At 41.5% G+C, this 72,089-nt stretch overlaps 1 protein-coding gene across 1 annotated transcript; it reads right to left on the bottom strand.

The window, feature by feature from the left end:
• Nucleotides 1–3,115: 3,115 nt before the first annotated feature.
• On the bottom strand, nt 3,116–57,986 carry elac2 (elaC ribonuclease Z 2). Its single transcript, XM_060844256.1, has 24 exons — nt 57,619–57,986; nt 47,867–47,917; nt 47,704–47,774; nt 46,980–47,044; nt 44,253–44,310; nt 44,093–44,161; nt 42,246–42,395; nt 41,444–41,499; nt 40,258–40,316; nt 39,389–39,461; nt 37,922–38,034; nt 37,358–37,456; nt 35,153–35,291; nt 32,911–32,996; nt 26,848–26,969; nt 25,505–25,601; nt 24,737–24,875; nt 23,124–23,162; nt 18,894–19,003; nt 14,072–14,171; nt 11,845–11,965; nt 8,660–8,738; nt 5,564–5,708; nt 3,116–4,624 (listed from the first exon to the last, which is right to left on the bottom strand). The coding sequence occupies exons 1-24, from the start codon at nt 57,909–57,911 to the stop codon at nt 4,370–4,372; spliced, it is 2,589 nt and encodes an 862-aa protein (XP_060700239.1). The 5' UTR covers nt 57,912–57,986; the 3' UTR covers nt 3,116–4,369.
• Between the last annotated feature and the right edge of the window lie 14,103 nt (nt 57,987–72,089).

Below are 72,089 nucleotides of genomic sequence, written 5' to 3' on the forward strand. Positions count from 1 at the left end.
TAGCTTGAGTCTAGCTAAGATATCCATCAAAAAGCTGCATTATTGTACCCATTTCCAACTGCTAGATTCCAATTAATTGCTGAAAAAGAAAAGTTACCAATCTACACATTTTACCTGTTATTTTATTCCTTGACATTTACCTTCAACTTCCCAAACAAAAGTAATAACTTTAATCTAAAATTAACAATACTTTAAATGTAAACAAACAATGTTTACTCATACACACTCTAGTAATCGCCTTTAAAATACTTGGGTCTGGAGATCAGGTTCCGAAAATACACAAAGTCAGGATGATTGACAGGCCGCCTTCCCAGTCAGACAGGAAAGAATCTGGAAAAGGTAGGTTTGAGCCAAAACAATAGTTTCGTCAACACCTTCTTCCAAATTCTGACCTAGAACAAAGGTTAGGTATATATGTGAACACCAGTACCTGGGAGTTACCATCTTGAACCTCACACACCATCACGACTCGGAAATATAATTGCCAATTCTTCACTGTCACTGCATCAAAATCCTGAACTGCCTTCTGAACAAAAGTGCACCTAAACCCCACAAACTGCAGAATTTCACAGTGGGCACTCAACCACCTTAAAGAGCAACTAGGGATGGGCAACAAATGTTGGTATAGCCAGCAACACACATCCCAGGAAAGAATAAAAATAGCCTTGCTCAATCTCTTGATGCTGTGGTGAGGGGGTTGGAAGGACTCATCCTCCACCTGACCCACAGGCTGTGCTGTAAGGTCACTCCTGCTCTCAGAAGCTGCTGGGTTGTTCTCAGGGCCTGAGAAACCCTGCCTGCCAATGTCAGTGCTGTAGAGCAAACAAACTGCCAGCCTCATTCACACACTCAAAATTGCCAACTCATTCCCTGGTGTGAGTTAATCTGCCCACCTCTGTTCTGCTGCTTTTAAACCCATTTACAGGTTAGGAGCAGGGTTTACGGTTTTGTCTTCAAAAAAAAAATCAGTGGCTGGCATTCAAAACTACTGGTTTTGGCTGATGAAGTTGTACAAACATTACTCTCAACTTTTGGACCAGTTTTAACTATTTGTACTTTAGTTTTAATATAGCATTGTAGAACATGACCGAAACCAACTGTTAATGTATAAATTCCCACAACTGAAGTACTGCATTTATCAGGTGAACGTGAAGACTGCAGATACTAGAGATCAGAGTCAAAATCAGATTGGTGCTGGAAAATCACAGCAGGTCAGGCAGCATCCCAGGAGCAGGGAAATAGATGTTTCGGGCAGGAACCCTTCATTGGGAAGTCCTTCCTGATGAAGGGCTTCTGCCCTAAACATCGACTTTCCTGCTCCTCGGATGCAGCCTGACCTGCTGTGCTTTTCCAGCACCACTCTAATCTTGACTACTGCATTTATCAGGCAACTTAGTTAACCGATCAGGACTAATATCAAGCACCAGACTTTTGCTTGGAGTAAATGCATCGTCAGGGCTATTGATCCAAAATACCTACAGTCAGACCAAGCATTTTAATTATTCTGTTTGATATCTATTAACCAGAATTAAGGTTTATGGACTTGCTTAACTGTTCTAATATAATGAGATAACATATCGTTGCTAATGTCAGCTTTGAATATAAATGAAAAAGGTAAATTTAATTTTAGATAAGCAGAGTGCGGCATTTCTAGTTCATCCTCATGCAAATTATTGAAGATCAAGGAGATTCAAAGTTACATCTTGCACATGCACAAATGATATAGGCCTCTCACTGTGTATTGTACTCAGTTTATTGTTAAAATAAACATATTTCCTCCCCATTTTAAACTCTCTTCATGGAGACTACATAACGGCAAAGAACAATCATTGCATTCTCTTGACTTTTTCCATAGGTTACAGACACCACTGGCCAGCATTAGCTGCATATTGATAACTGCCCTTGAACAGAATAGCTTACTGGGACATGACAGAGTCCAGTGAAGAGGCAACTACGTTGTTGTGGGCCTGCAGTCACATGCAGGCCAGACCAGGCAAAGGCGATAGATTTCCTTTCCTAAAAAGTACATTAATGAACCAGATTGGTTTTCAACAACAGTCTCGTGGCGCTATTACTGAGACTAGCTTTTAAAATAGATTCATTAAATCTGGATAGCTGCCACGGCAAGGTTTCAACCAGTTTCCCCAGAGGGTTAGATTAGTCTCCAGGGTAACTAGCCCAATGACAGTACCATTACTTCTCTCTTACCGAGAGGAACAGAATACATTCTTGCAGTTGTCCATTCAGCCCTTGGATACTGCTGCACTATTCAATTACTCATCCTTCATTTCACTTTTCTCTGTAAGCCTGGTTTCCCTCACTGATTAAAAGTCTCAGTCTTGAGTACTACATACTTAATGATTCTATGGTAAAGAAACAGTTTCATTCCCCTCAAAGAAATTCCACCTCATTTCTGTCTTAAATGTGTGACTTCTTTATTCTGAGATGATTCTCTCTGGTCCTAGATTCTAAGGGGGAACAAACCTTTATGCATTGACCTTGTCATCAACCCCAAGAACCTGATATGTTTCAGTAAGGTAGCTGCTCATTCTCCTAAACTTGAGTGCAGCCCAATTTACTCAACCTCACCTCATTCCACAATTCCACCATACCCAGGATTAAACATCCTCTGGACTGTCTCCAATGCCATTATTTACTTTTTCCAGATAAACAGGATCAAAACTGCTCCCAGTATTCCAGCTGTGGGATGGATATTGATAGGTGATTCCATAGGTTGGCGAAGTGCCGCAATGAATAATTAAAAAGATAGCATTCAGTTCCCTCACATTGCCCAGTTTCATTATGATTTTCATTACTGACTTCAATTGGATTAAGAATTCATTATTTTACTTAAAAAAAATACCTTCAAATTTCCACTTTGGAAAATAAATCCCTTATAATTTGTTTTATTTTCAAATTAAAGTCTGAAACAGTAAGTTAAAAAAAAGATAAAGAATAATATAAATCTTAAGCCTGTTAAGGAATTTGAGAATTTTAAGCTTCTGTGCACATTCCACCAACAGTGCTGCAGTAACAAGGACGTGGAAATAATTTATCTAAAATAATTGGTATCACTGAAGTATAACATCAGAGTACAGCATCACAAATTGGCAAGAATTTATTAATCATTCTCAAGATTCAACACCAGTTTCAAAATGAATGATGCATGTGGTACAGGTCATTACATGGAAAGCATAAGCAGATGAACATAAATTTGCTAAATCAAATGTTACTTGTGATTCATTCTGCAGATGTTCAAAATAACTTTTGATCACCTTTACAATAAATACATTCTCAGAGATGGATGCACACTTTTCCAGACACTGGGCTTTCTCAGTCCTCTCCTCTGAAACAGTGAGGAGTTCAGAACCGCAGTAAATTACTTCTGACAGTGCACTCAACATGGAGATTTTTCAAGGGAAGGATGAGTCAGATGGCAAATGAATTCAGCACTGGGTTGCTGAATGTAGACAGTACTGCAAAGCAGCAATGACAGGAGGGGAGATGATAGAAAAACTTAAATACAAACCAACAGACTCAAGAACAGCTTCTTCCTTGCTATTAGACTTCTGAATGGCCCTCTCAAATTTAATGCTGACCTCACTCTTCACGCATCTTCTCAGCAGCTGTAACATTGTATTCCTCGCTCTGTTCTATTACCCTAATGCACTTTGTATGGTATGATCTGCCTGTACTGCACACAAACCTGTTCACTGTACCCCAGTACATGTGACAACAATAAATCAAATCAAAAAGCAGGTGAAGGTGCCTCTGTATCTGAGATACAACACCAGTGCCTGTGTATCTGAGAGAGAACAGCAGTGCCTGTGTACCTGAGAGAGAGGAATTAGATGAGGACAGCAGCATTTTGGAATAAACCACTTACGAAATAATAGATGGAATGAGAGAATGACAGACTTTCTAAAAAGAACACTTCAAAACCTGACTTCAGGCATCTGGTTCTCAAACCAAAATTCAACATAATTATTTGGATTATTTGTCGTCCTTTTTTCGGATTGAGAAAAATACAGGATGTTTGCCTCATCCATGTTAGCAGTCGCTTGAGAGACCACTTTCCAAACCAACAAAAAAGATTATAAAAAAAGAGGGGGTCAAGTTGGGAGACAAAGGCATCTGGATGATTGGGTTTGCAACTTAAATTGCTGTGTCAATTAAAAATCAAAATATAACCCAATTACTGCAAACCACAGTCATCGTTACCTACAAGTAAAACCAATACACAAAACTCAGTTATGCAGCAAAATAAAATCAGTTCAAGGTCATTGCACACAGTTTGCTTTCCTGTATGCTATTCCTCTGGGGTAATGAGCCGAGTCTTTCAATTCATTAATTAGTTCTAAGTAGCATCTCAAGTCAATTTTATTTTTTTGTGATGCAAGTTGTGATCAGGTTCTTCAACCACTCGTTTCTTCCCAGCGACTGCCTCACTGGACGATGGTCCCTGGGCCACAGGCCCATTTGTACTCAGAATATTCTGGGCTTCCTTCATTTGTCGAAGCTCTCTCTTCTCACGGCGTTCCTCCATCTCTTCAATCTCCTCTGCAAATAGGGCTTGGAGGGGCGGGGTAAGCTTAGGAATGGTTCTAAAATCACCAAACCGAACCTGCGCAGAAATGATTTTTGGATTATAGTCAAGTAGTCAATCAAGGCCTCAATGCAACAAAAAGAGGAAAGCTGTTGCTCTTTAGAAGAGTCAAACGAGAATCTGGGCCTGTATGTAATGTGGACTCAACTCAAAATTATCCAGAGGCTTTTTTTTTAAAAAGAATAAATATAAAAGTCATGAATGTCTAATTGCAGCATTGAAATAAACATTAAAATGGCTCACATTGCAGTATCTTTTATAACAATAGCAAGTAACAATGATATCTCTTGGACTGGTCTGAAGGACCACAATAATGACATCATAGGGGCGATACAGTGGATCAGTGGCTAGCACTGCTGCCTCAGCGCCAGGGACCCAGGTTCAATTCTAGCTTCAGCCGACTGTGTGTGTGAAATTTGCATATTCTCCCAGTGTCTGCATGGGCTCCCCCCCACCCCTCACAATCCAAAGATGTGCAAGTTAGGTGAATTGGCAATCCTAAATTGCCCATAGTGTTCAGGGATGTGTAGGTCAGGGATACAAAATGTAGGATAATAGAGTAAGGGAATCAGTCTGGATGGGTTACTCTTCAGAAGGTTGACGTGGACATGTTGAGCCAAATGGCCCGTTTCCACACTGTGGGGCTTCTATGGGGCTTCTAGATGCTTCAGCCCATCTAGTCAATGCCAGCACACTGCAGAGCAATTCAGTCTGTCCTGTAGGTAGGAAATATCCAGATTTTCTCTTTACTGGCCTTGGAACCCTCCCTCCCTAAATTTTGCCTTTTCCAGAAGATTACACAGCTGAAAGAGTCTCTGGCTTGTCTGCACACCAAATGAAGGAGCAGGCTTAATGGGATGGTTGTTTCTTGCCTACTTTCACAGGCTTCTGACAAGCGTTTTGCAAAACATAACCAAACTGAATTCACTCCGGGGATACAAATGTAAACATACTTACCCTCATATGATCAAAGGCTATTCCAACTTTCTCATTGAAGTCAGCACTGAATAGAGGAATCTTGGCATATCTCTGGCTGAAATGATTTAACATGATGAATTTGGCCTTCATCTGCATACCGACATTAATGGCTTGTGAGGTGGTGCTGGAACAAATAACAACAGAGAAAGGGTTAAAACCAGAGACTGGCAGAATAACAGCTACAAGGATTAAGAGGAAATGCGATTTGGAACTCATTCTGACAAAAGTCAAATGAAAAGATTTTTAAAAAGCCTGCTTCTGACATGAGTTGGCGAGGCATCATTTGTTTAAAAATCATCGATATTCAAGCACGTGGGATACTGTGCTGGAGAGAATGGGGCTGAGGGGTTAAGCTAAGACTGAAAAGCTGCAAATTAAAATATTCTACATTGAGACAGTTTATAGAATTACTCAATCACAGCATTATTGAAAGAGTCTGTGCAGGGACAGTATAATTGCAAGCAAACTTAATTAAAAGCAGCATGCTCACTCGCTTTGAATCACTTGAGGCAACAGGGAAATCAAAATAAATCAAAGTATCTAGAAGCTTCAGCACCACAGATCAAGAGACAAGGAGGAGAAATCCAGGAGAAAGCTGAAGGAAGTACAAGTGCATGAAGTGATCTTTCTTCTCATGTCAATTACTCTGACAGGGTCTTTTCAGCATGATTTGGGCAGGTGGGTGCTAAGAGGGGGGGTGCGCACATGGTGGGGGGGGGGGGGGGGGGGGGGGGGGAGGTGGTGTGCGTGGGGGGGGGGGGGGGCAGTTGTGCGTGGATGTAGGCAGTAGCCAGAGTTAAGGTCAGTCTTTTACTGGGCCTTCAGAGATGGCATAACTAAGTCTACCTTGCCACAGGCTGTTCTGAGGCGTCTGCTCGCTGAACACTTCTACGGACACCTTTCTCACTTAATACTTAAACAGATTGAAGTGGCCTCCTCAGAAAAACCAAGATGCCCTCTCTCCTGTCTGAACTATCATAGGGCGGCATGGTGGCTCAGTGATTAGCACTGCTGCCTCACAGTGCCAGGGACCCGGGTTCAATTCCTGCCTCGGGCGATTGTCTGTGTGGAGTTTGCACGTTCTCCCAGTGTCTGCGTGGGTTTCCTCCAGGTGCTCTGGTTTCTTCCCACAATCCAAAAATGTGCAGGTCAGGCAAATTGGCTATGCTAAATTCCCCATAGTTTAGGTCCATAGTCAGGATTAATGTAGGGGAATGCGTCTGAGTGGGTTACTCTTCGGAGGGTCGGTGTGGACTTGCTGGTCGAAGGGCCTGTTCCCACACTGTAGGTAATCTAATCTAACATCAGCTTTTGTTTCCCTTCAAGGTGCAGAACCTCCTGTTGACCCTCCAATTATCTTTAATTGGATGTCAAGAATCAACTCCAGTGAAAGGCGTTGCCAGGTGACTGTTGCCCTGACAGTATGGTGCTATAAATTCCACTTGTCCCAAGATAGAAACCCTGACCTAAAAGAGCAAAATTGCCTGCCTCAACTGCCACCAACATCCCCCACATTTAGAAAATCATGTCCAATAAACCACGGTTATAGCTATATTTGTTCCCTGTTGGATACTATCATCCATTATCTATTTTCTCTATAGTCCTCAGGAGTTGTTTTTTAAAAAAATGCATAGTGCCAACCCAGTGTAATTACATCAAGACAGTGATAGTTTCTTGGCAAATGGCAGTTAGATGTTCAGAATCTACTTATTTTTAGCTAAATATATATATCAGATCTAACATTCCTCTGAGAGAGACTCTGAATGGTCTCTTTCCCCATTCACAACATCAGGTCTCTATAAGAACTGACTTTAGTGCGAAGTCCAAAACAGTTCTCTTTTAACCTTGAAGTGAAGCCATATTGTCCTTTCTAGAATTAAGCAAATGAACAATGTTACAACACAGGGTAAACCCCTCTGCTAATTTAAACCAGCAACACAGATAAGATTCAGCCTGTGCTGTAATCTGATAAAATTCAACAGGCAAAGAATCATCCCACAAGTCAATATTTAAAGCAAAAAATTAACAACTTTATTCTTTAAGTCTAACAGAGAATATTAACGAACTATTTACAACTCCTTTGCCTTAAACTATCTTTTGCCTCCCTGTCTGCTATACAGTCCGATAAAAATCCCGATTATGATTTACCAAAAAATATAACCACATTTCAAAACCAGTCAGCTTTGACAAGTTTCCTCTGTAGGTTTTTCTGCGTCTCAGGGATTCTGCCTCACAAGTCTTTGATAGATAAAAGGTACCTTTTAGAGAGCCATTTTGCTGGCAGTCCGTACTGGTTGGTGGCTTGCTGCTCTTTGCCACTCTGTTCAAAATGGCTGACATTTATACACTGAAACATCGGATTGTTTCATTGCATTTAGTATGTTGACAATATTAAAATCAAACTTGGTTTGAGTTTGGTATCTTGGGGAATCATTTAAACTGATTGGCTGAATTAGAATTTGTTTTTGTCTCATAGCAACCCAGCTACTGCTAGCTGTTCGACCAAATGGTACACGTTAAATTTACCAGTACTCCGTGTGCTTGCCAAGTCCTTGCCAGCCTTTCAACTCTCTTAAAAGGTACAGTACACCTCCAACTTCATAACAGCAACATTTCTTACCTCTTTCTTCCTTCTGCCCTAAGACAAGCGAATATGGTTAGTGAGGACTTTTCCCCACAGACATCCCTTCCATTAATGAACCCAATGTGACAGTATCAGGGACTACAAACATGCAGCAGAGATCAACCAGAAAGCTAGTGGTGTAATGGTAATGTCACTAGATTACTAATCCAGAAACTCAAGCTAATGTTCTATGGACATGCTTCAGATCCCACCATGGCAGACCCTGAAATGTGAATTCAATAAAGTCTCGAATCAAGAGCTAAATTAATGGTGATTTCAGTTTTCCCAGCCACTATTCCTTATAATTGTCGCTCAATTACCAGAAAATAGGAAAGATAGCCATCGTAGAAAATCCTTGTGGAATGGTATGTGCATGTTTGGCAATTTTCTGGAACATTTCCAGGCGATTTGCAAAGTAAACCAATGCTCCAACCTTTAGGTTCCGTCCTTACCTGTGAGTTTTCTCAACAGCTTCTTCCTCCAGGCCATCTTCCAGTGTAGCCTCATGAATCAGGAGATTCGCATTCAGCCCTGTTCAAATAGAAAGTATTGGGTTTCAAATCTGCAATCTTCTTCTGACTTCAAAGTGGCACTTAGAAGGACACTTTGAGCAGCTTGGGTCTATACACATTAGATGGAAGAATGAGAGGTGACTTTATTGGAACCTATGATCTTGAGAGGATTTGACAGTGTACATTGTTGAAAGGATAGTCCCCATGTCAAGGGGGAGAAAATGTTCAGAACCAACAGGAATAACGTAAAAGAGGGCTCCTATTTGAGATGGAGATGAAGAGTTATTTCATCTTTGAGGGTTGTTGGTCTTTGGAATCCTCTTCTGCCGAGAATAACGCAGGCTGGGACATTAAATACGAACTTGGCCTGGAGTATATTCAACAGAGAGAAGATTCAAGGAGTTATGGAGGACAGGCAAGAAAATAAAAGCAGACTCAATGGGCCTAATGGCCTACACCTATTTCTAAAATTCTACAGGTCCAAAAAGAAGTAAATTGAATATTCAAATTTTGCTTTGATTCCTAGCATCAGAAATGCTTCAAATTAATTTACGAACTCTCAAGTACCTTCTAAAACAACTGTCATTCCATCAAATGATCCATATTCCAGGAACCTCAAGAGGTTGGGATGCTGGATGAAGTACAAAAAGTATCAACTGTACTTTGTGAGAGCACATGAAACCAATTAGGGTTTTAATGAAGGAGCTTGAGAGCTCTTCAAATAGCTTTAAATATTGAAAAAGAATTGCCTTAATCAGATGTAGGGAGGTTCAGGTGGGGCTGGTTAGCAGTGCTGCCAGCATGACTCATACTGGCACAATATCAGGTGACCAAACCATCACTCGATTCAGCTAAAGAGAGTGCAGTGCGTGCACATACAAACTGAATTTTGGGAAATAAAACAGAACAAGAAAGCATTAAGTAGCGGAAGGCACAAGGAGAAAATAAAAGGCCTTGATTTCAGAAATGAGTGCTGAAAAATCTAGCTTTGACAGTGCGAAAGAAATGTTGCAAACAAAAGGTTAAAAGTTGCCATAAAATGGTGCCAGAGACCGACAGAAAAAGCCTGGTCACCTGCCACCTTTAGTTGTTTCAGTATTACCCAGGAAGGCAGACTAACAAACTCAAAAGGCAGCAAAATAAAAAGAAAGAGTGTATTGTGCCCAAGAGTTTTTAAATCATTACACATGATTGGTGAGCCATGAAGGGGAACAGTCAATGAAGAAACGGTGTTCAGATGTATATTAATTTGTAATGTGGTGTTAGACTGGGGTGGACAAGGTCAAAAGTCACAGTTCACCAGGTTTTAGACCAACAGGATTATGTGAAATCACGAGGTTTTGGAGCATTGACCTTAGTCAAGTGAAGTCACCTGATGAAGGAGTAACACTCCTGTAGCTTTCACTCTCTGTTAAAGGTAAGAGCTGGCAAACACCTGTCATGTGACTGACTAGCAGTCATAAAGTGTGCTGGAGAATTGAAAGATGTAACATATTTGGCTGTAACCTCGATACCTCAGTTGTTTTCACAGCAGTCCAAACTTAACCAGTTTAAGTTATGCCTCAAGATACTAAAACCCAATCAAATTTGAATTGTACTGTTTTGACACCATCGAACCAATAAGACAATCCGATACCTAGGACATGTTGGACAGTTGGCCAGAAAGAGCACTAACTGCCACTGAAAGACTGCTATTCGACACACTCTCTGTCAATAGGCACCTTTTAGTTTTGAAACGTTTTTGTAGCAAAAGACCGAAGGCGACCCAAGGAGATCTACAAAAGAGAGAAAGACCAATGCTGGAGCTGCTGTCTGGTTTTGAAAATTAAGCTGCTGTAAATTTAATAGGGGCTTTTATTGGATCAGTATATTATTATAGAGTGGGAGGTAAAAGAAAGGAGACTTAGAGTTGTAAATAGTTGTTTAAGGTTCACTTTTAGACTTAAAGGATAAGTCGATAGTTTGTGTTAAGTAGCAGAATTGGGTAGTTCTCCGTCAGTCATACTTTAACAGATTACGAGATGAGGTGAGCTTGTGTGTGTGTGTGTGTTTGGTTTAATTAGCAGAAGGGTTTACCCAGAGTTGTATCATCGCTTAGTTAGGTGAAGTTACCTGAAGCAGCAACGTTCCAAAAGTTTATGACTTCAAACAAACCTGTTGGACTATTGCCTGAAATGTGACTTTTGACATTTTAAATTATAGATTTAGAAGATGCTGTGGTTGGTAATCAATTTGCTGATCATTGCTCTACTCTTTTTAGACAGAAAGATAAACCCTTTTAATGCACCTACTGCAGGAGAGGTTCCTCAGCAGTCAGGCGATTTGTCAGTACAGGAGGCTTTGTCCTACAGTGGATGAACATAGTCCAGAGGAGAAGGGAGAGGAGGAAAGGCCTAAAACTTTCACTGGCCACAAGTAGAGAGCTCACAAAGGCATACTTGAACCTCAAAAACAATTAAGTACTTCCTTCCTTTATTAACTAAATGCTAACCATTAGATTTCATAATACCTTAAACACTTGGCATTCTGTAGGGGCCAGTTGTAATCCACTACAAAAGGAACATAGGTTTCAAAAAAAAAGGTCCAACATCCAACAAACAATAAATATATAACAAGACTTCTTTTACCAGAAGGTTATCACAGCTTCAAGTGTTAGAGCATGAGATTATACAAATCTGGTTCACATTTCCTGGTATACAAAAAGTACAAGGGTAATTTAATCAAGTTAGGACTTGAAAAGGATTGACTCGGGAGGCAGCTGGGGGTGAACCATTGCTGCTGGCTAGGGAAGCCAGGAAACGGGAAAAGGACATTAAAATCTGACCAGGTCTCTCAGGAGAGATATCAGGAAACTACTCAAAGGGTGGTTGAAATGCAGAACTGTCCTACAAAAAGAAGGGGAAGTTAGCTTAATCAAATAATTTAAAATCTGATCTGGGGAGATGGTTAGGTGGATATGAAATGATATGGAACTAAGGTACAGAGCAATGTCATTGAAAGATGAAAAGTTGAGTGAATGAATAGCTCAGATCTCCTCTCGGACTCCTGCATCAGTAAAATATTGGAGGAATTAGAACAGTGATGTAACTCACTTGATCATCTGCCAGAGTCCATTTTAAACTGACCTGTCTGAACGAGAGCTGAACATGGCATGGTATCCCCTGAGTAAGCGATTTTCCAGCCTGACTTATGTTGAAGAGCACAGCCAAAGGCATTCCTGCAATGTCGCACGACACAGGCCTGGAACTGTCACCAACACGTGTCACATGAGGCAAGAGAAGAGAATGAGATAGAGTCAAAGAGACAGAGATGTACAGCATGGAAACAGACCCTTCGGTCCAACTTGTCCATGCCGACCAGATATTCTAACCTAATCTAGTCCCATTTGCCAGCATATGGCCCATATCCCTCTATGGGATACCTTTCCTATTCATATACCCAACCAGATGCCTTTTAAATGCTGTATTTGTATCAGCCTCCACCACTTCCTTTGGCAGCTTATTCCATACACGTACCATCCTCTGCATGAAAAATAATGCCCCTTAGGTCCCTTTTATATCTTTCCCCTCTCACATGAAACCTATGCCCTCTAGATCTGGACTCCCCCACCGCAGGGAAGAAGACCGTGTCTATTTACCCGACCCATGCTCATGATTTTATAAATCTCTATAAAAAGGTCACCCTCAGTCCCTGACGCTCCAGGGAAAGACAGCCCTAGCCGATTCAACTTCTCCCTATAGCTCAAACCCTCCAACTCTGGCAACATCCTTGTAAAACTTTTCTGAACCCTTTCAGGTTTCACAAAATCATTCCTGAGCAGCTCCTCCCCAAATCCCTCCATTCAGCTGTAACCAGGGATTTTTAAAAAAATTGCAGATACTTACTGGCCTAGAATTTTTTTTTGGATTAGATTCCCAACAGTATGGAAAATAGACCCTTCAGCCCAACAAGTCCACACCAACCCCCTGAACAGTAACCCACCCAGACCCATTCCCCTACCCTATATTCACCCTTGACACTAGGGACAATTTACCATGGCCAATTCACCAGACCTGCACATCTTTGGACTGTGGGAGGAAACTGGAGCACCCGGAGAAAACCCAGGCAGACACTGGGAGAATGAGTAAACTCCACACAGACAGCCACCCGAGGCTGGAATTGAACCCAATCTCTGGTGTTGTGAGGCAGCAGTGCTAACCACTGAGCCACTGTGCCACCCTTTTAGCATCTGTTGCTTAAATTTTACCAGAAGTTAACACCTAACATCTTTTTTTCCCCTCACCTTGGACCTGGAAAATATTTAATCAACCCATGAATGAGAAAGTGTTCTTACTCCAGACTTCAACTCAGCACATTCAGAGTCTTGTATTAGGTGGTGCTTGGCAGCAGCCATTCTCACTTTGTCTGTGTTAAAATCTGCCAACTAAGCTTCCTATTCTGTTTAAGGTTACAATCATGGGATGTGGGTGATGTCTATCCCCTAATTGCCTTTGGAGAAGGTGGTGAAGAGCTGCCTTCTTGAATCACTGCATTCATGTGCTTTAGGTAGACCCACAGGGCAATTTGGGAGGGTGTTCCCAGATTTTGACTTTACAATGGAGGAATGGCAACAGTCAGGATGAAGACCGACTGGAAGGGGGAACTTGAGGGTTGTGGGGTTTCTGTGTATCTGCTCTCCTTATTCTTCTAGGTGGTAGTGGTCATTAAGTTGATGGAGGAGAGACTCAATGTTCGTGAATGTGGTGCTAGCAAAATGGCTACTTTGTCCTAGACAGTGTCAAACCACAAGTGCTGTTGGGACAGCATTTATCCAGGCTCCGTCAGTCATCCCCAACGTACTTATCATCACTAAACTACACTGACCAGGGCCGGGGGTGGGGGTATGGGGGAAAGGGGAGCAGGTTTCTTCAGTTACAGTGTAGAATTAGTGTTCAGGAGCTGAACAGTGGCAGTCTACACAATTCACTTTCCACTTGAAATATGCAAAGGCAAATGAGAGAGGTAGAAACCGGACTGGCATTGTGAGATTGTTCATTTTAGTCTCCTGAAGAGCAATATCACCTCCAGCGGTGGCACGTCCTTCAGCCCACACTACAGTGGACAGAGTTGGGAAGAACCTGCACACCCCTTTCTGCCACAGGGAATTTCCTTTACTCCAGATCAAATCCAACTGCATCCCCCCCCCCCTCCACCACCACCACCAAATTTCATTTGCACACACTCAAGGCCAAGCACAAACTTCACTCTATTCAAATGTATTGTGCCCCTCAGTAAAAAGAAACTACATAATTTGCCTTCACCAAATAGAAGAATTCAATCCAATAGACAAACCAGATTAATAAGCACCATTACCTTTTCCAGTTCAAGTTTCTTCAACAAAGTCTGGATGCGTTCTTGAGTGATCGACTTGTTAACATCAGCATCTTCCATGAAATGTCGAACAGAAATAACACTGAAACAGGAGGAGAGGAAACACTGGAGTGCCTGCAGATCCAGGTAATACAAAAATCCACTATCAAGACTGCCCCCTCAGAGGAGGGCCATTCTGATCTTCGATCCTGTCCAGCAATTCCATTAGATCATGGTTGCTTTGTATCTCCTCTCCAATTTCAATTCATTTCCATCTCGCTGGATAGCTTTTTTTCACAAATATCCACGTACCTAGCCTCCAACTTTCACATGATTCAGTACACTCTGCATCTGGTAGGGCAAATTCCAGACTTGCAACTCTCCTTCACATAGTGCTACCACAGGAGTTCGCTGGAACTCGGTCAGATATATATTGAGCCCAAGAGGAGAAATTTTGCTACTGGTGAGCGCTGCAAAAATTGTTTAAATATTCCCAGGCTTTGTCTCTTGGTTCAGCTACACCTCACTTGGAGCATGCGGGTGAGCTTTCATAGCACTTTTTTGTCACTGAAGTTGGTATTGCAGTCCTACTACAGGAAATTCAGCCTACCAGCTGGGTGACGGTCCTGTCTCAAAGCCATCGAAAAGGCAACCAAAATGACCACAACCCCATCTTCTAAACCCAGTTTTCATTTGATCAACAGCTCATCTATATTCTGTAATAAGTCGCAATTCAGAGCAAGCAATGCATAAGACAGCTCTATTAAAAACTTAAAGGGACTATCTGGTTAAACAAAAATCACTTCAGCTTTACAAAAAAAAAGGTGTTGCTAACTGAACATTCAGCTGAGAAACAACTGGCGCTAACTGAACGTGTCAAGAAATGTGAACCTGGAAAAGCACACCAAATTAGACAGCATCTGAGGAGCAGGAAGAACAACATGTCGGGCCAAAACCTTTCGTCCTATTGACCCAAAACCTTATTTCTGACGTGGCTCCACAGATGCTGCCAGGCCTGCTGAGCTTAATGAGCAATTTCTATTTTTGATACTAATCACTGGTCTGTGTGTTAATTGAGGACCACAGCACTGTGGCTGATACTTAACTGCTCTCAAAGGGCAAGGAAGAATAAGCAACAAATGCAGATGTTACTCGCAACGCTCATATCCCAGGGAAGAATAAACAAACGTTTATTATAACAGTTACATAACACCTACATCCAGCCAGAATTTCAGCAAAGCACAATTAGCTCTCATCAGTTCAGTGAAGATAGCATTCCCATTTACTTATCACTACAATGGTTATTAAAAACTAGGCAGTTGATAAAGACTGAGGGCAAAGGATAGAAACACTTAACATAGAAAACACCCTTTATCTTCCCACAAGGGCTAGCTGATTGAGAATGGACCATCGCAAGTATTAGAACACAGAATTCAATGAACATATTATTCGAGAACATTAAGACCAGCAGCACTGGCCGTGCAGAGTGTGATAATAATTTAAGAAGATTTTTTTTAAGATTAGATTCCCTACAGTGTGGAAACAGGCCCTTCGGCCCAACAAGTCCACCGACCCTCTGAAGAGTAACCCACCCAGACCCACCTCCCTCTGAGAACACTACGGGCAATTTAGCATGGCCAATTCACCTGACCAGCACATCTTTGGACTGTGGTGGTTATCAAAAACGTCATGACAAGAATAAAAACACATCTCTTCTTTATTTGGGACCACAAAGACTAAGTGGGGACTAACTTGGACCTTAATTACCAAAGTAAAGTCTTTTGCATCCTATAATTATGTAATATCAACCTGAATAATGTGGATGATGCTTATATGCATATCTTTATTTGGACCATACTGTACACAAACAGTATTTTAACAGACTGCTCTTATACATAGGTTTGGTGGGGGGGGGGGGGGGGGGGGCGGGGGGGGAATATTACCAGAAGCTGACGTGACTTTATAGAACTGAAATTCAAATATCCAGTGACTATTGTATGACTGGTATACAGTATAGTTCCAGCACAGAGGAATGCCACTCATTGCTTGGTGCTCATGCAGTCATTCTGAAGCAGCAGAGAGTCCCACTATCTCTTGCTTATTCTTCATAGCTCGGCAAAGCTTGCGGCTTCAGATAATTATTTCGCCGTCTTCTGAATTCTGTTTTACTTGGCTACCCCACACTCCCAAGCACTGCATTTCAGATCGGAGCCAGTCATTGCATGAAAAAGCATTGCCGTCACTTTGGATTCTTTAGCTCTGATGGCTCGGGTTCTAAACGTTTGGCCCAAGAGAAATGTTATCACCTCATCAACTCTGTTTATGCCCCAAATGGTTTTGAGCACTTTCATCAAAATTCCTCTCAAATGTTTTATTTGCCAAGGAGAACAATTCAAGCCTCTCCAAACTACCCTTGTATCCCTAGAGCCATTCTCTGAATTCTTATTTACACCATTTATAAATCAGTAATGCAGTAAGTCTGTCAGAACAGTCAGAGAGAGAACACGATACAACAGGTGAAACAGTGTATTCTGTTCCCAACAGAGGGAAAATGTATTTCATAGTTAATTAAGCCTTCCTTCTGTACGACCTGTTTAATACACTTCTAGAATTCCTATTAAACATAAACATGTTGTGAATAAAATGAAACAGCCGCTAAGTTTCACTATAAACGAAATACAATTCACCGCTAAATTAATACCTTCTATGTTATTTATGAAGGCATGGAATGCAATTTCACTTAACTGCCCAGCCAAACTCCTGTGGTGTTAATAATATTTTCACTCCTGAGTTGACACACCCAAGGCTTTTAGTTTAGCTCTGGAACTCAGTTCAGCAGAATCGGGAGTTCATTTCAGAAGAGACAGCAGTTTTCTTTGAGCAGGGGAACCAAATTCTCAGTTTGGGGAACCAGTCACCCCAGCAGATTTAATTTAACTTGTGAAGCTTCCAAACCACAAGAGTTTGTGCACGGCTGGAGATGTTCAAATTGAAAGTTTTAAATTTGAAACAGCCTAAAAAAGTCCAAAAGGAATTGCATAACTGTCTCAGAAGGAAAGAAACTGGAAAGAATCAGTTAAGTTTTAAAAAATTAAAAGAATTGAGATAGGAGTGATAGCACTCTGGGATTGAGCATCTGCAAGATAGTAGTCGGTGGTCAAAAAAGAATTAGAAAAAAAACTTGGCTTTGCTGTTTAATTTTCAGATTATTCTAAATTGTACACAATTACATTGCGTTAAAAAAATTACATTCTCTAATAGACAATACTGCAACCTTGAGAGAGAATGTTCACATGATAAACAACTGCAAAAATCAAATGTAATCTATCAACCCAAGTTTCATTGTGCAATCTGACTTGTCTAACAATACGATCACCTGGGATCCTAACGGCTGCAATGAAATAAAAATCAAAATTTCTTATTTCTCAATCCTTGTAAATTTTACCCAAAGAACATTTATTTCGTAATAAGGAGGCCATGACAAAGGAGAAAGTGAGGACTGCAGATGCTGGAGATCAGAGTCAAAAAGTGCAGTATTGGAAAAGCGGAGCTGGTCAGGCAGCATCTGAGGAGCAGGGGATTCGATGTTTTGAGCATGAGCTTCTCACCAGGAATGTGGAATCAGGAACATTCCTGATGAAGGGCTTATGCCCGCAAGGTTGATTCTCCTGCTCCTTGGATGCTGCCTGACTGACTGTGCTTTTCCAGGGCCACACTGAGTCCATGGTAAACACTGCCCAACATAAGCGAGCTTAAAGAGAACATACTGAAAATGTAATTGATTAAAAAAAAAATCAGTGTTTAGAAAATGCTCCTTGGGGCAAGGTAGGACTTGAATGGAGACATCCTGACTCAGAGTGGAGGGGGGGGGGGAACATGACTGCTGCATTTCAAAAGCTCAATAAATTTTTTGACGTTTTTTTAAACACTTAACCTGTGGGGACATGTTATGACTCACTAACCAAATCTGGTTAGAAAGATCAGTTTGTGTTGAGAAATTAGTTAATTAAATAGAACCCGCATAAACAGGAGTTAAATTATGAAAATCTCCATAGAAGCTAGCAAGAAAAGGATGTACCTTCAAGGCCATATACTATTTAACAATTTGAACAGCATAGACCAGGAGAAACAACATCACACTTCATCATGGGAGCAAAATGTTAATTACAGGAGAATTACTAGAACAGTCCAAATGATAGGAATGGCAAAGATACTAAGCACATGACTACCATTAGAAACTGGGATACAATAAACCTCAAAGACAGACCTATTAAGCATCTTTACTGATAAACCTTTAACACAGAAGACTTTTAGGATTGAAAGAGTAAGGGATAGATAAGAGAGTATAAATGTCACAAATAAATTAACTGAAAGCTCAACTTTATAAATGATTCAGTGAAGGTTCTTTTAAAAGAATAACCACCTAAAAGTAGGATGAACCAATACAGAGGGTTGACACCCACATTTACAGGGTAAAAACAAGGACTGCAGATACGGGAAACCAGAGTCTAAATATGAGTGGTGCTGGAGAAGTGCAGCAGGTCAGGCACTGGATGCTGCCTGACCTGCTGTGATTTTCCAGCACCACTCTAATCTAGACCCACATTTACAATGCAGGAAAGGTTCATATACATTGTCAAAATAACCTTTCACTATAATTTCAGGAGTATTAGAAACTCTCAATATTACACAAAAGGTATTTGCTCCCACTTGGGGAAATGAACTTTAGCCCTCACCCAACACCACTACACCCCGCCCCCCCAAACCCCCCCACCCCCCACCCCCAAACATTCAACTTGGAAATGGATTTGGTAGACCAACTCACTTCAAATGGTGTAGAATCTTCTGGCAATGGTTATGGTACTGGTTCAACCAATTCATAATCTGTAATGGTCCCACAAGTGAAATTGGGCTGAAGTCCTTTCCCTGGGATAGCTGACAAAATAAATGATAAATGTTGCTCCTTGTTAAACAGTTTAAGACGATTTGAGATTAAAGTAAAATGAAGATTCAAGTCCGAAGGTGGCTAGCGGCAAATAACTTTCAGACTGGGAGGGGTATTCAAAGAAATTCTTCACAGCTTACTTTTAGGAGCAGTGCAATTACTCTTTTTAGGTTACGCAGCTGAACTTGGATCTACTAGAAGCTTGCACATAGAGGTAGCTCAGAAATGTAGTAAACAATCATAAGAATAGTAACAAACTCCAGAAGGACAGAAGTGGGCAGAAATATTTAATGGGAAAAAAATGGGAAGTGATAGCCTTCGGTTGAACAAGTCTCTTCGTCCTTCCTAAGTGAAGTATTACAATTGCAGTAACTGCACTGGGAACAGTGGCCTCTGTATGTGTACACAAGTTTGAAGGTGATAGGACACAAAGGCTGTTTAATGCTGTCTCCAGTCTCTATCCTGACGTTCCTCTGGTACAGCATCTACCTAGTGTTCTGGACTCTCTATGTCTGGCAACACAGAGACATGTCAGGACTGACTAGTATGGCTGACATAGAGATCAGCCTCAATGGGGTTCTCTAATATATCCTGGTGAGGGTGGCTAATTGCAGCTAAGAGCATAAGGTCACTGAGGGACTCTAGGAGCACAGCGTTTCACAATAATATTTGTGAAACTGTCTCCTGAAATGGAAAGCTCATTGGGAGGTAGAAACATTGATTACAACTGCAGCGGGGGGAACAAAAATAAGTATTTGGTGCGTCCATGAGGCTTAGGAAATCAGATTACTCCATCTCTATGGAAAACAGAAATCTGTGCACAAAAGGACAATAAAATTTTGTGATCAGATGACACCAAGTAAAATCACCAAGAGGAATCCAATCCATCGACAGAATTGTTATTTAGCTACTTTCAATATTTTATTGAAACAATTTCAATGTTTCCAGATGCAACCAGCTGATGAAGGAGCAGCCCTCTGAAAGCTAGTGCTTCCAAATAAACCTGTTGGGCTATAACCTGGTGTTGTGTGATTTCTAACTTTCCAGGTGCAAGCAGTTTATTTGCAATAGTCTGTTGAGTTACAGTAGTGCTAAGGGAATCTCAAGTTAAACAATATCTATATGGAATGTAATATTGAGATAGTTTGCCCAATATTTGATTTTTGCCTCAAATAAAAGCAGGTTTAAAAAAGGCTGCATTTATTGTGAACATCACCACCAAGTAGAACAATGAGCATGCATGCTCAATGAGCTTACATCATCGCCCCTTCTGCATGGCTGCCAGTGGTCACTGTATTGGGCAATTTAGTCTGCATATGAGGTGAAGATCTGGGAGAGGGAGAGCAGTGGGGGAGGAACAGGTAGCATGGGAGAGCTCAGGAGAAGAAGACAGATTTGTAAGAAACCCTGAAATGGCAAAACAGTCGGAGGGACCCACACAGCGAGATGACAGCTCTGACGAGAGCTGACTAACACACTCTAATATCTCAATTTGTAATGTGGAGAGACTCAAGAATCTGGGGTCACTCGAAGGAGAGAGAGGAGCAAGGGGAGATTTTATAACAAGGTTAGAATTCAGGAGCATTTCTGATATATCTCTGAAGGAGATATATTCTTTGAGAAGGTGACTAAGGAAGTGGATGAGGGTAAAGCAGTAGATGTTGTGTATATGGATTTTAGTAAGGCGTTCGATAAGGTTCCCCATGGTAGGCTAATGCTAAAACTTCGGAGGTATGGCATTGAGGATACATTAGAGGTTTGGATTAGGAATTGGCTGGCTGGAAGGAGACAGAGGGTAGTAGTTGATGGATTATGTTCATCTTGGAGCGCAGTTACTAGCGGTGTACCACAAGGATCTGTTTTGGGACCATTGCTTTTTGTTATCTTTATAAATGATCTAGAGGAAGGACTTGAAAGCTGGGTAAGCAAGTTTGCGGATGACACAAAAGTCGGTGGAGTTGTGGATAGTGAGGAAGGAAGTGGTAGGTTACAGCGGGATATAGATAAGTTGCAGAGCTGGGCGGAAATGTGGCAAATGGAATTCAATGTAGCTAAGTGCGAAGTCGTTCACTTTGGTAGGAATAACAAGATGATGGATTACTGGGCTAATGGTAGGCTACTTGGTAGTGTGGATGAGCAGAGGGATCTTGGTGTCCATGTACACAGATCTCTGAAAGTTGCCACCCAGGTAAATAGTGCTGTGAGGAAGGCATATGGTGTACTGGGCTTTATTGGCAGAGGAATTGAGTTCCGGAGTCCTGAGGTCATGTTGCAGTTGTATAAGACTCTGGTGAGGCCTCATCTGGAGTATTGTGTGCAGTTTTGGTCGCCATACTATAGGAAGGATGTGGAAGCTTTAGAACGAGTGCAGAGGAGGTTTACCAGGATGTTGCCTGGAATGGTAGGAAAATCTTATGAGGAAAGGCTGAGGCACTTGGGGCTGTTCTCATTGGAGAAGAGAAGGTTTAGGGGAGATCTGATAGAAGTGTATAAGATGATTAGGGGTTTAGATAGGGTAGATACTAAGAACCTTTTACCGCTAATGGAGTCAGGTGTTACTAGGGGACATAGCTTTAAATTGAGGGGTGGTAGGTATAGGACAGATGTTAGGGGTAGATTCTTCACACAGCGGGTTGTGAGTTCATGGAATGCCCTGCCCGTATCAGTGGTGAACTCTCCTTCTTTATGGTCATTTAAGCGGGCATTGGATAGGCATTTGGAAGTTATTGGGCTAGTATAGGTTAGGTAGGATTCGGTCGGCGCAACATCGAGGGCCGAAGGGCCTGTACTGCGCTGTATCCTTCTATGTTCTATGTGCGTCTGCCACCATAAACAAAAAAAAAGAGCATTAAAACACATTTGCCAATATAACCAAAAGTGACAAGAAATACAGTAAACAGTTTTGGAGAACGCTTTGCTGAAGAGTATGAGAGGCAGATTTAATAGTTACAATCAAAAAGCAATGGTTAAATATTTGAAAGAAAGACATTTACAATGGGAAAAGAGCAGGCCCAGACTTGATCAGCTGGACCATTCTATATCTTTCCAATACAGATTAATCTGTCTTGACCTCCATGAATAAGTTAATGTATTAACTCTTAATTCAGTAAGGTTACTCCATGTTTAAGCCTCTAGGTGTTCTTTCAGACACCTAGTTTAACATCAACTTAGAGAGAAAAAAAAATGTCAAGCCAAAGCAAGGTTTGAAAATCAACAGGAAGTGTGGCATCTGCAGTAATTTTTTGTTAATACGACGTGGCTGAAAACAAAAAAGGGACCCAGGTTAAATTCCTGCCTCGGGCGACTGACTGCGTGGGTTTCCTCCGGGTGCTCCGGTTTTCTCCAGGTCAGGTGAATTGGCCATACTAAATTGTCCACGGTGTTAGGTTCATTAGTCAGGGGTAAATGAAGGGGATTGGGTCTGGGTGGGTTGCTCTTCAGAGGGCCGGTGTGGACATGTTGGGCCTGTTTCCACACTGTAGGGAATCTAAGTAAAAAAAAACACAAAAATACCAGGGATATTCAGCAGGTTAAGCAGCACTGGTAAGGCAAACCACTTGTTCAGAGCTGGCAGATTCTTCAAAAGCATTGGATCCCTGGATATTTAAAATTCCATCAGGGCAATGACTGTGGTAATGGTCGAACATGCAGCAAAAGCTCCAAATTTCTCACATTCAACCACAGAAGGCCACGATCTTCACAGGTCGAAAGCTAAACAGGCACAGAACTGGGAAAACTGGACAAACCAGCTTGTACAGGGAGGGTAAACGTTCACGTTTCCTTACAGGAAACCAGAGAAGCAAAGCTTGACTGGACACCTACTTGAGGAGGAGAAAATGAGGACTGCAGATGCTGGAGATCAGAGTCGAGTGTGTGGTGCTGGAAAAGCACAGCCAGTCAGGCAGCATCTGAGCAGGAAAAATTAACATTTCAGGCATAAGCTCTTCATCAGGAATTTTCCTGATGAAGGGTTTATTCCCGAAACGTTGATTTTCCTGCTCCTCAGATGCTGCCTGACTGGCTGTGCTTTTCCAGCCCTATACTCTTGAGTCTGGACGTCTATTTAAGCATATTAAAAATTCAGACTCATTAAAAGTAAGTCTAACTTACCAAAGCCCTTTCTCGTTCCAACAATATATTTATCAAGCCCTGTAATATATTAAAACACATCATCCAAAGGAAATAAAAAAAAATGAATTACAATGTCAATCTGAAACAATTTTGAATATTGTTGTACTGCAGTGATATCTACTCAAACAGCAGGTACACTGCTTACCTACTCTAAACCACAGGCCCAGCAGAGTAGGAGTTTAATTCGGGTACATTTAAAAGTTCAAGAAAATTCATTGATATGGACAGGGGAATCTTAATAATACTCATTAAAAGATATACTAATGAGCATGTTCATGAGACTCTCATTAGTGGCAGTCTAAGCATCAAAATATAACAGGCCCAGGGCTCTTCAGATACAATGGAGCATACTTGGCTCTAGACCAGAAAGTCTGAGTTCAAATCCCATCCGCCCCAGGCATGTGTCATTATGTATCTGAATAGGTAATTTATTATATTTTTAGTCAGAGTCAGAGATGTACAGCATTGAAAAAGACCCTTTGGTCCAACTCTTCCATGCCGACCAGATATCCTGAACTAATCTAGTCCCACTTGCAAGCATTTGGTCCATATCCCTCTAAACCCTTCCAATTCATATACCCATCCTCATGATTTTTATAAACCTTTAAACCTGACTCCTCAGCCTACGACCCTCCAACATCTTCTGGCACAGTGGTAGAGTCTCTATCTCTAGACTAGGGTCCCTGGGTTCCAGAACCATTTGCCCTGGATCTGTTGAAACACGTTGATTTATAGTTGTTTCAGTCAATCAATCAATCTAGGGTATAACCTGTGGGGAAAGGTGTCTTGTGGCTCAGTGGTGGTGTCCCTACCCCAAAGCCAGCAGGCATTCAAATGACACACCTTAGACAGGTTGATCAAGAACATTGACAATACGGGCCCACAACTAGTGTCACTGTTGCTAAGACAGTTAGCCCAAAGATTGGGAGCCATTTTGCTGTAAAAATATTACATTAATAGACATTCCATAACCATTCACATGGGCGTAATCATGCATTTAACCAGAAAGGTTTTCAGCACAGGAGAAGGATAACATTCAGCTCATTGTGCCAGGTGAGCTCTTTACTCAAGCAATGCAAAATTAATTGCACGGTCTGGTATTTTCCCCATAGCCTTGCACTTTACCTGATTTCAAACATTTAGTTTGTTTTCCAATGAAAGACTAGTCTCCCTCTGGTGGGCAAAAAGAATCCATGCTTCAAACAACTTGCATACCAAGGCAGATTCCAAAATCTCTGAAGCGAATTGACTAGTCTACTAAAGAAAAAGCGTGGCAAACATCTACTAGTGTTCAGGGTGGGGAAAACTAACTGAGCCATTCTTCATAGACAGCTGACATGAACATGATAAGTTAAGTTATCTTCTGTTCTGCATGGTTCTCACTCTCCCTTGAAACTTTCTGATCTTCACAAGATATTTGTATTCCTACTCCAGGATATTGCTTCCCTAGTCTCTGACAGCAGTTATATTCACACAACGAATGAGTCAGATTATAGAAATGGCCACATTTGCTGACCCCCAACAGGCTATAAGTTCCACCGTTTAACCGAGGCATTGTATGTATGACCCACATTGGAAATGAAAATACTCACTGTGTGATGATCAGCATGCATATGGGAAACAAAGATGGCTGACAAGTTACAGAGGATCACATCCACATCATTGCCATAATGACGACAGAGCTGTCCAAAAGTGCCTTCACCACAATCTAACAATACAGAGCAAGTCGCGCTAAAGGAAGTTTTAAAAAAGTCTTATTAGAATCAAAAGGAATTTTGTACCAGGAGTGAACTACTCTTTTTTCACTCTGAAACAATCTGCTGACATTCTACCTTTGTGCTAATGAGATCAGAAGAAAATGGTGGCTATTTCATAAGACTATTATTGATGGTATTCTTTAATAAGGACAAAAACTCCTGTTTATAGAACAACTACTAGTACAGAGCTCTGAAAATAGAGAAAGGAGACTAAAAAATAACTTTGTACTGCTGGCAAAAACAAAAAAGAGCATTATCAACTGTCTTTCTTCAAACCACATACAAGACAGAAAATGACTTTGCTTTAAAATTTACTCCAACTTATGCATTTTTCATTTAAGAAAAAGATATCTGCAAACTTACCACGCATTTTAACTACATTCAACATAGCAAAATATCTAAAGACATGGTTATGAAACAAAAATATGATACTGAGCCAAGCAAGGAGATATTAGGAGAGACAGCAAAAAAGTGAAAGAAAACAAAGCAGCAAAGCACAAATTGGGACTTTTTAAAATCCAACTACAACTGAATGTTCCCTTCTGCGTCTGCAATGCGAATTTTGATGAACAGAAGAAATGATGTGTAAAAAAAAACACTTACTTAATGTTTAGAATGATAGAGCTAACGTTTCGGATTTTCATTGGGATGGCAGATCCAGTTCCAAGGAAAACCACCTCAGGGTACTTGTCCATGTGCCCTAAGAATGCAAACAGGGGATATTTTACCATTAGACATCACCGACTGGCAACTAAGAGTTACAAAATACACATGCATTTTAAAAAAACTACAAAGAAAAAAGGTGATAGTAAATAAGACAACCAAGTAAACTATAAGACAGAGACGGGCTCACTGCATGCACACACCATAATCCAGACAGTTTGATTTTATGGTACGTAAATGACAGATGTTGTAAAAAGCAATACATGATTGTTCCTTTGTTGAGCTGCCTAATTAATCAGGGATATTGGCAAATAACAACAAGATTAAAGTCCAAGCACTGAAGCTAGTTCACAATTTAACATGTTATTAAATCATCTTTGTTTCCCCCCTGGGCATTATATATCAGTTAATTAATTGGAAAACACAGGAGATTTAATAGTGGTGGATAATCGGTGGGAAATACCATTGACAAATTGATGGCACAAAAATAAAAGTCACTGGTTATGTGGAGCAGCTCTTCTGGATTAAAAAAAACTTATTTCAAGGGGGCTTTCGTGGCACAGTGGTAATGTACATACCTCTCTTCTAGGAGGCCGAGATTCAAGTCCAACATACTCCGGAGGCTTGTCATTACATCTCTGAACAGGTTAACTATTCGATCTAGGAGTATAACGATGCTCAAGCTAATCAATCACCAGTCGTCTCTCTCCCACTCTCTCTCTGATGAGGACAGCTCTACAAGGTGCCTTTGGGGTGCAGGGATAACCTTCCCTCTGATTCAGGAAGTCAAGGTTCAAAGTACCAGCAGCTTCCGAGGTGTGCCACACCATGTCTGAGCAGTTTGATTGAAATAACTGTCATCTAAACACCTAGCTCATCATTCAAATGTATTGTGGAATCAGTTGAAAAACAACAACAAAACATTCCTATTTGAACTGACAAGTTCCTTCAGGAACAAACTGTGGCCAGCTCAGTAAGGAGGCTTGGGCAACTAAAGATTTTTCTCTGCCAAAATAGTGACATTTGAAGTGCAACTATTGGCACACCTCCTTTACCATTGGTAGAAGTCCCTCTTAATGGTGCAATTATGTCAAGTGTAGCAAAAATTATGTGAGCAAACACAAAAATTTGAAGTAGAGGGTGATTGATAACAGTGGCCATTCATTTGCTAACTGTGACACACTACAGGTACATCAAGACAATAACAGCACAGCAACTTAACAGAAAGAGCAACCCAGAACCAGCCATATCCTTGAGAAAATAAGGGCAGCCCAATCACTTACCTGATGAAACAGTAGGGTCTGCTGACAATAATTTTTTACACTCTTTGACTTTCTCCAAGAAGCCTGGAATTTCTGTAGCTTCTTTAATGAACTCCTCAGTGTCATCTGCAACTACAGCTTCTCTGAAAATAGCACAGAAAATACAGCTTGCAGTTAATGTACAAAATGACAAGGCACAACATCTCTTTGGCAATGCTTCACAAATTGAAGTATCCCTTTTTTTTAAAAAAGCAACAGCCTTTATGACCCACAATCTGCCATGGCTAGCCTAGAATTGTCATAAGGTACTTGCTTAAATTTAAAACTCAATATAAGTTGGCTGCACGATAGAGCTGTCTAAAGTGGCAGCAATGATACTGAAGTTTAAACCTCCCCAGCCCCACAGGAACAGATCATGGGGTTGGCGTTGGGACCACAATGCAGGACTGTTTACTACTGGGCAGTGATGATTTGATTTCTCACTTTTGCAGCCTCACAGAGCAGAAATAGGAAGATTCTACTAATATAGGGTCAAAGCACAAGAAACTTCCAGAAATGAGAACTGTGTAGAAAATAAAACAATGCAAGTGACATCAATACAAGATATTGGCACCATGACATCAGCTGATATATAACACAGAAATATCAGAGGACAAGATTAGTTGTGTCTACCCATAGACACAGACAAAGGTCAACTCTTCATGTAGTTTCTGCTTTTCTGATGTACAGCTCTGTCAAGTCTTGAAACTTTGATTGTTAAAACTTTCTTCACTCAAAGTATGTACGGTTTAAACTTCAGTATCATTGCTGCCACTTTACACTTATTAACTGTTTTTGCCAGGTTCAGTAAAGAGTGAAGATAGGTTTAGTGTGAGAGGGGAAAGATATAAGAGAGACCTAAAGGGCAACTTTTTCACACAGAGGGTGGTGCATGTGTGGAATGGGTTGCCAGATGAAGTGGTAAGCCAGGGACTGTACAATTGCAGCATTTAAAAGGCATCTGGATGGGTATAGGAATAGGAAGGGTTTGGAGGAATGTGGGCCGGGTGCTGGCAGGTAGAACTAGTTTGGGTTGGGATATCTGGTCGGCATGGACAAGTTGGACCGAACGGTCTGTTTCCGTGCTGTACGTCTCTATGACTCTATGCTTGGAAGAAACCAGACTGAAATTTACAGATGCGTTTCAATTGCCTTGTAGAATGACAATCAGTCAAGCTGATTGGAGGAATCTTTTAAATTTTGGGTATGTCAGGAAACCTGAATCTTACCCTTTATTTTAAGGAGCAATCAACAGGAGAGCACAACAAATATGGGTTAGATATAAACACATGGATAGGGGTAATACACTGTTCAGTATAATAACAATCATCAGAAAAAAAATGACAAAACCTCCAGCTATACACAATGACATGCAAGTTGTGGGCTAGTCTTCAGGAAAGACTCATGGGCGGCACGGTGGCACAGTGGTTAGCACTGCTGCCTCACAGCGCCTGAGACCCGGGTTCAATTCCCGACTCAGATGACTGACTGTGTGGAGTTTGCACGTTCTCCCCGTGTCTGTGTGGGTTTCCTCCGGGTGCTCCGGTTTGCTCCCACAGTCCAAAGATGTGCGGGTCAGGTGAATTGGCCATGCTAAATTGCCCGTAGTGTTAGGTAAGGGGTAAATGTAGGGGTATGGGTGGGTTGCGCTTCGGCTGGTCGGTGTGGACTTGTTGGGCCGAAGGGCCTGTTTCCACACTGTAAGTAATCTAACCTAATCTAAAGTCTGCTCCGCCATTCAATCATAGCTAATAAGTTTCTCAAACTCATTCTCCCTCAGTGTTAAATATACTCAAAGACCTGGCCTCCACAGCCTTCTGTCACAATTAATTCCATAGACACTCACTCTCTGGCTGAAGAAGTTTCTCCTTCTCTCTGTTCTAAAAGGTCTTCCCTTTACTCTAAAGCTGTGCCCTTTGGTCCCAGTCTCTCCTACCAATGGAAACATCTTCCCAACATCTACTCTATCCAGGCCATTCAGTATTCTGTACCCTTCAATCAGATCCCCCTCCCTTCATCATTCTAAACTCTATCAAGTACAATCCCAGAGTCCTCAAATGTTCCTCATATGTTCAGCTTTGCATTCCTGGAACCATTCTTGTGAACCTTCTCTGAACACGCTCCAGGATCAGTGCATCCTTCCTGAGATAAGAGTCCTAAAACAGCGCACAATACTCCAAATGTGGTGTCACCAGAGCTTTATAGAGTCTCAGACATAGACCCCTGCTTTTATATTCACGTCCTCTCAAAATAAATGCCATCATTGCATTTGCCTTCCTAATCACTGGCTCAACCTGTAAGTTTACCTTGAGAGAATCTTTGACTAGAACTCTCAAGTCTCTTTGTACTTCAGACTTCTGAATTTTCTCCCCATTTAGAAAGTAGCCCATGCCTCTATTCTTCCTACCAAAGTGCCTGACCTCACACTTTCCCAAATGGTACTCCGCCTGCCACTTCTAACCTGTCTAAATCCTTCTGCAGCTTCCCCGCCTCCTCAATGCTACCTGTCCGTCTCCCTATCTTTATATCATCTGCAATAATGCCCTCAGTTCCTTCATCAAGATCATTAATGTATAAAAGGTGAAAAGTTGCGGTTTCAATACGGACCCTTGTGGAACACCACTTGTCAGCGGCTGCCATCCTTTTATCCCCACTTTCTGCCAGACAGCCAAGCTTTTATCCATGCTAGCGCTTTGCCTCTGACAACGTGTGCCCTTATCTCATTCAGCAGCCTCCTGTGTGGCACCTTGTCAAAGGCCTTCATGCGATCCAGGTAAAGAACATCCATTTGCTCTCCTTGGTCTAACATGCTTATTACTTCCTCAAAGAATTTGAGCCGATTTGTCAGGCATGACCCCTTCATGATGAAACCACACTGACTTTGCCCTATTTTACCACACACTTCCAAGTGTGGAGTAATCTCTTCCTTCACTATGGATTCCAGGATCTTTCCCACGACCAAGGTTAGGCTAATTGGTCTGTAATTTTCCATCTTTTGCTTTACACCCTTTTAAACAGGGGTGTCATGTTCGCCATGTTCTAGTCCTCTGGGACGCTCCCCGATTCTAGTAATTTCTGAAAGATCACCACTAACATCTCCACTACCTCTTCCGCTATCTCCTTGGAAACTCTGGGGTGTAGTCCATCTGCTCCAGGTGATTTATCCACCTTCAGGCCATTCTGTTTTTCTGGCACCTGCTCCCTAGTGATGGCCACCAGGTCTGCCATCTCACTCTCTTGAATTTTTGGGATATTAGTCATGTCTTCCACTGTGAAGACTGACACAAAGTCATTATTCAGTTCCTCAGGCATTTCTTTGTTCCCCACTACTATTTCTCCAGTGTCATTTTCCAGCAACCCAATGTCCATTTTTGCCTCTCTTTTGCCCTTTATCTAAAAGAATATCTAAAGAAACTCTTGCAGTCTTCCTTTACATTACTGGCTAACTTACCCTCATGTTTAATCTTCTCCATTCTTTTTGTTTTGTTGCCCTCTGTTGGGTCTTTGTAAGCTTCCCAATCCTCTGGTTTCCCACTATCCTTCACCATATTATATAGCTTTCTCTTTTGCCTTTATGCTATCCCTGACTTTCCTGGTCAGCCATGCTTACCTCATCCTCCCTGTACCATACTTCTTTTTCCTCAGGATGAATCTCTGCTGTGTCTCCTGAATTACTCCCAGAAACTCCTGCCATCGCTGTTTCAATGTCTTTCCTACTAGGTTCCTCTCCCAATCAATTCTCGCCAGCTCCACTCTAATGCCTCTCTAGTTACCTTTATTCAGTTGTAATAACATTACTTCTGATTCTATCTTCTCCCTCTCAAATTGCAGAGTAAATTCAATCATATTATGATCTCTGCCTCCTAAGGGTTTTTTCACCTCAAGATCCCTTATCAAGCCTGCCTCATTGCAAATCTCACTGTATTCCCTGTTTCCTAGAGGGCTCCATCATAAACTGCTCAAAAAGGCAATTCCATGGATATTCCACAAATTCCTTTTCTTGCAATCCACCACCAACCTGATTTTCCCAGTGTACCTGCATGTTGAAAGGCAGTTTAGTTTAATAATTGAATCTACATCATCGTCTGTTGGCGCTCCAGTATGTTTCTGAGATCCTTCATAAGCAGAAGTAAAAGAATTGACATTAACTGGAGTTCAAGTTTTAGATTTCTAAGTCTGACCAATAGCTGAAGGTCCCTACATGTGCCTGAAAAGCTGGGAGATTTTCACAAATAGCCATTGCTTTTGGACGTAATCACTTTTGCGCTTATGACAGAGAAGTTCCATTCAAAATCTTTACACAGCACCTTCCAAACACGCAGGCTTCCATCTAGAAGGACAAGGGCAGCAGACACATGGGAATATCAGCACCTGCAGTTTCCCCTCCAAGCCACCCTGACTTAGAAAAAAATAACATGAGCTATTCAAAAGAGGAAAGAAGGTGACTTAAAATAAGAACAATAAGCACAATTTCAGTACATTGAGAATGGATCTGGTCCAAGTAAAATTAAAATCAATGATTTGCTGGTAAAACTATCTCAGAGCAAGAGCTCTTTTGATGACAGGTTTCATTTACAGATGGATTGGAGCAAGGCCTATTCTGTGTAAAATGTAAGGTGGTCTGGACAAAGCAGGTAGGGAGAAACCATTGCCGTTAGGAACCACATGGCACTGATCAAAGATATACAGCAACCGGAGAAAAGCAACATCTTCCACACAACAGTCTGAAAGGTACCACCTGCGTTTGGTGACAGTGGATTCAACTGCTGGAAAAACAGATTTACAATTAATTGAAGAGGAAAAACGAACTCCATGGGTACAGAGAAAGGGTGGGGCGGTGAGAATATTTGAGATGCTCAGGCAGAGAGCTGGCACACACAGGAAGCTCCGACTGGTTTCCTCCTGTCTGCAGCTGTTGTGTGCGCTGATAAACCATTACAACTGACCTTTTGAAACACATCGTACAGGATAGCTAAGACCAATCAAGAAAGCAGGGCAAGGTTTAGGCTCTTCAAACAAACAGCCAGCAAGGTATAAACTCAGTTCCAATTTGGTGACAGAGTAGGATGCTTCAGCCAGAGTTTACTGACTCCATTATTGCTTTTCTCCCCTCTCATTCCTTCTTAGACGTCCTAAACTCCGTGCCAACCTAGCGTGGCGTCCTCCCAGCCGGACTGTCGCCCACCTCAGCATGGGATGGTTTCTTGGTCCAGCATGGGCTGTCAGTTCTCAAGAGGATTCCAGAGCAGTCTCTCGGCCTGGAGTTGAAGTTTGGTGCAGTCTGGAGGCTAAGTGTCAGTGTGGACCGGGTTGGAAGAACTGTTGCTCTGAACCTTTTATTTTCTCATTTATTCCAACACAGGAGTTTTTATTTTTTTTAATTTTTCTAAGTTTTTTCTTCCTCAAAACTTGTACTGAAGAATGAGTACCTCGGAACGTTGTACCCAAGACGGCACCTTAAGTGTCGACTTGCAAACTTTTTAAAGTACTCATTGGAGTTTGTGATAATAAAGCTGATTTAATTTGAACAATTGCTTACTTCTGCTCTACAACCATGAGAAATTGTCAAGTCAACTTATTTATACCAACACTTCTGCTCCAAATGGATCTCCTGCCAGTTGTCTTCATCTAATCCCATCAGCATGATCTTTTTATCACCCTCACATGCCTCATCACCTGCTCTAGCATTTGCCTCTGCATTTCATTGCTGTCACATTTCCACATCTTAATCACATTTTTGGCCACGTTTCTCCTCAAATCCCTAATGGATTTATTGATGACTACCTTATATTTGTGACCTCTGGGTATCGATCTGTTTCCTTTTTAATATAGTGCATGAACACAGCTAAATTGTCAAAGCAACAAACATTTTGTTTCATACCCCACACAGGTACAGAAAAGCATACAAACAAAAATCTGAGAAAAGGAGGACAGAAGAGCTCGGTTTTCAGAGACTATATTTTAGCTTCTGGTTTTGCTCAGTTCACTGCAGTCTCCAGAGGATGACCACAATAAAAAAAAAAGGTCAAACTTACGTGAACTGACCTTTGCCATTCAAACCTAGGCCTCAGCTGGTACTTCAGCAAACATTCACCTCGAACAGTCGGCATATTGAGAGAGGCCGGCTCTTCCTGAAACCAAAAGTTGGAGAATTATCGGTATTCATTGAATCAAAACAAAACGTTAAAATTCAGTAAAATTCTAATTTCCTCCTTTATTTGTAAATACAGAGGAACCTTGATTATCCGGCATTCGATGAATCGAACTTCAGATTATCCGAACAAGGTCGCAAGTTCCCGGCGCTTGGCTAACAACGTTATCCGGCATTTAATTAACCGAGCAAAATACTCCCCAGCCCTGTCCTTCGGATAATCAAGGTTCCTCTATATATACTATTCCTACATTGCACCTACATTGCATCCAATTTTACCCAATTGAATGCTAATTAGCTTCCAATCGTGACTATTGCTTTATTTAAAAAGCGGAGTCTATTAGCGAAATGGCTGTGGAATTGAAACTTAAGCCGAAACATTGTGCTTTGCTTCTCAGATTTTTAAAGCATTCTCGCACTTGGCATAGTGAGCATAGCAGGTCAATATCAACATCATTGTAAGCACATCAGGTTGCACATTAAAATACATTCTGGAAAAGAGTGAAGAATAAGCCAGACATAAGATGACTAAAGCAATGCCTGAGAAAGGCTGCCAGTAGTTTACATTGCACATTTGCTTCATTGGTTTTGAGAGGTATATTGCGTCCTATTTTGTTTTGAAGAGAGGGTTTTCAGCCAGAGGTACTGAATTGCCTCTTCCAGCCTCAGGTGACTGTTTGCGTGGAGTTTGCACATTCTCCCAGTGTTTGCGTGGGTTTCTTCCGGTTTCCTCCCACAGTCCAAAATGTGCGGGTTAGGTGAATTGGTCATGCTAAATTACCCATAGTGATAGGTGCATTAGTAGGGAGTAGGTGAATGGGTCTGGGTGGGTTACTCTTCAGAGGGTCGGTGTGGACTTGTTGGGCTGAAGGGCCTGTTCCTGCGCTGTAGGGAACTTAATCTAATCCAAATTAACCACTTGAGACACCTTCAGGCGTTTTGGTTTACAGACTTGGAACAATAGAAGCAGTATGAATGGGTGGAGTCAGGCTCCCACAGAACATGGCTTTATTGAGCTTTCAGTAATTGGAGTTTTCAAGTTTGTTGTGAAATCGGTTTCACCTCTCTCCACCAGAATTTTCTCTTGGTGTTCTTTTCCCCTGGACTCTGGAGAAACATCGTATGCAAGAAAATCTATTTACTGCACTGGCCTTTGCCAAGGATGTGTCTAAGGATTGTTACTATACTAGAATAGTTGCTGTTTGGTAGTTAAACAATCTATTAATGGAGTTAAAGTTATTCTAATTCTTCTTTCTTTTCTTTGTACATTAACTGTAGGATTAGAACAAAACGCTTAAAGCCATGTATTGTGACCAATCAAATTACATCACAAAAACAGAACCTTACACTTGTCTTTTAAATAAGATAAAAGTTAGATGTAGACTATCTCCTTGATATATTGAATGGGGTTCGGTCTGCTCCATAATGATGCACTTTTTAAAAAAAAAAGTCCCTCTTTTCCCTCTTCATCGGGAAAAGAAATGCTCAGATCCAGTGCCACACCATCAACATCACGACGTGGGCAGGCCTCTGCGCCAGTGTGTTCTTCTCCTTTAATCTGCACCATTTTTGACATTAGATAGACTGCTGCCCCAGGCTAACATCCCAGATAAAACCTTTATCTGATTGAAGAGGCACTTTAGTGGGGATTACAGAAGAAAGTCCGGAGGGAAAGAGACTCATTCCCAGTCAACATGCCAGTGAATAATCGATACACACTCCATTTCTTAGTGCATTGTAGGATACAGGACAATCTCGATTATCCAAATGAGACGGATTGTTCAGAGAATGAATAGCGTTTTTACAGGAACTGGAGATCTTGTTCAGATAATCCAAAATTCATATAACTGATGTTCGGATAATCGAGATTGTTCTGTATACGGCTGCTGCTACCAAGCAAAATTGAAAAAAAGGGGGCAAGTAGCTCAGTGTTGAAAATGTGTTGCTGGAAAAGCACATCAAGTCAGGCAGCATCCAAGGAGCAGGATAATCGACATTTCGGGCATGAGCCCTTCTTCAGCATCTGCAGTCCTCAGTGTGTGACCACTCTTCCCTCCTTTATTGACAGACACCCACCATAAATACTCATTATCCCCCTATAAATCCACAGCCTCAGACCTTGAAACACATTGCTACCTCAATCCGAAAGGTTTTCAGTAAGGGGAAGATCTCTGGGTGAATTAGATGGAGTTGGGTCTGGATCTTGTGGCTGCGTAGGTTATGCACAGATTGATTGTGTTCATTGAGGATCAGGTGTTCAGTGGTCGGTCCGAACCTGTGGATGGAGTGAAGTATGAGAGAGAGATGGGGAATAAAACCACCAAGATAAACAAGCACTCATCACCATACTTAAAATACAGCAAGCACAGGTGTCTATCAGGACTGGCATGCATCAAATTCAGTCTAAGTATATTCAGACATCTAAAGAGCTGGAATAAAGAAACAAACTCGAGGAATTAAGGGCTACAGGGAGAACGCTGGTAAGCGGAGTTGAAACGCCCATCAGCCATGATTGAATGGCGGAGTGGACTCGATGGGCCGAATGGCCTTACTTCCACTCCTATGTCTTAAGGTCTTAAACTTGGACACTGATTTTTCAGTGTGTCATTAAGACACAATGAATCTCTAAAAATCAGGAGGGGGAGCCTGGATACAGAAGACATACCCCTATAATTGACAAATCTTATTTTTGACAGTAAGGGTGGCGAGAATTCATGCAGCAGGGAAACCCCAGGGCTAAAGTTCAAAGAGACACTGTAGCAAGGACCTTAACCTACAGTGAAAGAGATTTTTTTAAAAAAATCTGTGGCAGAGTAGAAATAATGGTCTTGTGAGATCTGTATAATGTTGAAGTGCTCATATATAGATGTTCATCTTTGTTTTAAAAAATTAGCCAAAATAATCTGCTTGCCTGAATTAGTGAAGGATTTTAAAACTAAATGTTATCTAGCAATTGCAACAGTCATTCACTGACTTTACTGAAGGGCCATTCTTATGTCAATATTAATGCTTGGTTGCTTTCTATAAAGCTTAATTATCGCAGCAATGTGTTCCCAAGTCTCAATCTGATTGACAGCTCAAGGAATTGCTGTCTAAGCATGGCATTGTGAGAAAAAGTCCAGAGAGATAAACACTATTGAGGTTTTTTTAAAAAAAGGACAACAATATTTATGCAACTTATCAAATGTAACAGAATACTGCACAATGTAAAATATGCTGATTTCTATCACCTACTGAAAACATTATGCAGACTTTTACTGTCAATAAACAAAGACATTATTGACATATTGCAGTTCACAGCTGCTGACCATTAACAAAGAAAATTTACCAAAATACAAGTGACAAATGGTTTAGAACAACATTTGGGAATGCTGAATCCAGAACTAAACAGGTACTTAAAGTTATCTTGACAGAATTAAAACTAAGAAAAAGCAATACTTTTGACCAGGAGTTTAAAACAGCCTTTCCAAGAAAGCACGTGGTGCAAGGTAAATGACCAGAAAGTTCACTGGGGAGGTGCTCAATGAAAAGTGGGTTTATCAAGTTAGGTGTTATGTCTAAATGGGAGGGAAAAAGAACAAATGACCAAGGTCCCAGATTTTGTTCAGTTGGGAAGAAATGATTCACATCAGCAAAGTTTATGTTTTGGTAGTCTCCAGGTCATCAAAGCTGGAAAGAAGTCAAACTACTCCAACAGTTTTACTGGGCAGGGCTTTTCACAAGTTCAGTTTGGGGAGAAAAAGGTCAGTGAATGAATCAGCACCTGCATAACTCAGGTCAGTGTAATTAAATCTGGTCAGAGTGCAGACAGTCTGAAAACAGATGTTTTCAACCTTCTCAGTCGAGTAAGAAATTAGTCAGTTAAAATAGGCAAACTTCACTGGTGTGGAGCGGGGTGTCTCTAAAGAATACTGCTCGGGGCAAGAAAAGCACAATTTAATTTTGCTGTTTAAATGAAAGATCTTTCCAAATTGTTTATTTATTTCCCCCACATGTCTGAAGAATCCATGTTCTTTTGTTAAAAGCACATTGAACGCATTAATGCAAGGCTGACAGTAGCCAGATCACAAAAAACCTACAATCCATTAACCGAGGATTCATTGTGAGATCTGACAGCAGAGCATTCTTTATGAGCTGAATGGTCCACTTCTGCTCTTTCATCTTTTGGTTTTGATGCAGTATCACTATCATTTCAAATAGGAAGAAAGTAATCCCAGAAGTCATCTTGAGCAATATTTGCTTTGTCTTTTTTTTACTTCTATGTTGAATAACGATTAGTCCCTCATCCCCACAGAGCAATGGAGTTAAGCCAACATAGCAAACTTCACAAAATTGAATTACCTCTCCATCCATGATTTATAAATGTTATTTTCCAAAACAGACTCAGGCGTCATGTGAACAACTAATGCAGCAGGGCTTTCAGAACCTCCAGTTTGATACCTGCAATAAAAATGATGTTAATAAAAAACAAGTCGGAGACACAAGATTACAAGTACATTGCCCAGCTTCCTAATGGTACTGCTTTAACAAAGCACAGATATGTTACAGCCTGACACTGCCTGCAAATTGAAAAGACAACTCTTATGTATAATGCATCAAGATAGGTCTGTCAGAAACTACTGAGGCAAATCAAGAAAACAGGGCTACAACGGTAAAGGGCAGGCAATCATCTGACTATTCGGCCTTTAGCAGTGAAATGATGAATAATGGGTCCAAAAGACCAGACGGAAATACATGTATTCTCACCAGTCATCATTTAGGTTGGAAAGCTATAGTTTCAAAATCCTTTTGCTTAGAGAGTAGAGAAATTCTAAAGAGGTTCATGTCTGGATTTATGTTCTCCAAAACATGAGATTTCCAATGCTACTAACAATTGTTTCAGGAAAGTCATGACAATCCACTCACTTGCGGAGTTGTTCATTCTCACACATGGGCTCAATAAAGTTCTGACTGGGACATTCCAACACAACAAATGTGGGTCCTGGATCAGCAGGTGTACACACTTCATCAGGGTGGATCTGCAAAATAGGATAAATGAGACTTAAGCATCAAACATAACTTAGATTCTTTCAATTAACATAAAACACTGAGTGTCTCGAGTGACATAATGGGAAACAACAGGTCAAGTAAAGGTCTATCAAGTATTTAAGCATGGATGAATTCTACCTTAGGAATGCTGAACTCTTATACTGAGCAAACTTAGGAAGGAGAAAATTAAGAATGGGAAATTGCTGCAACCTTCCATGATTAGCATCAAATAGGTAAGTACTTGTCAAGATTAGAGTGGTGCTGGAAAAGCACAGCAGGTCAGACAGCAGCTGAAGAGCAAGAAAATCCTCAGGGCTGATGAAGGGCTTTTGCCGGAAACGTCAATTTTCCTGCCCTCGGATGCAGCTTGACCTGCTGTGCTTTTCCAGCACCACTCTAATCTTGACTCTGACCTCCAGCATCTGCAGTACTCACCTTCATCTAGTTAAGTACTTGTGTTGGGTCTTTGTAGATATTTCTCAATTTAGCTCTTCAGATGTGTTATGACATATCTGAAGCAGGTGACGCTTGAGGCATTTAGAATTAGATCTTATTGTCACATGTACTCAAGAACAGAAGTACATGAATACAGTGAAAAGTGTACAAGCTCGCCATTCTCAGGCACATCTTGACTACAAAACCAGAATCTCAAAAATACCAGAAATAAAAGAAAACCAAAAAAAGGTAAGAAAAACATCCAGATCTCAAAGTCTAAATCTTATGTCCACAAAAGGTTTATATTCAGGAGCTCTATTGAATGTTTTATAGCAAGTTTGGCTCCAACAGGCATACAATATGACGACTTATTTAAAAGCAGAAGGAACTTGAAATTATTCGCAAATACTGGTCAAATTGAACTCATTGGCAAAGCTGTTGAAAAGAAAACAGTCCATATAGCCATTCTAAATGGCAACCACTCTCTGAGCCCTCAGCACACTTTCTAACAGATAAGCTCTCTCAGATACACCAATGAAGAATGTCATTATTGTTTCTCTCCACAGATGTCCTGTTTGCACCAATTTTAAAAAATGTGAGGACCTTATGCATGCATTAACATCACGGCAATAAGAATCTCCATTCCCAATCCAACCACATGCAAATTAATTAATTCAATTTCATGTATTTTGCACTGTCCCCTAATGAATATAATACAAAGCAGAAAGACACAGCCATTAGTGATTTAAGTGTTTTTACTAGAATACTAAGAAAAGTTAAGACAATAACAAGTAGAAGCAGCACACTTCTTCCATATTGCTTGCAGCTTCACCATTATTTATAACACGACTGCGCAAGTACATGTTCATGAATCCAATTCACTGATAAAGTCTGAAGAAAATGACAAACCTCCCTGCCTTCAAACATTACAGTTTTGCCATCTTTCAAAGCAGTAACAATTGGACCAATAGCAGAGGTTCCCCTGAAACACAAAAGCACAGAAAAATAAATACATGTACAGCCTAATAAATAAAGGAGTCAACAAAAGTATTGATGGGTAAACAAGGAGCTAAAAATCTTAATTCAAAATGGAATGTTAGTAAAATTATTTGTTCTCCCTTACCTCTCGGATATAAATCAATGACATGAGAACACACAACAGTGTAAGAACACGTAATGACTTATTTTACAGGGCAGTGTGAAGGTGGAATCTTGGAGAGCTAGAGGGGGAGGGGGTCCCAGATATTTGACATGCTGGATCTACAAACCTGCAACCCAAGTACCACCTCCTTCCTACGAGTTCTCCAGGTCAACAAAAATCAACCATGTTGGATTGCTGAATATGGTTTTAAAAATGCAATAATCAATGGATTTATTTTAAGAATCACTATTAGGTAATAGCTAAGGAATCTATAGAAATCCAATGTTAACAGCATTCAGACAATATATGGCTATATTAAATAAAAACTGAATGCAAACAGCCCCTAACAAACGGATAGTTAATGCGGCAGAGGGACTTTATTGGGAAGTTAAATCTGCTGACAATAGTCTTTGTGCGAAGAAATCAAGTTATTACCGTCTGCTGTGATATGGTACTTCATTAATTTACATCTTTACTCTCAGATGAATAGGTTAGGGGAAAGAGGGTCCTACCCAAAAACAATACATCTCCAATAGCTCTCATTTCCATTCAAGTTTAATTGCTCACATGGATGGTGACTTCTTCCCTGTCTACTTCAGAGGTTCAATAGGACAAAGGCCAGAATACTGCTACTTACACGGGCAGACCAAGCTCCTTTGCCTTCATGACGAGGAAGTTTCCTTTCTTTGGGTGAAGCTGCAAATGAACATTATCCGATTAGAGCAACTCAGTAAAGGGTTGTCTAGACTCTAACTGATCGTCGGCTTGATAGAAACCAGTGCTACTAGGCCTTTCGACTTATCAAGCGTGATTATCTCAGTCCTCTCAAGGATCGCCTCTTTCTGTGCTATATTCAGCCCACAGTGCCAATGCCGGCTCAATGAAAGAGCTCGCCATTCAACCCTGTTCCCCTCAATCATTTCCCAGCCAATTGTCACACAAACTACGTTTCAAAGTTTCTTTTGAAAGTTGTTATTGGAGCTGTGTACATCAGTCCTTCAGGCAGAGCACTTCAGATGGTAAGAACTGACTAAGTGAACAAAATTTTCCCTGCTTCTCCTGTTCCAGTACTACTGCCAGTCACCTGAAATTGGTTAATGAAAAATGCCACTGGAATTGTCTTCACCGTGCTGTGATGACATTAAAGCTTTGAGAGATGCATTTTGGCCTGGTTTTAATTTAGAAGAGAGATTTTGAAACGTAGCTGGAAAGCTGTCTCTTCCAAACCAATAAAGAGCTTGTAAGGCCTTGGATTTTTTTTTGGAAAAAGCTTGAACAAAGAAGCTCATCCCTCTCTGTTAAAGCTAAACCTCTTGGGTTTTCTCTCAGCTGCTAGAATTGCGTGCGAGACGATTTGTTGTACTGAATTTACCTTTGCTAAGGGTGTGTTCAAGGATGTTACTATATTGGAACAGATGTGTTTTGTAGTTAAATAAGTTATTATTCTGTTAAGTTTTCCAGTAGAGTTTCTTCTTTGTATTTTAACTGTAGGGTAAGAATAGAGTATGCTTAACTTAAAGCTGAGTATAGTGTAACCCATCAAATTACATCTGAATAAATGATTAATCACATGTCTAGGGAGACACAGAGAACAGTGTCATCACCACCATCTGCTGCCATTTTAAGTACACCTTACACTTGCTTTTAAATAAAAGTTCGGGCCTAGGCTATCACCTTGAAATATCTGAAAGAGCTTTGGTCAGAGTCACCTGAAATTGGTCACTGAAAAACACCACTGGTATCACATTTATCCTACCAAAACAGCTCCTGATTTTTAATACCTCTACCTGTTTTAATGGGAAAATTCTTAAGTAAACCCCCACCTTGCAGACAAAAGCCACCACCAGGGAAGGATCCCTTGTTGATTTTGGGCTTCTCTCTAGAGAAAAAAAAAGGCAGAAGATTGTCAGCAAAGATTTATAAAGACAGGGAGAGCATCTGACCTCACCAACTTTTAATTTGCTCAACACCCACCATCAATATCATCCCACTGACGAGGAGTGGGCAGCACGGTGGCTCAATGGTTAGCGCTGCTGCCTCACAGCACCAAGGACCCGGGTTCGATTCTCACCTCGGGCGATTGTCTGTGTGGAGTTTGCAAATTCTCCCCGTGTCTGTGTGGGTTTCCTTTCGGTGCTTTGGTTTCCTCCCACAATCCAAAGATGTGCAGGTGAACTGTCCATGCTAAACTGCCCGTGATGGTAAGTGCGTTATTCAGGGTAGGGGAATGGGTCTGGGTGGATTTATCTACAGCGGGTCGGTGTGGACGTGTTGGGCCGAAGGGCCTGTTTCCATACTGGAGGGAATCTAATCTAATCTAGAAAATTGTGCTCAGTTGTTCACTGCCAAGATAAAGGCAGGAGGACTCTGATTTGCTAAGGCAATGTCCTGAGAAATGCATGAGAAAATGGCTGGCACCAGCAACTCAAATTTTACATGAACAACCAACCAAATTATTTTTATTAAAAAAGAAAATATTTAAGGCAATGAATTTCTCTCAACACTGCTCTGCATAAAGATTCCAGCTCACAATCACCCACAAATTAACTACTACTTGAACAAGAAAACACAGGAAATAAGCATGGGCAGGTGATTTGCATTAATAGATTCCCTGGTGACTTTTACCTGGTTTTTTATTCTGGTTTTCTGAAAAACAAGCCTCACCATCCTCCAGGAGCCGTTCTGTGGATTTTGGTGAACGGGTCTGGTCAGTGCTGGCTTTACCAAGTGACAAATTCGGACTCTCTGTACCTCTGCCCTTAGAGGTCAAATTGGCTGCAGTTAAAGAACAAACCCAACTTTACAGCGTGAAGTGAACAAAAAGATCCACAATACTCCTGCAACACACTAGCCCCCAAAAGAAACAACAAACCAAACTATAATTTGAGGTGATTATAGAAAAAGCAGAGTATCTACACATGTTCCAGATACTTTTACAATGATGAATGTCCATCCATCCCCAAGTGTCACAGAACACATTGAGACCTTTATAACCCAGTTACATACTAATTTTTCTCTTTTTGATCAATGGAAAGTGGTCTACAAATTGTATGGAGGCTAAACTGTAATAAATTTAAGGAATAAAGTTGTCGATCTGACAGCACATTAAGTTTGATGAGAGACATATGTAGGGAGACAGCAATTCAGCCCTTTGAGCATGTTCCAGCATTCATTATGATCATGGTTGATCATCCAACAGTACTGAGAGCATAAAAATGATACATTCAAACCAGATCGAGGGTTAATTGGACACAACCATTCAACTACTCATTAAAGTATGTGGGAAACAGGCCAACTACTGAAAGCAGCTTGTTTTGGTTGAGGAAGGACCATGTGAAATGACACTTATGAGAATTGTCCTGTTTGGCCGTCACACAGAGCCACCTGGAAGTGTTTTTCTGGATAGTGGAATATCCGGGAGAGTACTGAAAGTACTACAGAATGATGGTACGACACGTCATCTTAGATTCAAAACACGGTTAACAATCAGGAACTTGGCCCTATTCAGGGGATTTCACCTTGGGCTGGGATTGCGAATGAAGCCAAGAACCCCAGAGTTCTCCAGACCAGCTGTTGTAAAGCAGGCTCCCCAATGGGCAGGGGGCAGTGAGACTCATTATTGAATATGTCTAAAGTACTTTCTACACTCATTAGTTTGCCTAGAACATAGGCAATTGCGATCACACTGCACACTGAGAAAAGCAAAATAGTGTGGATGCTGGATATCTGAAACAAACAAGTTGCTGGAGAACCTCAGTGGATCCATGAGCATCTGTGGAGAGCGAAACAGAGATAACATTTCAACTTGGCAGACGTCTGCAGAGTAGGAGAACTCGAATCTCTACAGATGCCGCCAGACCTGCTGACCCTCTAAAGCATTTCCTGTGCTTGTTGCAACTTTCTCATACTTGTATTTTACTTAAAACTGTTAGATTATTCTAAGTTGCTGGCTTTGTTGATTGTTGTATTGGTTGGACTTTAAGCAAGACTTGTGTTTTTTTTCACCTGCACTTTTACTAATTCATGGCCTGAATATAAACTGCCTGTTGCTTTTTTGCCTTCTTAGCCTCTACAATATATATGTATCTATACGAAGGTTAGCTGTCTCTGTTCTGTCAGTTGAGTCTGGAGAATTCGTCCTGCTCTTCATGAGTTTTATCATCCTATTCTGCAACTTTGTTTGGTTAACATCTGCTGGTTTGGCTCCTGTCTCAAACCCATGCTGTTAGTCAGGGAATTGCGTTTGTTCAAGCCTCATCCCTTGAAAAACACAAGTTTTGAGCGAGGGAAACAGGGTCAGAGTTGACTTGTTGTTTGTGCTGTTTGGCTGTATACTGGCAGGAGCCAGTGAGTTCCAAACCTTTTCCCCTCAAACAGCAGCCGACGTGATTCAAATCTGAAGTGACCAGTAGGAAATAAATCTACTTTTATCACAAATAAAAAGCCAGATACAGGTGGAACTGGATACTTACCAAATATGGGCACCTGATGCACAGTCATCGTCTCATCAGTGTATTCTGAGTGGGTGTATGGGCGAACAGCTGGCAAGAAATGAGCATACTAAAGAGTTATTTGAAAAGATTCATTCACATACACCATAGCAGGTAATAATCATAACTTCACAGGTCCTACCTAAATCTAGTCCTTGTAATGGCCCAGAGAATGACCTGATTGCAGTCAAGAATTTATCCTGTCAAAACAAATTTAAAAACTGGTATTAGTTGATTAATACATAATCTATGAATTCAGCAGCTCAAGGAATTTGCAATATTAAAACCTTGATAAATTTTGAGTATAGCTCATGTAACTGATAAATCACAAGTTGATTTTTTTTTAATGACTAGACTACCAGTTAATTTATTTTACCAATTTAAAACCAAAATTAAAGGTCTGTTCAAAACTCAAAAGGACAAATTCTGAACATTTGTCCAGGCTTTGACTGCTTGATTACATTATGAGTAAAATTAGAATGCCACTTCTTTTGGGTTTGTAATAGTCCAATGCTTCAGTAAAACATAAGAGCATGGCCTTTATAATTGCTGGTATAGAAAATGATTCCTATTTAATAGACAATATTTTTTTGAAAAAAATCAGGCAGTTTTGTATCTGTTGGATAATGCATGAAGCAAAGGGGGTTCCTACATTAGACTGCTGGTGAAGCATTTTATTTTTAAACTTTTCGTAATTCTCACTGCCTCAATTGATTAGATCATAGGTGATCCCTTCACTTGCTATTCAGCTGTTGACACTTTACTCACACTGTCTGACACTTTTGATCACCTGCAGAGACTTGTTATTGACTACCAACACTCAATTCACAAAATCTGTACGATTTTTTTTGATCTCTGCCTAGAATTTCTTTGCACATCTTCACTTCACCAGTGCTCCAAAAGCTTTCGAATTAAATAAAACCTGTTGGATGATAACTTGGTGCCATGTAACTCCTGACCTTGTCCATCCCAGTCCAACACTGGCACCTCCACATCATGGTGGTAAAAACAGGAAACTCGTTTTCCTAACATAGAAACGCGATTGTCATTAGCTATGGCTCAGGAGACACAGGCAGAAGGCCGTGGCTTTGTGTACCCAAGAATGATAGTTAGACTGATATTGCAGTGTATTGAGGGAATGTCGCACAGTTTGGACTGCTATTTAACCACTGGAGTATGCCCTACCATTTAATGCATACACTCATTCTCCACCCATTTCCCCTCCCCCTCCAAACAGATACACTCTTATCAATTCCCTCAAAAGGTCAAAAATCTGTCTGACCAGCCTTGAATTCATTCAACAATGCAGCTTTCACTGCTCCAAGGTAGTTAATGAATTCCAAAGATTAACCACACACTAAGGGAATTCCTTACCTCCACTTCAAATGGGATATCCCATATTTTGGGAAGGTGCTCACTAGTTCTAGTTTCAACCAGGAGATGACACGTCCCCTCAGAATCATTGCTTGAGTTGTGAACCTGAGACCCTTCCTCCTCAACTGGGCATAAAAGCTCCTTTGGCATTATTTTTCAAAAAGAAATACAGGAAGCTCCCACAATTCAGGCAAATACACCCCGCTCAAACAGAATCTCAAAAAACTGAGGAGATTATTCACTCATTACCACACTGCTGTTTGAGGGGACTTAGCTGAGCCAAATTACTAGCTGTATACAACAATGACCACATTTCAAAAGTTCTTAATTGCATCCTAAGACTTTATACATTATCATACAATCGAACATTCAAAACAGTAAGTCACCTAGTCTCAAAAGGTTAGCTTGCTCTCTCCCCACAGCTGCTGAGATTTCCAGCATTGTTTCCAATGCTAAAAGACTATTGTTTTTGAAAAAGGTTGACAGCATTATTTCAGTCAACCACACTCCATAGAACTTATATCCCCTTAGAACAAATTCCTGATTTTTACAGCTAATTCACACCCAAATATATCCAACACAAGTTTCAACATCCTATTAGATCTCATATCTTTTCAGATGAGAAGAGCTGTCCTCTTTTTAAGTCAATGCTTCATTCTCCTGAAGTCTCAAAAGACAGCTCAAGATTGCCCTTTATTCAAATGCAGAGATCACAAAACGTGACCAGAGCAGCAAACAGAATTGTCACAATGGATGAGCCTGGACTCAGCTCATTTGGAATAAGGAATGATGGGTCAAACAGCACAATGCAGCCATTTAACATTGAAAATTAGTTAAAACATGCGCTCAGATCTACATGATAGTCAGTGGTCAGACAGAAGGAAGAAAGAAATCAGAAACATCTAAATGTTTTCTGACGGTTCTGGCATGGCTTGGATCTAACTGACATGGAGCTGGAAGACATTTGGATTGATTTAACATTAGATACACCAATTGGAGACAGCAGAACAACTAGGGATCAATGAAGGAGATAAGTAAGGTTATCACACCAGCTTTAATCTGAAACCTGCTTCTAGATAATTTCACCAAGGGGTCGCATAAAAGCCAAGTAGAGGCCATGTGACACACAAGGAAGTGAAGGTCTCAGGATATGTATGGTGAAACCTGTTAAAACAGGTTGCAAGATAATAACGAACGGCGGGCGTTCAGAAATAGAAGCAACCAGAAATGACCAGCAAGGCTGGGGTGGATGTTAACAGACAGCAAAATTGAACAACACTTTAAGGCTTGTGATACGGTTGGATTATTAACTATATCTCAATGCGCTCAGGTGGATAAGCAGTTCACGACACATTAGAGGAACAGCAGAAACTTTCAGCAAACTATTTATTTTCCTTTTCTGTACAACTGCAATAAAGTGAAAAATGTTTGATTGTACATTAAACACACCGTGGCCCACAACATGGTTAAGGCACAACAATCTCGCTATACTTACAAACTGCGGCGGTCCGGAAAATACACACTTGGAAACGCCCGTGTCCTTCAATGTTAGAATCATGCCTGAAGAACAAGTGTTTCAGGACTGAGTTAGTCTTTCTGACAGATTTGGGAAAGGAGTGGTCATCATTTCCTAGCCTTAACATAACCCCAAATGGAGAAGCAACATCAAAATACTCTGAACTCCTCTGAAATAGCCCAACCTAACTACTCACTTGTAAAGAGCTCCTAAAGACCATATAGTAAGGGAGCAAAGTTAGGCCATTCACACCATTGAGTCTACTCCATCATTCAATCATGACTGATGTCTCTCAACCATTTACTATTAGAGATTATAACCCTTGAGGTCCTGTCTTTAAAATTTTGTTCCCCAATCCCTGACGCGCTCAAACAGAACATCTTGCCTACTCAAGGTAACTAGAGCTACCTGAAAATAAAATAGAAGTCATCCACTGGCTTTAAACACCCTTCACCCGTTCTCCACCTGCCAAGTCCCTCATGCAGACACAAGACCTTCACATTTAATCCTGATGCAATGCCATGATTTATCCAATGTGACCTTGCATTTCAGATCGTTCCATGTAAACATTTCAGTTTTTCAGTACAAGAATTCAGGAAAGATTTTACAATTGTTAGATTCCCATCTCAATTAGACATTAAACCTTTCCCTTTCTAAACAAAAAATATTGACTTGCATTCTACATTCAATCCCATTTTCCTACCAGACAGTCCTCCGACATTGGACCAACTCATCCTTGTCACAAAAATATTGTCAAGGCGAGAAATCTTTAGCCTGCAAATGAGATTGAAAATATTTTATGAAAGGTGCACACATCCCCCAAATGATTGTTTCTGGTGCAGAAACAGAGACAGAGATATCCTTACTTGTGTTCCTGCATCAGCCGCTGAGTCCCCTCTCCACAGTTAAAGAGATACCTGGAATACATAAACAGTGAACGGTCAATCTGGGCCAAACCCGCTTTTAATTCAATCTGCTCATTCCTGACAACAGAAACAAACATCCAATGTTACAATAAAGTGATTATTTTCATTGCAAATGCCATTACAGTGGAAAATAGGTCTCAGTCGCACAATCTGCAATTAAGCTGAAGTAGAAAACAGGTTTTTGCAAGGTTTGTAGCTCAGATTGAGGTTTAGGGTCTAGGTTTGCTCGCTGAGCTGTAGGATTGATATCCAGACAGTTCATTACCTGGCTAGGTAACATCAGTGGCAACCTCCAAGTGAAGCGAAGCTGTTGTCTCCTGCTTTCCATTTATATGTTTGTCCTGGATGGGTTCCTGGGGTTTGTGGTGATGTCATTTCCTGTTCGTCTTTGAGGGGTTGACAGATACGAACAGGAAATGACATCATCACAAACCCCAGGAACCCATCCAGGACAAACATATAAATAGAAAGCTGGAGACAACAGCTTCACTTCATTTGGAGGTTGCCACTGATGTTACCTAGCCAGGTAATGAAATGTGTGGATATCAAACCTACAGCTCAGTGAGCAAACCTACAGCCTAAAAGAAAACAGGTGAATATTTTAAAAGGACTGAGTTATTACATTAAAAAGATAAGAATAGAATAGAATAGATGTGGCTCTTGAAGATTTAGGGCAAGAAGATCTTTTCAAGGATGAACTAAAATAGATAGCCAATTGGGCCAAATAGCCCCTCTCTGAAATACATGACTGGCAACAAACATAGACTTTCACCCTTTTCTTCCTCATTTCAGAGTTCAGGTTAAATCCAGTGTGTGCTACTCCTCAAATCAGTCATACTTAAAAGGACTATTCTCCCTATAGTCTTCTGCATGGCTTTTTGAATATCCTTCCCACCTCTCTTCTGCTGGTCTGCCTCCAACTTTACATTTGTAAAATGAGTTTACCAAGAATAAATTTGCATTTATATTGCACCTTTCATAACAGCCAAATACTAATTTGGCTCATTGTCCACTTATTGTTTCACATGTAAGGAAAATGTAGCTGTTGTGTTGACTGGAGGATGATTCTTGAATGGGAATGCAGGAATTATGGAAGATCTGAAGGCGAATAAATCACCTGGATCAGATGGACTACATTCCAGAGTTCTGAAGAGATAGTGAAGGCTTTAGTGCTGATCTTTCGGGTATCACTGGAGTCAGGGAGGATCCAGTAAATCGCTGATGAAACCCCCCCACCCCCAGTTTAAGGAGGAAGGAAGGAAAGAAATGGGAAATTATAGGCTGATTAGCCTGACCTCGGTTGTCGGTAAGATTTGAGTCCATTGTGAAAGATGCAATTTCTGAATCTCAGAAACACATGGTAAAATGGGCCAAAGTCAGGATGGTTTCACCAAGGAAAGATCATGCCTGACAAATCTGCTGGAATATTTTTTTTGAGGTGGTAACAAGCAGATTAGACCAAGGAGAGCCAATGAATGTTATCTATCTGGGTTTTCAGAAAGCCTTCGATAAGGTACTGCACAGGAGGCGGTTGAGTAAGATAAGGGCAACAAACTAGCATGGATAGAAGCCTGGCAGAAGGCAGAGAGTTAGGATAAAAGGGCCCTTTTCAAGATGGCAGCTGGTGACTAGTGGTATCCTGTAAGGGTCAGTGTTGGAACCACAACCTTTCATTTTATACATGAATGATCTGGATGAAGGAACTGAGGACATTCTGGCTAAGTTTGCACAAGATACAAAAGATAAGTAAAGGACAGATAGCATTGAGGAGGACAGGAGTCCGTAGAAGATTTAGACCGGTTAGGAGAGTGGACAAAGAAGTGACAGATAAAATACAATATGGGAAAGTGCGAGGTCATGCACTTTGGTAAGAAGAATAGAGGCAGGGATTATTTTGTAAATTGGGAGAAACTACAGAAATCTCAAGTGCAAAGGGATTTGGGAATCCTAGTCCAGGTTTCTCTTGAAGTAAACTTGCAGGTTCAATCTGTAGTTAGGAATGCAAATACAATGTCAGCATTTATTTTGAATATAAAAGCAGGGATGTACATCTGAGGCTTTAAAAGGCTCTGGTCAGACCACATTGAGAATGTTGTGCGCAAATTTGGACCCATACCTCAGCAAGGATGTACTGGCCCTGGAGCGAGTCCAGAGGACATCCATGAGAATGATCCCAGGAATGAAAGGCTTAACGTATGAGGAATGTTTGAAGACTCTGGGTCTATACTCGATGGAGTTTAGAAGAATGAGGGAGGATCTAACTAAAAAACTTACAGAATACTGAATGGCCTGGACAGAGAGGAGATTGGGAAGATGTTTCCAAAGGCAGGAGAGACTAGGATCTGAGGGCACAGCCTTAGAGTAAAGGAGAGATATTTTAGAACAGAGATAAGGAGAAACGTCTTCAGCCAGAGAGTGGCAAATCTGTGGAATTCATTGCCATAGAGGGTGGTGGAGTATATTTAAGACAGAGATAGATAGGTTTTTGATTGTCAAGGGGATCAAAGGTTACAGGGAGAAAGCAGGACAAGGGGGTTTAAAAGCCTATCAGCCATGATTAAATGCAGAACAGACTGGATGGGGTGAATGGCCTAACTTCTGCTCCCATGTCTTGTGGTCTTAATTTTCCCATCCACAGCCTCCCAATGAACCCACTTCATCCAGGCTCTATATTTGATGTGTGGCACATGAATTCTAAAGTGCATTTGAAATGGGAGTTGAGTTCAGATGTATTTAAAGGGAAGCTGGACTCTCACAGAATCATAATTAAATGAGGAAAAAGGCTTAGAGGGTTTCAATCATAAATCACAATGAGGAAAAAGTGAGGACTGCAGATGCTGGAGATCAGAGTCAGGAGTATGGTGCTGGAAAAGCACAACTGGTCAGGAGCACCCAAGGAGCTGAAGAATCAACGTTTCAGGCATAAGCTCTTCATCAGTGATCCTTGCAGCATGGGTGGCTTTTGCAATGGTTTCAATGTGTGGCACTTGAGATTAGAGCACTTCAACCAGGTACATATGATAATGTAGCCATTTTGTCTGTAACCAAGAGGCACAGCCTTCTTCTCGCACACACCTCGTCAGGTGGCGAGGGCGTACATGATAATCCAAAACCAAATTTCTCAAGAATCACTTAGCTGGAAGAAGCCGACCTCACCAAGTTTTACAGAAGTCAATATGCACAACATAACTACACAGAACATCATACAGATGCTCTGGTAATGCAGGGGACCAGAATCTCTAACCAAACTACACATGTCAACATCTTAAGTGAAAGCACTGCAAAAAGGTAGCCAATTTGGAAGCCAATCCATTTATGCGAACAGAACTCTTTCAGAATTAAACACCATCTCGAACAGAGTACAACTGTAAACTGGCGTTTCACAGGAACAGAATCAGAAAAAAAACCTGACAATGAACTAAAAGACTTTAGGACAGATTGACTAATAAAACTTGGCTAAAGGAGACAACTTTTGTGAAAGGAGAATCTTAAAGGGTAAATGGTTTTACAGAGAATTCCAGATTTAGTGCCTAGACAGCTGAAAGCACAGGTACTAATGCTACAGGGAGTAATAGAGAATAGACCAAATTTGCAGGTCTGCAGGAATATATAGATATTTCAGACTTGTAGGTCCGGAGGGGGCGACAGCGGTGGATAAAGGGCAAGGCTTGAAGAAGGATTATAAAATACGCAAGGATGAAAATTTTAAAATTGAGTCAGTGACCAGCAGCCAAAGTGCATCGTTCGGTTGTATGAGCAGCATTTGTTTATTCAGAACCAAGATCTAAATGGATATTTTTGTTCCCTAATCAGCATTTCCACCTTTCTCCATCCTGCAGTTCACTGGTTCTGTATGTACTGCATTGTGTGTACACAAAGATAGCATAGGATTCATTGTTAAAACCTTTTTTTTACAAAAAATGTTTAAAGTTTCCTGAATCCAGGCTGTAATTCATGACTCTTCTGAGGAGCCACAATCCAAGTGTGGTTGAGAAACTGGTCCAACTCCACAAAAGTTAGAGAGAGGGGGTTGGAGTTGCCAATTTCACATTGAAACTCGCCAGGCCTGGAATGTAGGGGCAGACTCAGTCCTCACATCCTTAATCAATGGCGGTGAAGAATCAAAACATAGGACAATGGTTTGAAAGGTCTCTGGAGTTGGTCTGATTCAGGAAAAAAAACTACCCAGCTCTGTTCCCTCTCTCTAACTTCAGTTGCAGCTAAGTTGTTGGAAGTCATTCTGAAAGATAGGATAACTATGATTCAGAGAGGCAAGGAATAACTAGAGACAGTCAACATGGTTTTGTGCACAGAACATCATGTCTGACAAACTTGATTGAATCTTTTTGAGGAAGTAACTAAAAATATTGAAGAGGGAGAGTGGTAGACATTGTCAAAGGCTTTACTGAAATCCTAGTAAATGTGGCAGACTAAATTAGTAAAGTTTGTTCAATCGGGATTTAGAATGAGCTTGCCAACTGGATATAACACTGGCTTAACAGCAGGAGACAGTGATTGTGGAGGGCTGTGTTTGGACTGGAGGCCTGTGACTAGCAGTGTTCCACAGGAATCAGTGTTGGGTCCACCTGTGTTTGTCATTTACACAAATGATTTAGGTGAGAAGATTAAAGGCATGACTGGTCAGTTTGCGGATGACACCAAGATTAGTGACATAGCGGACAGTGAAGGCTATCCAAGGTTACAAAGAGATCTTGATCAATTGGGTCAGTGAGCTGAAGTGTGGGGCCAATAGAGTTTAATTGGATAAATACAAGATATTGCACTTTGGTCAAACAAACAAGGGCAGGACGTATACAATTAAAAGCATTATAGAACAAAGAGACCGAGGGATTCAGGTAAATAATTCTTTGATGCTGCATCACATACAGATGGGGGTGGGGTCAAGAGGCATTTGGCATGCATGCTTTCATTGCTCAGGCTGTTGAGTATAGGAGGAGAAAGTGAGGTCTGCAGATGCTGGAGATCAGAGCTGAAAATGTGTTGCTGGAAAAGCGCAACAGGTCAAACAGCATCCAAGGAACAGGAGATTCGACGTTTCGAGAACATTGAATCTCCTGTTCCTTGGATGCTGTTGAGTATAGGAGTTTGGACGTTATGTTGAGACTGTACAGGACTTTGGTGAGACCTCGTCTGGAGTACTGTGCCCAGTTTTGGTCACCCTGTTATAGGAAGGATATTATAAAGCTGGAGAAGGGTCAGATAGGATTTACCAAGATGTTGCCGAGAATGTAGGGTCTGAGTTATGGGAAGAAGCCAGAAAGACTGGGACACATTGTTTTACTGCAGTGTAGGAGGTTGACTCATGATCTTATAAAGGTTCATAAAATCATGGGTATAGAGAAGGTGAATGACAGATGTCTTTTCCTTAGAATGGGGGAATTCAAGACTATGGGCATATTTAAGGTAAGTGGAGAAAGATTTAAAAAAGACACAAAGGGGTTTTTTTTTAAAACAGAGTGGTTCGTGTGTGGAATGAACTTTCAGAGGAACTGGTGGATGTCAGTACAGTTAAAAATGTTTAAAGGACATTTACATAAGTATAAGAATAAAAATGTTTGGAGGTTTACTGAGTAAGCACAGGTAGGTGGGACTAATTTAGTTTGGGATTATGATTGATGTGGTTGGACTGAGTGGTATAAGACTAGAGATTTTGGAATTCTTAAAGAGAAAGATTTGCAGTTGGGAAACTGAAACCAAGTGTCACATCAGAATCTGATGGAGTTGCTCAATTTAATGCAGCCTGAAACTCACCTGCCTTTGAGCATGAAAGGAGAAAGTGCTTTTGTTCCCAATTTGGGAAAAGGGTTCATGGACTGAGTCTAGAAGGGTAGAACTGGGAAATAAAACGGTGGAAATCACTTTGGTAGCATTGGACTGTCAATAGTCAGCAGGAGATTGTGGAGCAAATATGTAAGGAAATCACAGATAGCTGCAAACAAAAAAAAAATCAGGTTGCAATAGTAGAGGATTTTAACTTTCCTAACATCAACTAGGATTGTAGAGTGTTATGGGCTTAGACGAGGAGAAATTTACTGTGTATTCAAGAAGAATTTCTCATGCATTAGGTAGATGGCCCTATTTTAAAAAGAGGCAATAGCTGACCTGCTCTTTGGAATTGAGGCAGGGCAAGTGACTGAAGTGTTACTGAGGGAACACTTTGGGACCAGTGACCATACTTCCATTAATTTTAAAACAGAAAAAGAAAGGAGTAGGTCTGGTCCACAAGTTAAAGCTCTAAATTGGGGCAATGCCAATTTTGATGCCCTTTGACAGGAATTTTCAAGAAGTTGTTTGGGGAGGTGTTTGCAAGCAGAGGGATATCTGGTAAGTGGGAGCCTTTCAAAAGGGAGTTAATGAGGGTTCAGGCCCAGCATTTCCTGTCAGAGTGAAGATTGAGGCTAGCAGAAGTAGAGAACTCTGTGTGACTAAAGTTATTAAGGTCCTGGTCAAGAAAAAGAAGCAAGCAAATGACATCTGTAGGCAGTTGGGATCAAAGGAATTCCTTGAGGAATTCAGAGGGTATCAGGGTACACTTGAGAGAAATCAGGAGGGCTAAAAGAGGACACGAGATGGCTTTGGCAGATAGGGTAAAGGAGAATCCGAAGAGATTCTCCAAGTACATGGGAGGCAAAAAGAGTAATGAGGGAGTGCATAGGGCCTATAGAAGATCTTATTGATCTTAAAGATGTTGAGCAACAAGAAATTGGTGTGATCCTAAGTGAATATTTCTTACCAGTATTTATTGTCGAGAAAGGCATGGATGCTCGGGAACTTGGGGAAATAAACAGTGATATCTTAAAGACAGTTCACATTATATGTGCTGGAAATCTTAAAATGCATCAAGGTGGATAAATCCCTGGGACCTGATGAAGTATATCCCTGGCCCTAGCGGAGATATCTATTATCAACAGCCACAGGTGAAATGCCCAAATATTGGATGATGTGCCATGATTTGAAAAAGGCCGCAGAAAAATACCTAGGAACAATAGACAGACGAACATAATGCTTGTGGTGGTTAAGTTGTTAAAGGGGGATTCTGAGAGACAGGATCTAAAGGCATTTGGAGAGGCAAGAACTCATTTGGGATAGTCAGCATGGCTTTGTATGTGGGAAATTGTCTCTCACAAATTTGATCAAGTTTTGTTTTGAAGGGGTGACCAAGATGGTAGATAAGGGCAGCGCAGTACACTTAGGAGTTGTCTACATTGACTTTAGCAATGCCTTTGACACGGGACCGTACAGTAGGTTTTTGAGTAAGGTTAAATCCCACAGGATCCAGGGAGAGCTAGCCAATTCGATCTAAAGTTAGTTTGATGGCAAAAGACAGAGGGTGATAGGAGAGGGTTGCTTTTCAGTCTGGAGGCCTGGAATACTCAGTGTGCCACAGCGATTGCCGACGGGTTCACTGTTATTCGTCATTTATATAAACGATTTGGATGAGAATTTAGGAGATATGGTTAATAAGTTGGCAGATGACACCATGATTGGTGGTAGAGTGGGCAGTGAAGGTGGTTGTCTGGGAATGCAGCGAGATCTTGATCAACTAGGCCAGAGGTTGGAAGAGTGGCTAATGCAATTTAATTTAGATAAATACAATGTGTTGCATTTTGACGGGCCAAACCAAGGCAGGACTTTGTCAATGGGAGGGCCCTGGGGAATGTGATAGAACAAAGCAATCTAGAGGTACTAGTTGATTGCTCCTCGAAAGTGGAATCACAGGGAGACAGAGTGGTGAAGGCAGCTTTTGGCATGCTTGCTTTCATCGGTCAGAGCATTGTGTATAGGGGTGGGGCATCTTGTTGCAGCTGTACAAGACATTGGTGAGGCCACATTTGGTGTACTATATACAGTCCTAATCACCCTACTATAGAAAGGGTATTATTAAATTAGAAAGAGTGCAGAAAAGATTTACTAGGATGCTACCTGGACTGGAAGGTTCAAGTTATAAAGAGAGAGGTTAGATAGGGTAGAACATTTTTTTTCCCTGGAGCATGTGAGATTGAAGAGTAACCTAATAGAGGTCTATAAATTCACAAGTGGTACAGATAAAGGTAGATAGACAACAGTTGTTCCCTCTATGGTAGAAGAGTCTAAAACTAGAGGGCATAGGTTTATGGTGAGAGGGGAAGAGATAGAAAAGGGTCCACAGGGGAAACTTTTTCACCCAGAGGGTGGTGAGTGTCTGGAACAGGCTGCCAAAGGTGGAGACAAGTACAATTTTATCACTTAAGAAATACTTAGACAGGTACACAAATGGGTTAAGTATGGAGGGATGTGGACCAAACACGGGCAAACGGGACTAGATCAATTGTGAAAACCGGGCAGCAGAGACAAGTTGGGGCAAAGGGCCTGTTTCCATGCTGCAAGACTCTGACTCTGTACACAACTTTCCAGAGGCATAATCAACTTTGTTGAAACCATGACGCCTCTCACTCATGTGCTCTCTTAGATCATCACTGAGAGGTGTTCCTAACTGTTCCAGCCATTAACTCTTTCAAATCCTCATACATTAAATAGTTCTGGCTAGTGACCTTAAATCAGAACACTCAATGTGATTGACACACGTGGTCTACCTGATGTGCTGGGTAATTCCAGCACTTTTCTACATTTTTAACATTACAACAGTACTAAACAAAGAAATATATGTAAACAATAAAGACACAGATGTCATCAGAAGCAATGAAACAGTCCCAGCATGAACAGGCTGGATGAGCTTTCTTCTGATACTGGTCATAAGATTGTTGGCAGCTTGGTCTGCTAAAGATTGGCAGGGCTCAAAAGCATTGTCAATCTGTACAGACATTGATTGGTGTTGGCTAATTATATACTGCCTCCTCACATACCAAAATCATTTATGACCACTGGGTTACTTTTGAAATATAATCAGGTACTTGCTGGCAACAGAGGTAAATATTAAAGCATGACAAGATCCCACAAATATATCAAATGAGTAAACAGCCTGTTACTTAATCCTGCTAATTAAAGGATAATTGCACATCAGCAGAATTTGTTGCTATTCTCTTAATTTGATCATTCAATCATTTAACAGTCACCAGGCTGTGATCCCTTATTTTCTGACATACACAGGCAAATGCAACTTGTTTAATTTTGAAAACTGGACGGCCTGGGCAGGTTAGGCCGAAGGGCCCGTTTCCATGCTGGTTCACTATAGATGCCACTTGGCTATCTCCAACGTTTCCTAGTTCAGATATAGCATTCACAGAATCTTATTGAAAGAGAATAGCAACTGTATACATCTCATAGGGAGCCAACCTGACTATGGTGGACATAAACCATTGGGTAGTTGAGGTGGTCATTTAGTCCAATTGCCTGGCTCTCTTCCATGGTTATGTCCATGCCCCAGGGTATGTTCAAAGAGGAGAGAGTCCACTGCCACACTTAGGCCTTCTACAGCCACTGGGAACCACAAGGAGTACATTATCAATCATTGTAGTATTTTAATTCAAATTTTATTTGTTTGGTTCCTGGCGTGCCCCTATAAAAGGGCTGGCATCCTTGAATCTTTGACTTTGATGAAACTGTTTTTGAAGTGGCTATAGAAGAGCTTTCACAGGGAGTCACAAATGGGAAAACAATGGGAGGGGAGTATGCCAGTCAGCAGAATGACTTTCCTTAAAAAAAGAAATGCAATAAGTAGTGCCCTTACTTACCTGTTGTATTCCGAGAAGACATAGACAGCAGCAGCAGCCTCCCTGCTCCCAGAACCTACAACCTGCAGGTAGACAGTGGAGGGTCCGTGGCTCGCTCCATGCTTCCTCTTCTCCCTGGTCTTTAGGTGTCTCAGGGTCGGCTTCTCCTTGTTATCGGGGGTGCTCCGCTGCTGCCCGGCCGGACTGAGGGACATGCTGGTGCGGGTACACAGCAGCAGGACCGGGGCAGGGGTGAGGTGAAGGCGGTGCGGCAGCGCCCTGGGGGACAGTCGCTGGAGACTAACTCGCAACATGCACAGAGACTGCGGCAGGGGGAAGAGGGCCAGCTCGCCAGCTCTGTCTGCATGCTCTCCCTCCCCTCAGCTTCACCCTCTCCTTCCGTCGCTGCCTCTGACAACTTCTGGTGCTGTGAATCTCCACCCCCAGCAAGATCGCACAGCCAAGAACTTCCGCAGCGCGGACAAAAATAAATGCAAGACACTCCCCCACAACGTGCTTTAAACACCCGAACCCGAAGGTTGCAATTTCTTACTTGCAATGGTTTGCAAAGTGTTCGCAATTAAAACTGCTGCTAACCTCACAAAAAGACATTGCAACTGGTCATCTGCCTGTCCAAAGAAGATCAGGGGGCCCTGCAGTCATTTGGGCTCTGCTAACGCCTCAGCTCAATATATGAGTGAGAAATGCACAGATCTGTATGTAGTAATGAAAATTCTGAGCTGTGTATGTAAATGTTGACATATGTATGGCATTACCAAATGTACAGTGTATCAAATATTTTATGAATATTTTATGAATAAAGTATATTTTTGAAATAAAAAAAACAACAGAAGCGATGACAAATAGGTGCATTTGTGTGATTTCATAGAATAGAATCCCCACAGTGTGGAAACAGGCCAATTGGCCACACCGACCCTCTGAACAGCAATCCACCCAAACCCAGTCCCCCACCATTCTACATTTCCCCCCTGACTCATACACCCAACTCACACCTCCCTGAACACTATGGGCAGTTTAGATGAGATTCCCTACAGTATGGAGGTAAAAACAATGACTGCAGATGCTGGAAACCAGAGTCTGGATTAGTGGTGCTGGAAAAGCACAGCAGTTCAGGCAGCATCCGAGGAGCAGTAAAATCAATGTTTCGGGCAAAAGCCCTTCATCAGGAATACTGATGAAGAGCTTTTGTCCAAAATGTCGATTTTACTGCACCTCCGATGCTGGCTGAACTGCTGTGCTTTTCCAGCACCACTAATCCAGAATCCCTACAGTATGAAAACAGGCCCTTCGGCCAAACAAGTCCACACCAACCCTCAGAAGAGTAACCTAAGTGTTGGAGAAACTTGGCTGGTCTGGCAGCATCTGTAGAGAGAGAAAAACACCTTCAAGACTAATTTGATTCCTCTTCAGAACTGATTAGTGATGAATGTGACCATACTGTGGTTACAGAATAGCTCCCAATTGACATATGTGGCTCACAGAGCCAAGTGCATGCAATTGATTGAACCATTCCCCTATATTTACCCCTGACTAATGTACCGAAGATTATGGGCAATTTAGCATGGCCACTTCAACTGACCTGCACATCTTTGGACTGTGGAAGGAAACCAGAGCACTCGGAGGAAACCCACGCAGACACAGAGAGTGTGCAAACTCCACACAGACAGTTGCCCGAGGCTGGAATCGGACCTGTGTCCCTGGCGCTGGGAAGCAGCAGTGCTAACCGCTGAGCCACCCTAAATTTGCATTTGTTTACATTTGATCTATATATATTTTGAAGCCTTTCTTAAGGCAAGCTCTGGTCTGTTTTGGAAAAAATTAAAAATCACTCAACACCCGGTTAAAGTCCAACAGGTCTATTTGGAAGCACTAACTTTCGGGGGAACACTGTACAATTAAAGCTGTTTTGGGAAAAGTGGCTGACATTGCTGACAATGTTGTGATATGTGTTTTAAAAAAGCATTTGTCCTGCAGCAAATGATCTGGTTGTTGTTATTTGTGAGCAGTCCCATTGCACAGTAAACTGGCCCCAAGCAGTCTCCTGGAGGACAGGCAATTTCTGACTGCAATCTTGAACCTGAGCTTTTCACGCAAAAAAACATTTGCTCAGACCCAGAAGCTTACAGAACAATCCTCAGTACAGCGTCTGTGACCATGTGGGACATAATCCAAGTTGCAGCGAGAGTCAACTTCTTAACATAAAGTTAAAATTAATAATAATTTTTTAAAAAACACTTTCGACTGCAGCAGCGGTTAAAGTAACAATGAGTAACTGGCAGCTTTTGAGTGCTGAGGCAATGAGATTTTAGAAGAAAGTGAGGACTGCAGATGCTGGAGATCAGAGCTGAAAATGTGTTGCTGGAAAAGTGCAGCAGGTCAGGCAGCATCCAAGGAGCAGGAGAATCGACATTTCGATGCCCAAAACATCGATTCTCCTGCTCCTTGGATGCTGCCTGACCTGCTGCACTTTTCCAGCAACACATTTTCAGCAATGAGGTTTTAGTCAGGTGGTCCTTATGCGTGTAGCTCTTAATTTTTAACAATCTTTTATGGGCTGTGGATTGTGATCCCTAATCGCTCTGGAGAGCCTTTTTCAAAGGCAATTTAAGTATGGCCATAACCGAATGCTTCAGGTGTAGTTGAGGCTATAGGGCTCTCTATGTAGATACTGACTCTCCACAAGAGCAACTCAGCTAGTCCCACTTGCTTGAAAGGCCCCATAAGGGGGGAAGAGGATGTTGTGAGTGACTTAACATTGGACTGTAAACTGAAGCAAAGAACTACAGAGGGATCTGAAACAAACAAAAGCAGAAATTGCTGACAAATCTCAGGCATGTCTGGGAACATCTGTGGAGAAAAAGCAGAGTTGAAACACATTTGAAATCAAAGTTTGTGCGAAGATTTGTAGCTCGGGTGCTTGTTGTAGTGGTTCTGTTCGCCGAGCTGGAAGTTTTAGTTGTAAACGTTTCATCCCCTGGCTAGCAGACATCATCAGTGCTGTGGAGCCTCCTGCGAAGCGCTTCTTTGATGTTTCTTCCGGTATTTATAGTGGTCTGTCCTTGCCGCTTCCGAGTGTCAGTTTCAGCTGTCCGCTGTAGTGGTTGGTATATTGGGTCCGGGTCGATGTGTTTGTTGATGGAGTTTGTGGATGAATGCCATGCCTCTAGGAATTCCCTGGCTGTTCTCTGTCTGGCTTGCCCTATGATAGTAGTGTTTTCCCAGTCGAATTCATGTTGCTTGTTGTCTGAGTGTGTGGCTACTAGGGATAGCTGGTCGTGTCGTTTCGTGGCTAGTTGGTGTTCATGTATGCGGATTGTTAGCTGTCTTCCTGTTTGTCCTATATAGTGTTTTGTGCAGTCCTTGCATGGTATTTTATACACTACATTAGTTTTGCTCATGTTGGGTATTGGCTCCTTTGTTCTAGTAAGTTGTTGTCTGAGCGTGGCTGTTGGTTTGTGTGCCGTTATGAGTCCTAAGGGTCGCAGTAGTCTGGCTGTCAGTTCTGAAACGCTCCTGATGTATGGTAGTGTGGCTAGTCCTTTTGGTTGTGGCATGTCCTCGTTCCGAGGATAGCCAACTCCCATTCCTAGACGTGATAGTACAGAGAACACCGAACGGAGAATTCACCACAAGGGTACACAGGAAAACAACACACACAGACCAAGTCCTAAACTATGAAAGTAACCACCCCAACACACACAAACGAAGCTGCATCAGGACACTATTCAAAAGAGCTACAACACACTGCAGTACACCAGAACTGTGAAAAGAGGAACACCTATACAAGGTATTCGCCAAAAACGGATACCCGCGCAACTTTATCAACAAATGCCTAAGAGATAGACCACGGAACAAGGACATGCGGGGCATGGATAGGATAAATAGACAAAGTCTTTTCCCTGGGGTTGGGGAGTCCAGAACTAGAGGGTTTAGGGTGAGAGGGGAAAGATATAAAAGAGACCTAAGGGGCAACTTTTTCACTCAGAGGGTGGTACTTGTATGGAATGTGCTGCCAGAGGATGTGGTGGAGGCTGGTATAATTGCAATATTTAAAAGGCATTTGGATGGGTATATGAATAGGAAGGGTTTGGAGGGATATGGGCTGGGTGCTGGCAGTTGGGACTAGATTGGGTTGGGATATTTGGTCGCATGGATGGGTTGGACCGAAGGGTCTATTTCCATGCTGTACATCTCTATCACTCTATATTTATCAGTTTGCCAAAATGTAGTACGCAATCATCTATTTCCCCTAGGAACACATTGAATGTTTTAAGAAAAAGACCAAGATAAAAGATTTTTTTTCTGTCAACTATTGTACTTTATTAATCCAGTATGATTTAGCTGTAAACATAGGAAGTATAGTTAGTATTTTTGCAGATCACATCAAAATTGGAGGTGTAGTGAACAATGAAAAAGGTTACCTCAGGGTACAACAGGACCTTGATCAGATTAGCTAATGGGCCCAGGAGAGGCAGATGGAGTTTCATTTAGATAAGTGTGAAGTGCTGCATTTTGGAAGGGCAAATGTGGGCATGACTTATACACTTAATGGTAACATCCTGAGGAGTATGCTGAACAAAAAAGACTTTGGAGTGCAGGTTCATAGCTCCTTGAAGGTGGAGTCACAGGTAGATGGGATAGTGAAGAAAGGATTTGGTATGCTTTCCTTTATTGGTCAGAGCATTCAGTTTAGGAGTTGGGAGGTCATGTTGTGACTGTACAGAACATTGGTTATGCCACTTTTGGAATATTGTGTGCAATTCAGGCCTCCTTCCTATCGGAAGAATGTTGTGAAGCTTGAAAAGGTTCAGAAAAGATTTACAAGGATGTTGCCAGGGTTGGAGTATCTGAGCAACAGCAAGAGGCTGAATACGCTGGGGCTATTTTCCCTGGAGCGTCGGAGGCTGAGGGGTAACATTATAAGGTTTATAAAATCATGAGAGGCATGGATAGGTGTTTTCCCTGGGTTGGGGAAGTCCAGAACTAGAGGGCATAGTTTTAGGGTGCGAGGAGTAAATTTAAAAGGAACCTAAGGGGCATCTGGATGAGTATATGAATAGTAAGGGTTTAGAGGGATATGGACCAAGTGCTGGCACATGGGACTAGAATAATTTAGGATATCTGGTCGGCATGGACGAGTTGGATCAAAGGGTCTGCTTCCATGCTGTACATCTCTATGACTCTGATGTAGATAGCTATTTGATTTCTTACTTTCCTGAAACTGTGCCCCTCTTCGGCAAGTTTTCTGAAGATGACCAATTATGTAACCAATGAAACATTAACTTTAAATGACTAGGCATTGTCTGTGCCCATGAGGTTTCTTTGTACCATAGCACTGACAATAACTTTTAATATCTGCCACCTATAGTAACCATTGTACTGGCTGCTCATTTATGCTTTATGCAGTTTTGAATGAATTGAATGGATTAGTGGATTCTGTTGATATCCTGTTTCAAAGTTGATCTTTTTCTCTTCCAATTCATCTGTGTTGCTTCTAAACTTCTGTTTCACTTAATAATCAAAGGGCTTTCTCTGGAGTCAGGTCTTTATTCAACTGGAGTAAATCTGACACAGACTCATTAACAACTCCTACAATAATTTTGTCTCTTATGAATTTTGACTTAAAGTCACCATAACCACATTTTTTCATTAATTACAAGAGATCATAATGAAATCATCCATGGAGTCATCTGGATGCTGAACTCTTCTATTCAATCCTCCTGTTTTAAGAATGACATTAGTTCTGAGATTGGAATATTTATCAAAGGTTTTCAGTACTTCTTCAAAAGTAACTAGTGTAAGGTAATGATCCTGAAAGAGTTCACGTTGGAGATGGTAATAAGCTCCATCCAATCCAACAGCTTGACTGAGGTAAAGATAGAACATTTAAAGATTTTGAAGGGTCAAGCCCGATATCCTGATGCCTCCCAACTGTCTTCGCAATTCCCTCTTGAAGGGCATTGTGGATCCACCTACAGTACATGAAGTGCAATGGTTCAAGAAGGCAGCTCACCACCTTCTCAAAGGCAACTAGGGTCAGGCAATAAATTCTGACCGGCCAGCAATGCCCATGTCCCACGAGTGAATAACAAAACTGACTTACGAATGCAACTTTTACCTGATTGTTGTCATTGAAATAAATGATATCATTCCTCAATTATGTAGCTCTTAGATTCAGCCATAGAAAGAGGATGGTAGCAGAAAATTACCCGCATCACACACTCGTCATGCTTGCCATTTCAGTAATATCAATTGCTTCTTTAACCTCTTGTTGAGCTAGCACATAATCAGCTATATTTCTAATTGTGCATTGTAGGGTACTTACTTAATCAGCTTCTGATTTACTATCGAATTTGAAATCTATTCTGTGCTCAGATACAATTCTGTGCTCTATTTTGCCCAGTACAGAAATTACATCTTCATGGCAACATTATTTCTGATGCTATGTCTTCCTGATGTGATTATATATTTTGATTTTTATTTAATTTCCCAGCATTGGCAATTCTGCTATTCATCACTGCTGCAGTGAAGGGCATTCCTATGTTTTGCAGCAAAAATGGAGAATTTGTGCCTTGTTTTGTGATTTCATTGTATGAATCCCATTGTCTGAAACTTTAAAAATGATACCTGCTTTAATCGTGATTTTTTTTATCTGAGTGACTTCTCCTTTTTGTGGTTAAGTGAATTTATTACAGTTCTTCTGAAGGATTTTACTGCATTTCCCAACATTCTGGCCCCATTAAACCAGGTCATCTTAGGCTTTTAATCTGCCCAACTTCAACTCTTTGAAGCATACCCACATTTGCAACCATGGATTAGTTTTTCCCTTTGTCGTCCTTTATTTCTGTTTCTGTAATTGCGCCTCATGATGATTGCTTGCGATGGCAACAAAGTTCAGTTTGAGAAGAAAGGGATCTGTTTAATTTTTTTGTTTTCCTAGCCTAGATTTTTACATCATTTCAAAAGCCCAGTAGGAATTTTAAGCTTCACTCATCAAACCTCTGTTCACCTGTCACTGAACTCCACCTGGGGATCACTCCTACAGCCCACTACCTTGTGATGCTTCAGAGTTACTAATTTTCCTCTCTAAAGGGTTGCTAATTCTCCTGTTTCAGCATGTCTCTTACCAGGTCTAAAGTGCTTTCACCATTCACTGGAGCATTCTGCCTTTTTGAGGATTGCTACAAGGGTTTCCTCTGCAGGGATCTTAAAGCTCAACTGCTACATGAGTGGGTTAAAGCTAAGTCTGAAGATCTCACACTGCTGCTCACCATGTCGTATGAGGTGTGATAGCTCACTATACAACATGGGTTGCTGCTCATGATGAAGGTTACTATCCACATCATAAGTACAAAAGCAGGGAAATATCATTGCAACTGTATAGGGCATTGGTGAGACCATGCCAAGAGCATTGGTCACTTAACTTAGGGAGGAACATACTTGCATTGGAAGCAGTTCACTCATGGACTGAAGCAGTTGCCTTGTGAGAAGAAGTTGAGCAGGATAGGCCTGTATTCTACAGTTTTAGAGCAAAGAGAGGTAATCTGAAACATATTATTCTGAGGAGTCTTGACAGGACAGCTGCTGAGGGCACATTTCCCCTTGCAGGATCATCTAGAATGAAGGATCATAGATTATAATTAAGGGGACCCCAATTTAAGATGGGGATGAGGTGGAGATTCCTCTCTCAGGGTGCTATACATCTTGGCAATTTTCTAGCTAAGAGAACAAGTTGTGTGATATAGATTTAATTCTGTGAGGGAGTCAGGTAGTAAAGTGGAGTTAAGACCACATGTGCATCAGCTGTGATCTCATTGCATGGCAGAGCAAGCTTGTGGCAATGATTAGCGTACTCCTGTTCATAATTTTTGATGATCTGATGATCCTACCAGTCTCCATAAAAGAGACGACACACTTTTGAGAGTCATCCATTTAACCAACCCCCCCACCCCCACCCCACCCCGGCTCCCCACAATGTCCCATCTCCATCAAGAGGGGAAGATGGTAGGTTGATGCTGGGTTTTTAATTTCTGACTCTCCATCTGCCTCCCCCATACCTCTCCTGGAATGGTGTGGTTACTCCCATGTCATGGTGCCCCAGAGGTGGATTGATTGATAGGTGGGTGGGGGGAGACATCATGCTCTGGGTATCTTTCTTGGCACTTAACCCCACCACCCGCCCATGCTCCCCCCCACCCTCCCCAACCCCATGCCTCTAACCCCACTGAGATGCTATAGACAGCACTGAAGGTGTTGAATAATGAGCCCAGCCCTGCATCTCTTCCCACCCCAGTGCAGTTTCCACATGCTGGATGGAGAAGGGTGTAAGGTTAGAACCACCCTTCCCCCATGCTGTTAACAGGAAAGAGGCTGTACATTCTGATAGGCTCCTCCTCAAGGGCACATTTAACACCCTTACAAGTTAATTGTTCGCTCTGCCTTGCCTCCCTTCCACCTCTGCCTCATGGACACCACCCATCTCAACCCACTCAACCCAGCGACAAGAGTGAAGTCACCTGTAATGTGTCAAATCCTTTCCAAACATGTCTGAAACACTTGGAAATATTTAAATACAGTAAGGTACTGTGTTAAAATGAACATTATTTATTTCCAAGACCGTTCCCAAATGATGATGCTTGCAGAAAGAAATGAAACTCCCCCATTGCAAACTGAGATCAGACCAACAGACTGCAAACTGTGCAGCTGAGCCTTCCTCTGTCGTTGGTGTTTGCTATTTCTGCCTTTGCCAGTAGATGGAATCTTCCTGAAACTCTTCCACTCAGACAGCATTGCGCTCTTAAGTGTTGAGATGTGAACTCTCAGCTTTGGCAGTCAGAAGTTCAGGGGGTTGGCTTATGAGGAGAGGCTGAGTAGATTGGCATTATAGTGATTGGAATTCAGAATAAGAGGGGATCTTATAGAAATGTATAAGGAATCGATAAGATAGAAGTAGTGAGGTTGTTTCCTCTGGTAGGTGAGACTAGGACAAGAGGGCACGGCCTCAAGATTAGAGGAAGCAAGATTTACAACTGAACTAAGAAGGAACTTCTTTACCCTGAGGGTTGTCAATCTATAGAATTCCTTGTCCGGGGAAGTAGTTGACGCTACTTCAGTAATCGCCTTTAAAGCTAAGGTAGATACTCTTTTGAAAAATAAACAAATGAAGGGATATGGTGAAAATGCGGGTAAGCGGAGCTGAGTCCACAAAAAGACTAGCCATGATTTTATTGAATGGCTGAGCAGGCTCAAAGGGCCAGGCGGCCTACTCCTACTCCTAGCTCTTATGTTCTTATGTTCTCAAATAAAGCATCAACGTAAAAAACCCATTGGTCTCCACAGTCCTGCTGCAGCTGTCTGAATTTGAGTCATGCCTCTGCTCTCTCTGTAGTGAATGTAACAAGGTCAGCCAGGCGAACCTCATAAAATATGAGTTCCCCGATTGGGGCTGTGAACCTGGTCCAATCAGGGAGCCCTGGCTGACAGATATAAACAGGAGTGTCAGAGGAGCTGTTCACTCTGACAACTGGCTCTGAGGAAGCCCAACCAGTGTCAAATACTATGCAAATGTAAATTAAGGGTGACTTGGTGACAGGATGCTGACCTCTGTGGAGTTATTTCACTCGCCTTGGCAGAAAAGGATAGTTTTCATAAGCAAACTCAAGTCTACAGTAATATGAAACTTGACAACCTTGTGCAGGCCATGAATCAAAGTTGCATATAACAGGATTGGCAAATTAGAGAAGGTAACGTGTTAGAACCCAATGCCATTCCAATACAGTTTTAGTGGCAGAGTGGTATCAATATTAGACTTCCATAATTTGACTTTATTACCTGACTTGTTCAAGCACTGAAACTGGATATAAAAAGGACACTCCTGAAATAAAATGTGCCGTGATCACATGATCACAACAACCCCAAATGGAATATATGAAACTTGCTGGCTGGGAACTACCACTTCAATCATAAAACACTGAAACTCAGTGAGGCATCAAGAATTTAAATTTTCCTGTTTATTCGCACCTACTTAGGTGACATATTGAGTTTGAACGAGAACAATGGGCTGAACTTTTCTTGTTTAGGCTAAGTCCAGTAGATGTTTTTGGAGGTATATTCACCCTGAGGGCTGGCGTGTTTTCTCTCCCTATCTTATCAAACTTACACCATTAACTACCTACCCTGCCCCTTTGGTATTGATCACCTTTGACTCTGGCCCCCAAATTAACACACTCTGTTCCAAAACAACTTGCCGCTCAGTGAATATCCCAGAATTCACTGGTATCGCTTGTGCCTGCCCCAAGTTCAAAAGACCACTTTGCAGCCAGACACGTGCTGTCAATCTGGAGCTACACAGTTCCTGGCATTTGCCCTAGATGTAGCAGACAGGGGGTAAATAGTGCCCTGCTTTGTGGGCAGGGAGCTTCTGCTAGACAGGGTAATGCAGTGTTTTATGATTGAAATGGTAGTTCCCAGCCAGCAAGTTTCATATATTCCATTTGGGGTTGTTGTGATCATGTGATCACGGCAGCCATTTTATTCCACTTTTCCCAGGGCCAGCAGCGGAGGCTATGCCAACCTGTTCCAAGGTTCCCACCTGGGTTCTCGCAGTCTTGGGCATCTGGAGGAATGCTCAGCAATGTTCATCAGCTTCTTCACTCCACCTGCAAACAGCACCATTCCTCTCCGATATCGGACGTTCATTCTATTTTTCTTTTCATTCATTCATGGAAAATGAGCTAGGCCAGCATTTATTATCCCTAATTACCCAGAGAAAAGATTCAACCACATTGCAGGAATCACATGTAGGCCTGACCAGGGAAGGACAACAGTTACCTTCCTTAAAGGGTATTAATGAGCCAGATAATTACTGACAATCAACAATGATTTCATGGTCATCATTGGTGCCCGATTTCCAGATGGCTATTGAATTCAAATTTCACCATCACTCATGGCAGAATTTGAACCCAGGTTCATCAGAAGATTACATGGGTCTCTAGATTAATGTCTAGCAATAGTGCCACTAGACTGCCATTTGATACCGTACCTATCTCCCATCTCTCATGGTCTATCTGTTATGAAGTTGGAGGCATGTACTGTACCTTTAAGGGAGAAAGAATTTGAACTTCAGAAGTTGCAAATTAGTCAGGCAAGTCAAGTTACCAGGATGAAAGTAATTAATGTATCTAAATATGTTAAAATGTTGCCACATTTTGATCAGAAACATGTCAAAATCTTCTTTATTTCATTTGAAAAATTGGCTAGGCAGATGGAGTGGTCAGAGAACTTGTGGGTAATGTGGGGCAGCACAGTGGTTAGCAATGCAGCCTCACAGCACCAGCGTCCCAGGTTTGATTCCAACCTCAGGTGACTGTCTGTGTGGAGTTTGCACATTCTCCTTGTGTCTGCGTGGGTTTCCTCCGGGTGCTCAGGTTTCCTCCCACAGTCCGAAGATGTGCAGGTTAGGTGAGCTGGCCGTGCTAAATTGCCCATAGTGTTAGGTGTATTAGTCAGAGGGAAACAGGTCTGGGTGGGTTACTCTTCGGAGGGTCATTGTGGACTGGTTGGGTCGAAGGGCCTGTCTCGACACTGTAGGGGAATCTAATCTAATCTAGTTCACACTAAGCTGCTAGGCAGAGCTCGTGAGGTATTTGCCGTGCTGTCAGATGAGAGGTCAAGAGATTATGCAGATGCCAAAAAGGCTATTTTGAGTGATTATGAATTGGCACCAGAAGCCTATTCTGACAGTAGTTCAGAAAAATAAAGAAGGAACAGGGTCAGAGTTCGAAAGAATTAAACATAGTAATTTTGATAGATGGGTGCAGGCCCTATAAATAGATAAGACTTATGAGGCTCTAAGAGAGATTATTCTGCTGGAAAAGTTTAAAAACTCATTTCCAGAGATGGTAAGTACTTATGTGGATGAACAGAAAGTTCAAGAAGTGAGACGAGTGGCAGAGATAGCAGATGAATATGCATTGGTGCACACGGTGAAATGTAGCTTCCAATAGGAATTTCATCCTGTGAGGGATAGAAATTGGGAGAAGGGGAGATCCTTCACTACAAAACAAAGAGTAGATCACGCTGGGAATAGTTCACCACAGGTGAAAAAAGCCCAAGGGGATGAAAAGGAGGTGAAAGGCCTCAGATGTTTTCACTGTAATGGAGTGGGATACCCAAAATCACAGAGCTGGTTGTTGAAGAAAGGCACTGTGAGAAAACAATAGTAAGAGAGACTAAGCCAGTGTGATTAGTGAAAGTAGTAAAGGAAACCCCAAGAAAAATCAAGGAGCTGCAGGAGTGTTCACAGCCTAGGCAGGGCCTGGGTATTGAGTTAGTGCCCAATCTCTATAAAGACCTTATCTTGATGGGTAAAGTATGCCCAGGAGGAACAGGGGTTGAAGGGAAAGATGTTACAATTTTGAGAGATGCAGGACTAATCAGTCTCTAATAGTCAGAGATGAAAGTGTTTGCACTCTTTCTGACATGTTACCCGAGAGAGTGGTAATTTTTGGAATAGATGGACAGAAGAGCCAAATTAAGACTGGGGAAGTAACAGTGGGACTGATTGACAGAGTGTCAGTTTCAGGAATACAGTTTGTTCTTGGGAATGACGTGGCAGGATCCAAGGTGGGATTGACACCCCTTGTTATGGAGAAGCCCAAGGAAAACCGGTGAACCAAGGAGTTAAAAGACAAATACACTGGAATTTTCCAGACTGTGTAATAACAATTTGGGGGCTCGGTTCTGAATTCGGATAGATTTGGACAGGTTTAGACAGATACAGTCTGAGATTTGGACAGATTTAGACAGATTTGAACTGATTTGGGGTTCAAAAGATCCTAACAGATTTAAACACTTGGTGATTAGTGCACTAGATGTTTAAATAAAACTTAGGTGAGAAAATTTGTTTAATTTTGGTTACTTACTTTGAAAATGAGGGAAATGGCTCTTAACATTGCTGAAGAGGTTCTGGGATTTGAAGATGCTTCCCAAATTTGCCAAGAAAGTTTAAAAAGTCAGAGGAAGGACATACTTTTAGAATCAGCAAATAAGTTAGAATTGGTTTAACCAAGGTCAAAAGGAAGGCTAACATTGTAATGGAGTTGGTCAAGCACTTAGATATATCAGGAAAACAGACAAGTACAACAGAGTTAGATAAACTTAAACTACTATTGAGGCAAATGGGGTTATAAGATAAAGAAAGGGAAAGAAGAGCCATGTTAGAGGGAAAAGAAAGGACAGGAAGGTTCTTAGCTGAGCAAAAAGAAAGACAGAGAGAGCAACTTCTGCAGAGAGAGTTTAAAAAAATCACACACCTGGGTATAGTCCAACAGGTTTAATTAGAAGCACTATCTTTCGGAGCGCTACTCCTTCAATCACCTGACGAAGGAGCAGTGCTCTGAAAGCTAGTGCTTCCGAATCAACCTGTTGGACTATAACTTGGTGTTATGTGACTTTTAAATTTGTACACCCCAGTCCAACACTGGCATCTCCAAATCTGTATAGAGAGAAACGCGTGGAGAGTTACTTGCCCATCTACCAACTTGCTCCCAAAGAAATGAGAAAACACTCCCTATCAAAAGGTACCTTTTCATGTGAAACATACTTGCAGTAAAAAGAAAGAAGATGACCCAAGGAGATCATCAATCAGAAGAGTGAAGTCACAGAAGAATACAACGACTGTGGTTTTGAAATTACGCTGATGTAACTTTAATAAGTGTCTTATTGGAACAACATATTGTTATAGAGTTGGTGGCAGATAGTAAACAGTTAAGAGAATAGGGGGCTTAGAATTGTGAACAGTTGTTGTTTAATGGTGACTTTTAGAGTTAAAAATTAATTGGTATTATTTTTATATAAATAGTGGAATTTTGGAGTTCTCTGTCACTCTTATTTTGACAGATTATGAGGCAAGGCAAGTTTTTCTGGGTGTTTGGTTTAATTAACAGAGGGGTTCATCTCCATGTTGTAACATACCATTTTCACTAATGCCTTTAACATCTTCTTTCCCCCTCACTCTCTCTCACCCCAGCCTCCAACACCACCAACTCTGCATGCTATCTGCACTGTCTACTTGGGGCAACTGTCTAACTGCACCGAAAATCGCACCATCCACTTTCTTTTCCCTTCATCTCTCAGCACAATACATTTAGCTTTTGCAGGTCTTTTCAAAACACATTTTTAAAACAGTAGCTCTTGAACACATTCCCAAACCAAACTACATTGATATGAGTTCTTCTTAAGCATTGCTTCAACTTGGAAGAGAGGCCATGAGAGAGTGAGGATGGCTGAGAGTAAAAGGGGGGAGAATGAGAGAGAGCAGGCCATGTCTTATAGAATCATAGAGATGTACAGCATGGAAACAGACCCTTTGGTCCAACCCATCCATGCTGACCAGCTACCCCAACCCAATATAGTCCCACCTGCAAGCACCCAGCCCATATCCCTCCAAACCCTTCCTATTCGTATAACCA

The sequence above is a fragment of the Hemiscyllium ocellatum genome, chromosome 25 (genome assembly GCF_020745735.1).
Source record: "Hemiscyllium ocellatum isolate sHemOce1 chromosome 25, sHemOce1.pat.X.cur, whole genome shotgun sequence".
NCBI classification, from domain to species: domain Eukaryota; kingdom Metazoa; phylum Chordata; class Chondrichthyes; order Orectolobiformes; family Hemiscylliidae; genus Hemiscyllium; species Hemiscyllium ocellatum.

Bases quoted from the DNA above. Each gene is read 5' to 3' on its own strand.
- elac2 (XM_060844256.1), bottom strand. From the start codon at position 57,911: ATGTTGCGAGTTAGTCTCCAGCGACTGTCCCCCAGGGCGCTGCCGCAC. The intron at 47,045-47,703 runs GTAGGAAAATGG...CTTGTTCTTCAG, and splicing joins CAATGTCGGAGGACTGTCTG to GCATGATTCTAACATTGAAG. The intron at 23,163-24,736 runs GTGAGTATTTTC...AATATATTACAG, and splicing joins TGCATGCTGATCATCACACA to GGCTTGATAAATATATTGTT.